General features: G+C 45.7%; 2 protein-coding genes and 1 pseudogene across 2 annotated transcripts; 2 read left to right on the plus strand and 1 right to left on the minus strand.

Moving 5' to 3' along the window:
* The first annotated feature begins 16,531 nt into the window (after positions 1-16,531).
* Positions 16,532-18,297, plus strand: LOC136517111 (1-aminocyclopropane-1-carboxylate oxidase-like). The gene is made up of 2 exons (XM_066510630.1): positions 16,532-18,120; positions 18,157-18,297. The coding sequence occupies exon 1, from the start codon at positions 16,983-16,985 to the stop codon at positions 17,922-17,924; it is 942 nt and encodes a 313-aa protein (XP_066366727.1). The 5' UTR covers positions 16,532-16,982; the 3' UTR covers positions 17,925-18,120; positions 18,157-18,297.
* A 591-nt stretch (positions 18,298-18,888) lies between these two features.
* LOC136517098 (uncharacterized) lies at positions 18,889-23,180 on the plus strand (annotated as a pseudogene).
* A 1,360-nt stretch (positions 23,181-24,540) lies between these two features.
* Positions 24,541-31,107, minus strand: LOC136516204 (cullin-1). The gene is made up of 18 exons (XM_066509564.1): positions 30,797-31,107; positions 30,560-30,659; positions 28,956-29,141; positions 28,820-28,867; positions 28,307-28,510; positions 28,144-28,221; positions 27,884-27,973; positions 27,715-27,795; positions 27,549-27,611; positions 27,225-27,260; positions 27,071-27,157; positions 26,837-26,986; positions 26,703-26,758; positions 26,285-26,567; positions 26,012-26,155; positions 25,709-25,927; positions 25,446-25,613; positions 24,541-25,019 (listed from the first exon to the last, which is right to left on the minus strand). Exons 1-18 carry the CDS (start codon positions 30,934-30,936, stop codon positions 24,918-24,920), a joined length of 2,235 nt encoding a protein of 744 aa, XP_066365661.1. The 5' UTR covers positions 30,937-31,107; the 3' UTR covers positions 24,541-24,917.
* Positions 31,108-72,089: the final 40,982 nt, after the last annotated feature.

Raw genomic sequence — 72,089 nt, forward strand, 5'->3', positions numbered from 1 at the left:
GGCCTCATTCGGTTATCGAGGAACGATGCTCTGAAACGATTCCTAGCCGAAATGGTTCACTAATTTGTATAACCTTCGTTAGCTGGAATGGTTCCTAGGCCATTTCACTCTGACCGAACTGAGGCCTTAGGATGGTTTGGAATGGAGTGGGGTGATTGAAATGCAGCCAAACAAGCTCTAAGACGTTGTTACATTTCCTGGCCGGGATCGGAAACAAATTAGACGCTTTGGTACCCTCCGGATCACATGGCCGACCAATAATTCTTATGGTCCCAATTAGCTGCAGCTAGCTGTAGATGGATTATTTGGCGCAGCTGCAGAAAAAACACAGGAGGAAAGACCGAAAGAAACACTTATAGTCCACAGTGAGGTCTATGACTCTGGATTGAGTGCCGGCCGGAGACAGGTCCAGATTCGCAGGGAGGGCATGTGATGCATGAGGAATCCAATTCTGGCCTTGCAACAACCTCTCTCTCGCGCTGCGGTTTTGCCCACATTTTTCTTGCAAGAAGAAAAGAAGCCAATGCAAAGAACACCAAGAAACCCACCAGGACTATTCCTATTCGTTTGGGGATATAACACGCAAAGAAGACCGTATTTGAATTAAGAGTCCATGGAATTTCTTTCTCGGTGACAGGTTTGCAAATTCATGGACTCTTATTGCATTGAGAACCAGCTAGAGAACCTTCTGAGAGGCTATGTTTATTGTTTATGGCCACGATTTAGTGATGGAAATTAGTCCATGTTTTTTCCAAGGAAGATGACCCAAGATATCGGGACTATGGTCCGAGAATTCAGTGTTGAGGTCTAGGTTAGGTTTAAGAATTAAGATATTCTGAATATTATATTATAACATGTTGATATGAAGAACGGAATATGGAAGATGCCAAGACAATTAGGCAATAAATAAGGCGACAGTGACACCACCGGCACTGAACAAGAAGAAACTAGGGTTGACAGCGTGGAAGATTTTGGAAATTAGATTGCACAGATGAATGGCCCAAAAAATTGATTTTTTTGAAGCATATGCTTATATAATGTATAAAAACACTCAAGCATGGGCTAGACAGACACTAACATAAAAATGATATCCAACAAGTTGCATTATTGTTGGTTTATAATGTGTCGATCGATTCTCATATAAAATATATGTTATTCTCTTCTTTCCAAATTATAAGTTGTTTTGCTATTTTTATATATATAGTTTTAACTTTTTATTATATCTAGACATAGCGTGTACGTATCTAGCTAGTATAACAAAAACTATGTACAAAAACTCAAAGGACTTATAATTTGAAACGGATGAAGTATAAAAGATGTTGTTTACTTGTTTTGCTACGTGGAGAATGTCCTGCTCCACAAAGAAGGGATTGAGACTCAAAGAAATCATTAGGTCTAAGTTTCAGCTAAATCATAAAGAGACCTTAATTATCCAAAGTTGCCAACATGCCTTTTGTTGTGAGATTATTTTTCAAAAAAAAAGTTGTGTTCATTTAATAATTAACAATGTTTCATCCAAATAGTAGTTAGCTCATTTAAATACCATATATATAAATGCTACACGATGATACATTGTTTCTGTTTAATTAGTGCTATATCCTGCATGATTAAACATTCTTTTTTTTAACTATTTCACCCCCAATAAATGGCTAAACAAGAGATGATCGAGAAAACAAGCCAATGCAATGAAAACACCAAGAAAAGAAACCCACCACCAGGACTATTTCCTATTCGTTCATTCAGATATAACACGCAAACAAAGTATTATCAGCAAAGGTTTGCAAATTCCATGCATGGACTCTTATTGAGAGGTAGCTAGCGAACCTTCTGAGAGGCCATGCATGTTTAATTACGGCCACATTTTGTGATGGAAATTAGGCACGAGATCGAATTGAAGGTTTTCCAAGGAAGATGACCCAAGGCATCAGGAATATGGTCCGAGAATTCACTTGCGGTCAATTAGGCAAGTATGAATAACAGAATATGGAAGATGCTGCACCAAGACGTCAGGAAGATGCCACACATTTAGGCAAATAAGGCGACAGTGACACACCACAGGACACCGAAGAAGAAACTAGCTAGGGTTGAAGGTGTGGATGATCTTGAACATTGGATTGCACGGATGAATAATGCAATGGCTGAAAATCCAATTTTTTTTGAATAAATAAAAGTGTAAGACATTCAAGCCTGGGCTAGACAGACCCTAACACAAGAGTGATATCCAACAAGTTGCATTATTGTTGGTTTCTAATAATGCACTGATCGATGCTCGTATTAAATACACCCCCCCCCCCCCCCCCTCTAAATTGTAAGTCATTTTGAGTTTTTTTAATACTATAATGCACTGTAGATATACACTAGGTCGAAATATATGGCAAAAACTATGTATCTAAAAAGGTCAAAATAACTTATTTAGAATGAGGGAGCATCTAATATAAAAGATGTTGTTTACTTGTTTTTGGTACATAGCATGTCCATAAAGAAAGGATTAAGATTCAAAGAAATCATTAGGTTCAAGTTTCAGCTAAACCATAAAGAGGCCTTAATTATCCTAAGTTGCCAACATGCACTTTTTTTTTGGCCTCTTATCTTAAGTACAGCTGTAGAATCTGTTCGGATACAGACACACACCACCACATACACGTACACCTCACATACACACGGTATACGAACAAACCTACAACTATACCTAGACAACGAACGCAGCTGAGAGGTACTCGAAGATCATCAGACTCCGAGTGTGGCGGGCACGTCACTTGACCATTGTGGCACATCTGCGCGAGAGGCAACTGAAATTAATTAGGGAACTACTGTTCCTGGGTGAGACACCGGCGTCGAAGCCAGGCTTCGAACGCGGGCGGGCAGCGTGCTCACCTGCACCGCTTGCCAACCGAGCTAGAGCTCGTTCTCGCCAACATGCACTTAGTTGTGAGATGAAGTGGGAGATTACTTTTTAAAAAAAATTGTTTCGTTCATTTAACAACAATGTTTGTCTAAATGTGCGTTTAGCCTATTTAAATGTTACGCGGTGCAGTGCTTTATTCTATACAAAGCAGCCCTTATTTGAAGGTTCCACCATACTAATGGCTAAACAGAGGATGGTAGACCGTTTAGCGTTTAAAAGCGCTTATACCGCTTAATAAAGAGATATTACTCCAACAGATAAGCTTGAAGATATATGTAGTAGCGCTTATTAGACCGCTTAATAAACACTAGTAGAGAACAGACCTTTGATCCAAGGGCCAAACCAAGCTCTAGTCCCGGGAAATATTGCGCCCGGGACTAGAGAGACCTTTAGTCCCGGTTGGTGGCTCCAACCGGGACTAAAGGTTCCTGCCCAACGGCTCCTGCGCTAGGCCGTTGTGGCAGGGGACCTTTAGTCCCGGTTGGAGCCACCAACCGGGACTAAAGGTCGACCTTTACTCCCGGTTGGTGGCTCCAACCGGGAGTAAATCTCTTGTCCTGGCTAGTGGCGTGGCCCGGGACTGAAAAGTGACCTTTAGTCCCAGTTGGATCCACCAACCGGGACTAAAGGTCCCCCTATAAATCCTACTGGCCGTCTTCTTCCTCTTCGAGCCCGCCCGAGAGCTTCAGTTCAAATTTAAGCAGTGTTCTTGCTCTTTCTCCATCCATTCTTCGATTCCTCCATCGATTCTTTGATTCTAAAGGTTACCAACTTCATACTCTCATGTTTCACCATTGTCTTATCTCATTTTGTTCACTATATATATATGGTTCTTTATTATAGTTTTTTTTATTTGTAAGCAATTTGAGCTCAAAATCACTTCAAGCTTGCATATTTACATGAAGGAAGGTTAAAGTAGCTATTAAAAACTAGTATTCACCGTTCATTTGTAGCATGCATAGCACACTTCATTGTTTAGAGATATATTGAATTTTAGAGTTTTTTTAATTTTATTTGTTTATAAAATGAGAAATTTATAGTGTATTAAAAAATGAGTATAGAGAGTAGATGGCAACTGCTTCCGGGTCCTCGGCCTCTCATGGGTTTCCAAAGTGACTTAGGCCGGGCCTCCCACTCATTGCATGCGGCAAGTGTTGTGATGAGACGAAGATTGTGATGGAGTACCGAGTGAAGAAGGAGGGTTCCAACAAGGGTCGCATTTTCTACAAGTGTCCGGATTGCAATGTGAGTTATTTTATCGTATTTAATGACTATGGTTAGTTTATACCTATTTTCATGATGGTTGTGATTAAAGTTCTAATTTTCTATTTTAATTTCAGTGGGATGGCACTGGATGTTCAGGCTTCTACTGGGAGGAAGAGTATGTTGAACTCGTGCAAAAATATCTTGCACAACAGGCAGATATGGCGGCTAATGAGGCAGTGATCCAGCCGAAGAAGCCCAAAGATGTTGAACAAACGGGGGATCTGTCTGTTTTAGTTGGGATTGGTCGCGAAATCCTTGTGCTGCTGAAGTGCATTTTAGCTTTAGTGTTTTTAGTGGTAGTTGGGATTGTCTACATTGTAGCGAGGCTTTATTAAATTTATAGCTTTTGTGGTGGTATGCATGTTGTATAATTAACTAATTATGTTCTAGGTTTTAATACGGTATTTATGTCATGTAATGCAGATGAGTTGGCATTGGATGTACAATGCTGATCGTCGCTCCCAAGAGTTCATGGACGGCGTGCATTCTTTGTTACGTGCGACCGAGGCAAACAAACACGATGGTTTCATGTGTTGCCCATGTGCCGTATGTAAGAATACGATGGAATATGCTAACTCAAAGACTCTTCATTCACACTTGTTCAAGTCGGGTTTCATGCCAAACTATATTTGTTGGACGAAGCATGGAGAAACCAGAGTTGTAATGGAAGAAGGTGAAGAAAAACAATGGGGCGATGATGACATTTTTGCTGAATATGGTGCCTTCAATGATACTGCAATGGGGGGAGTTGAAGAAGAGGTGGGGGCAAAGGAGAAGCCCGCTGAAGAAGAGGTGGGGGCAGAGGAGAAGCCCGCTAAAGAAGAGGTAGGGGCAGAGGAGGAGCCCGCTGACGATCTTGGTCAGGCCATTCATGACGCACAAAGAGAATGCGAAAGTGAAAAGGAGAAGATCAAGTTCGACCGCATGCTAGAGGATCACAAGAAATTGCTATACCCAACTTGTGATGCGGGGCAGAAAAAGTTAGGTACCATATTGGAATTGCTGCAATGGAAGACAAAGAATGGTGTATCTGACAAGGGATTCGCTGAGTTACTAAAAATCCAAAAGAAGATGCTTCCGAAGGATAACGAATTGCCCAGCACTATGTACGAACCAAAACAGGTAGTCTGCCCTTTAGGATTAGAAATCCAGAAGATACATGCATGTCCTAATGACTGCATCCTCTATCGTGGCACGGAGTACGAGAAGTTGGATGCATGCCCTGTATGTCACACGTCGCGGTATAAGATCAGGCGAGATGACCCTGGTGATGTTGAGGGCGAACATCCCAAAAAGAAAATCCCTACCAAGGTTATGTGGTATGCTCCTATAATACCACGCTTGAAACGTCTTTTTAGAAATAGAGACCATGCAAAGTTGTTGCGATGGCACAAAGAAGACCGTAAGGTAGACAATATGTTGAGACACCTTGCTGATGGGTCCCAGTGGAGAGCAATCGATAGAGAATACCCCGAGTTTACAAGTGACGCAAGAAACTTAAGGTTTGCTTTAAGTACGGATAGTATGAATCCTTTCGGGGAGTAGAGCACTAGTCATAGCACTTGGCCTGTTACTCTATGTATCTACAACCTTCCTCCCTGGTTATGCATGAAGTGTAAGTTTATTATGATGTCGGTGCTCATCCAAGGCCCAAAGCAACCTGGCAACGACATCGATGTGTACCTAAGGCCACTAGTTGAAGAACTTCTACTTTTGTGGAACAAGCCAGGTGTACGCGTGTGGGATGAGCACAAGCAAGAGCACTTTGACCTACGAGCATTGTTATTCGTAACAATCAATGATTAGCCAGCTCTAAGTAATCTTTCAGGACAATCAAACAAGGGATATAATGCATGCACGCACTGTTTCGATGACATTAAAGGTATATTCTTAAAAAATGTTGAAAGGTCATGTACCTTAGCCATCATCGATTTCTTCCTACGAATCACCCCCTAAGAAAGAAAGGCAAGCATTTTAAAGGTAAGGCAGACCACCAGACCAAGCCGGGCAACCGAACTGGTGAGGATGTACTCAATATGGTTAAGGATGTGAAAGTAGTATTTGGAAAGGCACATGGCAGCGAACCTATTTCGAAGGACGCCAATGGTCATGCACCCATGTGGAAGAAGAAGTCCATATTTTGGGAGCTACCCTATTGGCAAGTCCTAGAGGTCCGCAGCATGATCGACGTGATGCACCTGACGAAGAATCTTTGTGTGAACCTGCTAGGCTTCATGGGCGTGTATGGGAAGCCGAAGGACACAATTGAAGCACGACAGGACCTGCGGTGTTTGAAAGAATGAGACAACCTGCATCCAGAGAAGATAGATGATGGACGCCAGTACTTAAGTCCTGCCAGCTACACTCTTAGCAAAGAAGAGAAGGACAGCTTGTTTGAATGCCTAGATAGCATTAAGGTATCGTCTAGATTCTCTTTGAATATAAAGGGTATAATAAATGTGCTAGAGAAGAAATTTGGACACTTAAAGTCCCATGACTGCCACGTGCTCATGACTCAATTGCTTCCAGTTGCATTAAGAGGAATTCTACCGCCAAATGTACGTCTAGCCACCATGAAGCTATGTGCATTCCTCAATGCAATTTCTCAGAAGGCAATCGATCCAATGGATCTAGCGAAACTATAGAATGATGTGGTTTAATGTCTTGTTAGCTTTGAGTTGGTGTTCCCTCCTTCCTTCTTTGATATCATGACACAACTCCTAGTTTATCTAGTCAAGGAGATTACTATTCTTGGTCCTATGGTCCTACACAACATGTTCCCCTTTGAGAGGTTTATGGGAATCCTAAAGAAATATGTTCACAACCATGCTCGGCTAGAAGGAAGCATCGCTAAGGGCTACAGAACAGAGGAGGTCATTGAGTTATGTGTTGACTTCATTCCCGATATTAACCCGATTGGTGTTCTGGAATCGTGACATGAAGGGAGACTAAGTGGAAAGGGGACACTAGGAAAGAAAACATATATTGGTAAGGGTGATGATTATTTCAATAAAGCACACTACACAGTTCTATAGAACTCCTCCTTGGTAGATCCGTATATCGAGACACACAAGAACCTCCTCCGATCTGAGTTCTCAGGGAAGTCTGAAGCATAGATTACGCGTCAGCACATGGAAACTTTCAGCGACTGGTTGCGAAAAGAATGTCAGGGTGATGAGAGTATTGATGAGGAGCTGTATTTGTTGGCTAGGCAGCCACCGTGGCATATCCTCACATACAAAGGGTACGAGATAAATGGGAATACATTTTACACAGTAGCACAAGATAAAAGGGGCACCAACTAGAACAGTGGCGTCCACATAGATGCCACCGACCCTAGTGGGAACAAGCAAACATACTATGGCCGCATAGAGGAGATATGGGAACTAGACTATGCATCTCATTTTAAGGTACCTTTGTTCAAGTGCCAGTGGGTAAAGACGACTAGAGGTGGCATAGCAGTCAACAACCAGTATGGAATGACAACAGTGGACCTCAACAATATTAGGTACAAAGGCAAACCGTTTGTCCTTACGAAGGATGTGACTCAGGTGTTCTATGTCAAGGACATGTCTACAAAACCGAAGAGAGAGAAAAACGACAACCACCCAATCAATGATGAGCCAAAGCGCCATATAGTTCTTTTAGGAAAAAGAAACATCGTCAGAATCAAAGACAAGTCAGACATGTCAGAAGATTATGAAAAGGATGACCAAATTTCACCCTTCACAGTGAACAAAGACCCTAGCATCTAGCTAAACAATGAGGACACTCCATGGTTACGGCGCGATCATAACCAAGGGACATACGTCAAGAAGAAGTTCATTACTGTGCCCGCTTGATATATATATTGATGTTCAATAGTGTGTATTAGAGATATTATGTAATAATTATGAATTTATGTTTGATGTTGAATTATGTCACGTTGAAATGATGTGAAAACAAATTTATGTTTGATGTTGGGATTATGTCACGTTGAAATGATGTGAAAACAAATTTATGTTTGATGGTGGGATTATGTCACGTTCAAATGATGTGAAAACAAATTTCCAGTCGAAACACAAGAGTTTTTCTGAATTTAATTAAACACTATATTTTTGCATTATCAAAATAGTAATTTAAACACTATATTGTGTTTTAAAACTTGTTAAAAATTAAAACTTCAGGTCACATAATTTTCCTATGTGTAATAAAGCAAAATAGAATCTATATTTTTTTAAATATTTTTATGTCTTTTATTTAATTTTCTGTGCAATTAACTATCCTTTTATCATTTGTGTAAAAAGAAATATATTAAAATCCTAATGAATTGGCGGGTAGCGAAACTGCAGTTCGGCTGCACGCCAAAAACCTTTAGTCCCGGGCGCCACCACCAGCCGGGACTAAAGGTTACCTTTAGTCCCGGGAGCCACCACCAGCCGGGACTAAAGGTGTGACCTTTAGTCCCATGTGTTCACAGGGCCCGGGACTAAAGGGCCTTTAGTCTCGGCTGGTGGTGGCGCCCGGGACTAAAGGTCCTCTCCCTTATATAGCCTCTGCGCCCACCCCAGCTCGTCTTCTTCCTCCTCCCCACTGCCGAGCCAAGCCCTAATAGACCGCCACCGCTCGTCCGATCCGCCGCCGACGCCGCACCTCACGAGTGTCCGCACGTGCACCGGCGCCCCACCGCCCCGACGTCGTGCGCTCGCCGACGCGCCGCCCCCCGACCACCCCTAACACACATACACATGGTGGTGTACACTTGGTGGTGTTGGCACATCTACAAAGGAGGTGGTGTTTGTAGGGTTGAGATGGATAACATCTACACTTGGTGGTGTTGGCACATCTATAAAGGATTCGGTGCTTTCAGGAAAATGGAATGCCTATTTTCTATTGCGCCGGATGCAAGTTCTTGTGGTTGGCACATTGGATCAAGGGTGAAGAAGTTAGAAGTGAAAACGAGTTGATCGCGAAGACGCTGGCGTCGGTCAACTGACCGGATGCTGGGTCTGAAAGCACCGGACCCTGGCAGCGTGCGTCCGGTCAAACTAACGGGTCTACACAGTACCGAGGGTATTGCACCAGACGCTGGTCTGTGTCCGGTCAAGGTGGACCGGACGCGTCCGGTCGAAGAAATACGTCTCGGGGAGCTTACTGTAAACGACCGGACGCTGAGATCCAGCGTCCGGTCAGTTGAAGCTGCTGCGTCCGGTCAGGTCAAGTAACCGTTGGAATCAGGACACGTGGCCATCTACGGGCGACCGAACGCTGAGGTCCAGCATCCGGTCAATACGACCGGAGCGTCCGGTCGGCCCAATTTTTTGCCCAGTGAAGGGGTAACGGCTAGTTTAGCCCTTGGGGCTATAAATAGAAGTGGCCTTTGGCCATGGCTATGGCTGAGCACCTTGGGGGACTGTGTGTCCATGCTTGAGAGTGCTTAGGAGCCCTTTATCTCACACATACTTGATAGCGATCATCTGATTATGTGAGTGAGCGATTCTAGTGCGATTGCATCATGAGGTTGCATCGAGTGGCACTAGGTGATCGAGTTGTGAGCCAGTGGTGCTTGTTACTCTTGGAGGTTGCCACCTCCTAGATGGCTTGGTGGTGGTCTCCGTCGAAGCCCGCAAGAAGCTTGTGCGGCGCTTCGGAGAAGAGCTTGTGAGGGGCATTGTGCTCGCCCCATGGGAGTCGCGAAGAGCAACTTTAGTAAAGCATGTCATTGAGCTACCCTCACTCAAAGGGTAGGTTCTTGCGGTGCCCGACGTGCGGGCTTGGCGGGTGATGCCAATTAGCCGCCGAACCACCAAGTGAGCGGTCGACACAACGGGGACTAGCGTGTTGGCAAACACGTGAACCTCGGGAGAAAAATCATCGTGTCAACCTTGTTCTTCCCGTTGGTTTGCATCCCTGTTACACAAGCTTGCGTTTACTTTCATATACATTAAGCTTGTGTTGTTGCTTTTGTAATTAGTTAGCTTGTGTAGCTTGCTAGTTACCTTCATGCTTGTGTAGCATAGAAGTAGATCCCTTGCGTGGCTAATTTGGTTTGTGTAACCTTGTTAGTCACATTACTTAGTTTGTGTAGCTAAGTAATTGCGCTCTCTAATTTGGCATTGGTTGTCTTGTTATTGAGAATTGCTAGTGAGCTTAGTTGGCTTTGTGCTTTTGCTTACTAGCATGTATAGGAGCTCCCTTGTTGCTTAAAGTACTAGTGGCATATGTTTGTGTGACCTTGCTTCTAGAATTGGTTAGGAGAGCTCTAGCTAGCCCAGCACCTTTGTTGCATAATTGTTATCTTTGCAAGGTGCTAGTGAACATATATAGTGGGGTATAGTCTTGGCTAGACCGATAGTTTTAATTCCACATTTGTATCGGTTAGCCGACGCGATTAAGTTTGCCATCCCCGCTCCGCCGCAGGGCAGTAGAGGAGAGAAGGGAGGTGGAGGAGAGAAGGGAGAAGGAAGAAGGAGAAGGGAGGAGAAGGAGAAGGAAGAAGGAGAGGGGAGGAGGAAGGAGAAGGGAGGAGGATGAGCCTCGACCGCCGGCCACGCCCCTCGCCGCCTCGTCGTCACCGCCTCCGGACACCCATCACCGCCGACCCCTATGTACGTCGATCGTCACCGCCGACCCCTACGTACATCAATATGTGTTTGTATGTGATATATGCAGAGGAACGCCTCGTTGTGTTGTATGTGGAGCAACGCCGCCTCGTTGTGTTGTATGCGGAGCAACGCTGCCTCGTTGTGTTGTATGCGGAGCAACGCCGCCTCGTTGTGTTGTATGCGGAGCAACGTCGCCCCGTTGTTGTATATGCGGAGCAACGCCGTCCCGTTGTTGTATATGCGGAGCAACGCCGCCTCGTTGTGTTGTATGCGGAGCAATGCCGTCGTTGTGTTGTATGCGGAGCAACGCCGCTTCGTTGTGTTGTATGCGGAGCAATGCCGTCTCGTTGTGTTGTATGCGGAGCAACGCCGCCTCGTTGTGTTGTATGTGGAGCAACGTCGCCCCGTTGTTGTATATGCGGAGCAACGCCACCCCGTTGTTGTATATGCGAGCAACGCCGCCCCGTTGTTGTATACCCTAGCGAGAACGACGATTCGCCCTAGCGAGAACGACGATTCGCCCTAGCGAGAACAACAGTTCGCCCTAGTGAGAACGACGAATTCGCCCTAGAGAGAACGACGAATTCGCCCTAGCGAGAACGACGAATTCGCCATGTCGTTCTCGCTAGAGCGAATTGTCGTTCTCGCTAGGGCGAATTCGTCGTTTATATGACTTGTTTACATATATGACTTGTTTACATATATGACTTGTTGACATATATGATTGTTTACATATATGAATTGTTTATATATATGACTTGTTTATATGACTTGTTTATATATGTGACTTAGATTTATTTTGTTTATGACTTATTGTACATATATGACTTGTTTACATATATGACTTGTTTATATATATGTGACTTAGATAAATTTGTATATGACTTATTGTATATATATGACTTGTTTATATATGTGACATAAATTTTGTTAAATTTGTTAGATATGGCTGCCCCGGGAGACAACATGGAGGAAGAAATGATGAATATTATTGCTAATGCTGGTGAGCAGGATGTTGATGACGGAAGTCAATACCTAGCTCTTGAAAATGAGCAAGAAAATGTTTTGCAAGAAAATACAGGCGAGGTATATATACTAAATATATATTATATGTGAATATTGTATATATTTCTGTGTATAAAAGATATTTATTTATTATTTTTTTTATATGTAGCCCTCTGGATCGGCGACCACAACGACGAAGAGCAAAAATGTTCGAGGACCAAAGAAACCACTGGAGGGCTGGTACATAATATCAGAATTCAACATCGAGACAGGCGAACCACTTGGTCCACATAAAAGGAAATTCGTGGAACACTGTGGGTACCTTGTAAGGGATAGAATTCCGATCAGTATCCATGAATGGAAGAAAAAGATCAACGAGCCTGATGTTAGTTTTGTCTCTGATGTTGACAAGAATTTGCTCTGGAATGATATCCTTGCCCATTTTACGTTGCAAGCGGATGATTATGATGATATCAACGATGATGAATTGAAGGAGCCAGTTCGATCGTGGGCTATGAAGAAGATGGCCACACAATTCCAGACTTGGAAGAAACACTTATACAACACATACATCAAGAAGAACGAAACGTCGAATTTCAATACTGCTACGGGCCCGATCTCAAAATAGAGGCCCTATTGGAATGATTTCATAGAGTACAAGACATCAGCAGAGGTTGAGGCACGGGTGAGAAGGAACCAAGAGAATGCCCGAAAAAAAGGTATACCACCATGACATGGGATCAGGTGGCTACGATACTGCCATTCCGAAGTGGCAAAAAATGGAAGCAGACATTATTGCCAAGGGGATCGAACCAGAATTAGCCAAGTGGCCCCCACGCTCGAAGAATTGGTTTTTCGGTCATGGGGGAAGACTCGACCCACAGACCGGCCTGGCAGTGTATGGGCAAAAACTCGAAACAGCAGCACACCGATTGGCTTTTGCTATAGAAGCTAAAGAGATTGGTGTGTTCAAGCCCAATAGAGAGAAGGATGAGCTGACGTATGTCATCGAGACTGCTGAACACACTGGCCGAACCAGAGGCTTAGGACGCAACACTCCATGGGTTCATGGTTTCCCTAATGACAGAGAAACCTACCGAAGCCGCCAGAGAAGCAAGGAGGAGCAAGCAGCGCGGGTGACAATGTTGGAGGAAATGGTGCTTGAAGCAAAGGAGCGAGAAAAAGCAATGGAAGCAAGAATGCAGGAAGAAATCAGAAAGCAAGTGTAGATAGCAATGAGTGCCCAGAGGCAAGCATCAGAGCTAGGAATGAATGTTAATATTAGCCCCCCTGGTCAGTTGAAAAGCAGCTGCGCTTCCACTAAGCTGCCAAAGCAAGATGACGCAGCGCTGCGCTTCCCCGTGGATGATGTCACTACTCCAATGACATCAATTGAGCTACATGCTCCAAGGGGGAATGACACAATCAAGGTCGCTGTCGGTGTTTTTACTCCTCCAGACCCTACCAAGACACCAAGAATCCATGGGGCACCAATACAACCTGGATATGCTAGGGTCGCAGTGGATAAAGTGAGCAAAGGTTATGAGGATCTAGCTCTTGACATTCCTAGAGGTGATGGAGAGAAGACTCTAGGAGAAGCAGAGAAGGCATATATACTATGGCGCAAGCACTACATCATTATCCCTAGGGCGTCTGCTCCACCGCCAGCAGACATTAGGTGCGGACAAAAGTTAACAAAACAATTTTTTGATAATTTTCTATGGGCATGACTAATAATAAGCATTTACTTATATCTCATTATTTTTGTACTCACAAAGCAGGGCATCCGCCAACCAAAGTTCAGCTGTTGCTTCTCCCGACCATCATAGTGCTTAGGGCAATGATGATGCCTTTGAAGGCACTGCTGCATCCTCACCATCTCCAACTCCTCCACCGCCTCCAAGGAAGTCCACAACTCCTCCGTCGAGGTCTCCAACGCCTCTGCCGCCTCCAAAGTCCGCACTGCCTCCAAGACGGTCTCCAACGCCTCCCCTGCCTCCAAGGAAGCCAGCCCCTAAGAGGTCCACCCCACAAACGAAGCTATTGCCCTGCCCGCCGGCAAAGAAGCAAAAAGCAAATACTCATCCAGTTATTCCCCAAAAACTATCTTATGAGAAAAGTGAACAGGAATTAAAGGATGCAGTACAAAAAGAAGTGACATATTTCTTTGAAGGTGCAAAACAGGCACGACGAGCGAGGGAGAACCCGGAGCCATCATACTTCTTCCTACCTCCAGATCAGCTAAGAAAGAAGTTGGAACAAAAAAAACGGGATTCTCTTAAGAGCGCCGCGAAACAACCGATATCGGACTATGACCGCTCTCTCACCAAGTCATATGAGGCGGCGCAAAAAAAGAAGAGAGTAGGGAAAGGTGTTGCACAACTCGGACAACAAACGCAACAATCAATCCCCCCCCTTGTCGTTCCTAACGAATATAGTTCAAACTTAAACTTAGTGACGGAGGTAGGCGGCTATGAGTCGTTTCTTCGGTTTTATGAGGAAACTGGTTTGAACCTTGCCGAAGTGCTCGCTGAAGGACCATCTGCTCCGGAAGTGAATTCTTACAAGAAATTTGTACCAGGCCAGAGTCTATACAACCTAGAGAAATTAGGTGAACTGGGTACGCAAATGTACCTGCTAAACGGGTGGTACATGTCGGCGTCTGATGCGGGACAAATCTATCTTTCTGTCAGAATTAGAAACCGCCATTACTTCCGTGGCAATGACATTATCTATGTCGAGCTTTCAGAATTACACCAACTATGCCACCTGGACTCTCTCGACAAAAGTCTCATTAGCTGCTATTGTCTGTAAGTGTGATTATTTTCTACTATATTCACAATTTCTTTATTATATATTCATAATATATATATTCACAATTTTCATGTACGCAGATATGAGATGACAGAACTTAGAAAGAGAAAGGATAATGATGTTGGGTTCGTTGATCCGTATGTCGTATACAAACACCCTAACCTCCCGAAGGATTATAAGCCTCAATCTGAGAGAAATCTCATGAATTTCTTAGTGAACCAACGCGACAAGAAGGAGATACTCTTCCCCTACAACTTCAAGTGAGTGTTATTATAAGTAATTAATGTCGATCATATATATGGGACATCAATATTTCCTTACTACACACACACACACACACATATATATATATATATATATATATATATATATATATATATATATATATATATGCAGCCATCGCTGGATATTGATGGTCATCGATATGGCTAATAGTAGATTGAAAATCTTAGACTCGTTGAGAAAACCGCAAACGGAGTATCAAGACATGATAGATATTATACAAGGGTAATTAATTTAGTTTCTCTATAACAACATATATATATATATAATGGCGCCGATCTCTCAACAATTATTAAAGGTTAAATTATTTTTTTATTTTATTGGGAGCAGGGTTTGGAAAAGGTTCGTTGAGGAACAAAAAATGAAACATTGCAAAGCGCCACTGGGTGCAATCGCACACAGTAAGTACTATAACTACACATTTATATTCAATTAACACCATATGATGATTTCAATTCACCCTAATTGATTTTTTTGTCGTAAAAGTGGGTTCTAAGGCAGGAGCAGGGTAATAACTACTGCGGATACTATGTTTGCGAGTTCATCATGGCGTACTCAAAGAGAACTCCTGAAGAGCAACTCAAAGTACGTATATAAATACTTTTTCCTTTATATTATTTCGATCGTATATTTACAATTTCTTTATTGCTCTCATTTGTATAAGTAATTACATGAGCAATAATACACACACATATATATATATATATATATATACTTTTTTCTTTAACTTTTATTGAAGACCGAATGGTTGAGGAAAAGAATCATACGACTTGACCAACTTAAAGCAATTCGAGAGACTATAGCAGGATTTCTAAATGACTAGGTCATCAACCCCAACGGCGAGTTCTACAATGATCCGAACGAAACGTGGATGCCAAATCTGGAGGAGTGAATTGCTAAGGACATAAACAATTTATATATCAAACCTTTGTATAATATATATATATATATATATATATATATATATATATATATATATATATATATTATATGTACATAAAATAACGTGTGTGTATATATTATCATCATATATATTTGCATGTACACGTATATTCGCTTGTTATTTATGTACAAAGTTCGAACGAAAACTTACGCGTGCGAAGTACACATATATATTACTATTAGCAGCGTATTCGAAAATGTATTTTAATATCAAAACTAATCATTAAATGAAAAAAAACCAAAAATAGAAACCAGAAAAAGAAAAAAAAAAGGGACTTTTAGTCCCGGTTGGTGTTTCCAACCGGGACTAAAGGTCCTGCCCCGTGACGGTCTCTGGCCAGGCCTGGAGACCCCCTTTACTCCCGGTTGGTGTTTCCAACCAGGACTAAAGATCCCCTTTAGTCCCGGGCGTCAAGCCGGGACTAAAGGAGGGTACCTTTAGTCCCGGATTGGTGCTCCCGGTTGGGAAACCGGGACTAAAGGGGTTTCCCAACCGAGAGCAAAAAGCCTTGCTGCACAAGTGAAAGAGATATTACTCCAACAAATAAGCTTGAAGGTAGATGTAGTAGATTTTGCAACGTGATCTGCTTTTTGTTTGTCTGATTATCTTTTGTGTGTTGTCATCATCTTCCCTGCTGGCTAGTTAATTAGCTCTTTGCATTGCCAGCCCTCTCCCTCTATGAACGAACTCACGAAGCAGGACAGGAACCATCGTTCATGCCTCTCTTGACCGAGTCAAAGCTTTGCTGGCAATGACTGAATGCTTGATGTTACTGTAGCTCGTCGCCTTGACAGGGACATCCTCTGGCATATCCGGAATTTGGAATTAGGGTCGCAAAGAACAAGTTGCCACCACAAGCATCCAGCGGCTCTGCCGATGCCCAAGAAGCTTCATCACACCTTAGCTAGTGGTAGCCATGGCAGGACAGGTATTGCTTGTGTTGACCGAAGCTTCCTCCTCATCCATGGCAGTAGGTCGAGGCGTTGAGCTTGCTCACTATATATACGGCGCCATCCATGCCGAGCTCTCCATCTCAAGTCATCAGCTCCAAGCTAGCTAGCCTTCACTCAAGCATCACAAAACCCTACTAGCTAGTGCTCCCTACAGCACCTGCGTACATACAACACTTCACAGCAATCTATCTACTCGACCGTCGTCTTCAATTCCCAAGGCATAATTAACAATGGTGGTTCCCGTGATCGACTTCTCCAAGCTGGACGGCGCCGAGAGGGCGGAGACCCTGGCGCAGATCGCCAATGGCTGCGAGGAGTGGGGGTTCTTCCAGCTCGTGAACCACGGCATCCCGCTGGAGCTTCTGGAGCGCGTCAAGAAGGTGTGCTCCGACTGCTACCGCCTCCGGGAGGCAGGGTTCAGGGCGTCGGAGCCGGTGCGCACGCTGGAGGCGCTCGTCGACGCGGAGCGGCGCGGCGAGGATGTGGCTCCCGTGGACGACCTGGACTGGGAGGACATCTTCTACATCCACGACGGCTGCCAGTGGCCGTCCGACCCGCCGGCATTCAAGGAGACCATGCGCGAGTACCGCGCCGAGCTGCGGAAGCTCGCCGAGCGCGTCATGGAGGCCATGGACGAGAACCTCGGCCTCGGCAGGGGCAGCATCAAGGCTGCCTTCTCCGGCGACGGCCGGCACGAGCCCTTCTTCGGCACCAAGGTCAGCCACTACCCGCCGTGCCCGCGCCCGAACCTCATCACGGGCCTGCGCGCGCACACCGACGCCGGCGGCGTCATCCTGCTGTTCCAGGACGACAGGGTCGGCGGCCTGGAGGTGCTCAAGGACGGCCAATGGACCGACGTGCAGCCGCTCGCGGGCGCCATCGTCGTCAACACCGGCGACCAGATCGAGGTGCTCAGTAACGGCCGCTACCGCAGCGCGTGGCACCGCGTGCTGCCCATGCGCGACGGCAACCGCCGCTCCATCGCCTCCTTCTACAACCCGGCCAACGAGGCCACCATCTCGCCGGCGGCGGTGGCCAGCGGCGGGGAGGCGTACCCAAAGTACGTGTTCGGCGACTACATGGACGTGTATGCCAAGCAGAAGTTCCAGGCCAAGGAGCCCAGGTTTGAAGCCGTCAAGGCGGCGGCGCCAAAGTCATCTCCAGCGGCATAAATAAAAAAAGGACCAATTATTAAATATATTATAAATAATTATAATTTATTTGTTAAATATAATTCATTTGTTGGATATAACAGCCGGAGAATGAAATAATAATATATAAGTATACTAAGTACGGGTTAGCATTTCAGGTTTTTCACTGTGTTTAACTTTAGTGGCATGGTATGATGCTATATTGTTGTAGCAATAAGTTTGTCAAGCTTTAATCCAATAGAAAAGATATAAGGTTTGTTAAGTCTTTGGTGTAGAGTTTGCACATGCACACCCAAGTATTGGGTTTTTTCATGTACTTAATTAATGTGATAGTGATTATATGTAAAAGTTGTACCATCATTGTTCAAATGCAATAAAGAGTTGTTTGGTAAGACTCCATGTGCACTGTTCCTTCGTCGGATTATCCAAGAGGCCGTAGCACCAAAATGTGACTCATGTCCTTACGCGTAAAATAGATCCAGCTCCTCTATTCAGCACCCAGATAGAAGCGCTTCTCCTTGAATTCGCGTTTGGTGCTGACTCTTTTGACTCTGGTGTCGAAATTGCCGAGCAGAGACGGATGGAGTCGGAGCGGCACCAACAGCGCCAAATGTGACCCCCTCTATCCACGTCAATCTATATCTACTTATTTCATTGGTAGTTGTCATCTTACATCCGTGGAAAAATGTGTGGTGGAAGCGACTTTTTCCGTGCAAACATGAAAATCAACTCGGTATAATTTTAAGCTTAGCGTATCCATAATGCATCCACGATTCCACATATGTAGTCATATGTCAAAGTTGGGATGCACACTCAACGTAGAAAAGTTTATACTAAAATGACGAATCATCATGTGCACTAGAAGACAAAATTCTTGTGATTTAGTCTTTTAATTCACACGTACCTAAAATTCACCATTTTCCGTATGAATTTGTCAGAAGTGAGTTTGCATCCTAGCTTTCTTTACATTGAGTAGTGATGGAAATATATCTTTTTAAGTTGGTTTCGACATTTTCAGAGAAGATGTAGCTTCCAGCTCATATTTCTCCCGGATCTTCAGCCATCTATCAATCTTAGATATCTGCATATGGAGAAGGAAGAAGAAGCGTCATTCATTTTTCTAGTGCATTCATACTAAGAGAGGTATCTCTTTGCCGTTACATACGAGGATGACTGGATGAGCAGCGAGGTTACTTTTAGAGTGGAGTGGAGCAGCTTCTAAGCGATGATGATGGCATGGGCCACCATGTCAACTCTTCATGGACCACCATTTGTGCATGTCCAACTCATTCCGTGTGGCAACGGTGACACAGCCTTTTGCCACTTGCGGCGACAAGACGAGCACAAGCAGGCGCTGGGCAGCCACTCACATGCCCACACATCTCACTCTCCCTCTCGTGGATGCTGCTAGCGGAAAAAGGCCTGCATTTGGGTCCACAGGATGCTGCTAGCAAAGAGAGTTTTATCCATATTCACCTACTAACTTTGATGAGCACTTTGAGTATAAATGTTTCTAGTACAACTTAAACCATGAGAAAATTTGTTTACAAGACCAATAATGTGTCATAGGCGTGGGCATGGGTGTGTGAGTTGGAGTTTGTCTCGGGGGTGTTTCTAGGAGTGTGCCTCGTGCTTCTCCTTTGTTTTTTTTTTTCGTTTTGTTTTCTTTTATTTTAATAAATGACACGTAGCTCTCTTGGCGTCGTTTGAGAAAAAAAAAAGGACAAGCATGGATAGATAACAAAAGGTCACGATGTATGTAGATAGATAATCTTGTCAATAAATGAATAGTAAGTGAAAGGGACCATCTATATATCCACTCAAATATTATCATCCTCAAATATGTCCATGTCACTTTTATAGCCGTGCATTAATTACAATTTTAAACTCAAGAGTCCAGATCCATCTGTCTCTCATTATATTGTTTCCATACTGAAAAAGTAGAGCAAAAATGACAAGATTTTATTCGATTTTCTAGGACATTTATTTTATTTACCTGTAACATCTAATTTCTCTTCTGGGGTAACTTTTTGTTGGGCTAATTAAGATAAAACAAATTTGACATGTTTATGCTAATAAGGAAAGTATGGTGGACGAAATAAATACCATTGCTCAAAAAATAAATGTAGTTTGAGCATCTCTATTGTCCCCTCTTGGATAAAAAAAGATTGTTCCCTCCCAAATGGAATATATCAGCTATCGGAAGGACTAGTGTCCAATCAAAAGAATCAATACCTTCTCATTTCTTTATTTAAAAAAATCGACCTCATCTTCTTCCTATCACATCACAAAAGATAGAATCAGTGATAATTCCTGTCTACTGCTTATAAAACGAATCGAGTAATTCGGCATATTTCAGTATCAAACCTAGTCTCAAAAACCAAGTAATTTACCCTCTCAAACAATACAATTCTAGCATGCATAGTACCAAGTCAAACTGATTCCCGAAAAAAAAAGAACCAAGTCAAACCATTTTCAAATTGAGTAAATTTACGTAAACATGTAGCAATGTTTATGATGCCAAATAAATGTTATTAGATCCTTGAGGAAGTATATATGTATACATAATTTGTGTTGTAAATATTGATATTTTTTAATAATTATAGTAAGGCTTTTATATTAAAAATAAGAACAGAATAAAAGTATAGTACAGTTAATCTTTTTTCAGACGGAAGTAGAATCTAGCGGATCGGATAGGATCATAGGACCAGGTAAAACTAGCCTGTGTTGCCTGTAAATAAAAGCTAGCTAGAGCTCTGGGGACCATTAGTGCATGATGCATCGATTTGGCGGCTGGTGCCACTGGACACTGGTTCGTTGCACGAAAATTCAGGAAGCGTAAAATTAACAAACAAAAGCGTGTGAAATTGCACGGTAATTCGTCCTCGTCCTCCGCTATTCCGCTCCGGTGAGTGTTCGGCGGCCATGGCCGTGGCGCTGAGGAGCACACCAGGCAAATGGCCATGCCGGTCAGCATGCATGCAGACGGGTGCCGGCTTTCTCGCAATTTCGCCCAAAAAAAAAGATGGGTGGATCGATCGAATATATGTATGATTAAAATCCTCAGATCCGAATATTTAGGATGAGTACTTTTGAATGCAGGGATTGATTTGCACTCGAACTAATTTCACCGGCTTTTGGTTTTAGATTCACTAGAATCGTGCACGTGTTTTAGGGGAGGAGAGAATCAGTAGCGAGCACAGCACATACGTCTGTCACGCGAACCAAGGCAGGGCCGCCCCCTGTGCAGTGGTCCACTCTGGGCGGGGTTTTCTCCGGCGATCCTCGGCCGGGCGCAGGCTACGTACATGGCGGCGGAGGGCGCCGGCGGCCGGGGAGGACGAGCCGCGCGGTACCCGCCTCTGTCGGCGCTCGTCGTCTCCGCCATCGCCGCCTCCTCCGCCGTCATCGTCCTCGCCGTCGTCCACTCGGTACGGTGACTGACAAGATTATTACATTTCGACGTGACCGGTACCAATAAGTGTTTCTTGCGTTGCCGTGGTGGCTGACAGCGGTGGCCGGCGGGCGGTTTGTTTGTTTCATGGGCGCAGGCGTACGACGACGCGGTGTCGCGGACGCGGACGCTTGCTGGGCCACAACCTGGAGCCGACGCCGTGGCACCCGTTCCCGCACGCCAAGGGCCGCCCCCCGGCGCGCGCCGCGCTGCGGTGCGCGCCCTCCATCGCCTGTCTGCCACCTCTCTCGCGGCCTCGTCCGCCACCGGAGCCAGCGAACGCGTCGTCGTCGTCGTCGTCGCGCGGTAACAACAACAACAACAACAAACAGTGCCCGGCCTACTTCGCGGCGATCCACCGGGACCTGGCGCCGTGGCGCGGTGCGGGGCGGGGCGTGACGCGCGCGCTGCTGGACGCGGCGCGGCAGGCGCGCGTCCATGCGCGTCACCATCACCGGCGGAGGCCGCCGGCTGCACGTCGACCTCTACTACGCGTGCGTGCAGAGTCGCGCGCTCTTCACGGTGTGGAGCCTGCTGCAGCTGATGCGGCGGTACCCCGGGCGCGTCCCCGACGTCGACCTCATGTTCGACTGCATGGACCGCCCCGCCATCAACCGCACCGAGCACGGCGGCGACGCCGCGCCCCCACCGCCGCCGCTCTTCCGCTACTGCACCACCAGGGACCACTTCGACATCCCCTTCCCTGATTGGTCCTTCTGGGGCTGGTAAGGGATGCATCATTCGCATATATATGTTAAGATTTTTTTTATTTATATAATACTGTCAAGATTTTTTAATCAATGAATGAAGTGTCAAGAAGATTGATGGTGATGGTTGATGGACATATGTAACGCAGGCCGGAGACGAACATCGAGCCATGGAACAGGGAGTTCAAGAGCATCAAGTCCGGCGCTCGGGCGACGAGATGGGCGGACAGGGTGCCGACGGCGTACTGGAAGGGGAACCCGGACGTGGCGTCGCCGCTGCGGGTGGCGCTGCTGGGGTGCAACGACACGGCGCTCTGGCGCGCCGAGATCATGCGGCAGAACTGGGACGACGAGGCCAAGTCGGGGTACCAGCACTCGAGGCTCTCCTCGCAGTGCACGCACCGGTACAAGATCTACGCGGAGGGGTTCGCGTGGTCGGTCAGCCTCAAGTACATCCTGTCGTGCGGATCCATGGCGCTGCTGATCGAGCCGCGGTACCAGGACTTCTTCAGCCGGGGCCTGGAGCCCCGGGTGAACTACTGGCCGGTGACGGAGATGGGCATGTGCGAGTCCATCAGGGACGCCGTCGACTGGGGCAACGCCAACCCCGGCGAGGCCGAGCGCGTCGGCCGGCGCGGCCAGCGGCTCGTACAGGGCCTCCGCATGCACGCCGTCTACGACTACATGCTGCACCTGCTCACCGAGTACGCAAGCCTCATGAACTTCCGCCCCGTGGCGCCGCCGTCGCCTGACGCGCACGAGGCGTGCGAGGCGTCGCTGCTCTGCCTCGCCGACGACAAGCAGCGCAGGTTCCTCGAGGCGTCCAGGGCGGAGCCCGCGGCCGACGAACCCTGCGTGCTGCCGCCGCCGCCGGCGGCGGCTGTGATCGAGCGCTTGAGCTAGGTGGAATGCTGAAACAGCAGCTCGTGTAGGAGTTGCGTCTCTACCTCTCGGCTCTCTAGGATTTATTTATATAGAATAGAAGACTCAAAAAGAAGACAGAGCACAACGAACTTGTGGTCACGACAGTTGCAGGATTGAATGATGATTGTAGTTGTAGGGACACAAGTTCCGTGCGAAAGCATGTCCAGATTTGAGGCCAATTGCAATTGCATTGAATTTTTTGTTTCCAAGCCCTCTGAAGTTACTAGTTGTATTGTGTATCTTGCGTCTGGTTTCGCCACTACGTCACCTTATAGCAAAGGATTATGAATACAACTTAGAGCCTCATTCAAATAGGTGGGTTAATCTTCTATTGGTTTCAACCTAGAAAATAGATGGTTCCTATGTCCATTAATTAGTATGCCAACTAAACAAAATGCTAAGAGCAAGGTTAATAATACAGTCGACCGCTGGCTAAAAGGATCCTTGCATTCTACCTCTCAACCCACTCATATAGTAGCTAGCTCTTCAGCATTAATACATGGTCCACCTATCTCTTTCACATAGTTTCTCGATTCTTGTGTCTAAGCCAGTTGTAAGTTTACAACCCGCTTCTTCTCTCTATTCCACATTAGCATTTAGCTTGCTTACAGCCTGTTATTATACTTGCTCTAATGTGGCATTATAGATGGTTTCTACCAACTAAGCAAAATGCTAATGTGCATTGTAGTTAATAAAGATAGAGAAGGAAATCATTTCTTATATAGAAAAAACCATATATACACGAGAACCAAGATACGAATAGATTGATCGATTGGTCAATGCTTACATAAGAATTAAGGTACGAATAGAATCAAGAAACAAATAGATGTGATTGGTCAATGCATACATAAGAATCAAGCTACGATTGATAGATACTAAGAGAAAGAAAACATTTAATGGACAAAAATTAATTTCAATCAAACTAGGAAAAATAGTTTCTATATATAATGTCTATTTCACTCGGTAAATATGAAACGATCTCGTAGTTTCTAGAGCATCTTGGCCAAGAGAGGGGAGATTTTATTGGACAAAATTTAATTTTAAAGAAACTATTCATTATTAGGAAAATATGGTTTCTATGTATATGTCTATTTGACTCATTAAGTACATGTTAGTGTGACTAACTCGGCAAGTATAAAACCATCTCATAGTTTCTAATGTCAAATCATAGTTTCTAGTATAGTTTCTAATGTCAAATCATAGTTTCTAGTGTGAGGAAGTATAAAACCATCTCATAGTTTCTAATGTGACTGACTAAACCATCTCATACTGACTAAACCATCTCATAGTTTCTAATGTGACTGCCATTAAAGTAGCTGGTTAACTAGCTGACCTATCTATCTAATCCGATTTAATTTTTTGCCCCGGCTAATAACTAGCCCTATCTATCCAAACAGCGCTTTAATAATCCACAAAGGCCAGTGGCCAGCAAGGGCAGTTCCAGAAATCCTGGCGCCGCTCTGCCTTCCACATAAACCAACAGTTGACAACGAAGCCAGAATACGCGCATCTACCTAGAAAACAAAAGCAGGTGCATACAGACCCAAACCGATACTGCAAATTCCCATAGTATCCACCATTTCATATAGCAAAACAACTCCAAGCATCATCTCATCTCAGTTAACTGAAACAGTGATACAGATATATAGATAAAGCATTGGCATAGAAGGCACGGACAAGTACAAGTGCCTCTCATATTCCTCATATCATCATATCTAATGTAGGTCAACACGATTATCCTATTTAACGACCAATTTACAAAATGTGAGCAGCCCGTGCTGTGGCAGGACCCATACGCACGCAAATCACCAAAACGCGCTGCAAATCATGGTAAAGTTGTTGACGCACCACGACCTTGCAGGAGATTGCCACCCCCCGTGGTATCGCACTAGTCTGGGAGCTGTTTTGGACTTTGCCACTAACCACCAATCAGGCAAGGTATTTGTACATATTCGCATTGTCCTTGTCGCGCTCCAAGTAGTCCCTTGTGATGAGATCCTCAATCCTCTTCTTTATGGCTTTGAAGTCAGGCTGTAGTATCACACAGGCCCAAGTAAGAAAATGAACAGAATACAACACAAGTAGCAAAACCAATTTTCTTCGTATATGATTATCCTAGATTACGCAGCCACAGACGAGTTAACAGTTATCTTTGTAGATTGAACCTAACAACCTAGTCCTTGGTTTGGGACATGTGAATATTTGTCATTCATATGTAAGAGCTACCATAACATGATATCAAATTCAATCCAAAAGGGTACGTAATTACTTCTGATGCAACAACAGGATACCCAATGTACCACGGGCAGAAAATTGTAACTGAATTACTGATACACTTATTGCAAGAACTAAGATAAAAATTGTAACTGACAGCAGAAAATAAGTTCAGTCGTGCGGGTATTGTAACAGGGACTAAGCTACGAAGAACTTCTCAATTAGGAGATATACTGTCAGTACCTTAAACATGCGGCTCAGCTGCTCAACACATTCAGCAACCAGCTGTTGATGACCCATGACTTTGCGGCTCTTCATAATGCGCACAATTGATGCATCAATTGCATACCTCCTGTCTTTGTCAACATCTTCAACAACCTTTTTCTTCTCATCAACAGGAGGGAGTGGAATCTGGAAAGAGTGACAACGAAATGAAATATTAGCATAACAGCAACTAAACTCTAAGTCTTACCAAACAGCAAAAGAACAGTGAAAACGGGAAATACCTTAATTCTTCTCATTCTGTCAGTAAATTTTGAATTGAACTCAAAAACATCATTGGGCGAGATGGATTTATTTGCCGGTTCCTTGGTAAGGATCTTGTATTTCGCACAAGAAAGCGAATGGAGCAAGCGCACTACATCATCATCTGACAGGTTTAATTGTGTTACAATCTCAGAATAACTAAGCCTGTCAGATCCATTGAACAACAGTAGCAATGCAGCCTGTCAAAACAAGACACGTGTAAAAAACGTCAGACAGGTTAATATAGCACCATTTATTGTGATACAGAAATAATCCAAGATTACCTGATATGTCGTAACAATGAGCTCAATAGGTTTAGCATCAAACTTAGCATTGATGTTGCAGGTTCCCAAGGAATAAATCCATGTCAGCTTCCTGTGCTTTGTTCTTGTTTGATAGAACTCCTTGAAAACCTCTACACATTTCACCTAGAAGCAGACATATATAAAGTCACTTCAAAGAACATAAACATGTACCTAACATGCTTTTTTGAAATGAGCTAACATGCTCAAGTGCAGTGTTTGGTGCCCTTGAAGTGATCGAACAGTTTAACTTACCATCTCAGCAGGAAGGTTTATGTCAAAAGTTTTGTAGCTTGGCCAGAATCCCGTTGTCAAAACAGTAACAGCCAAGTCTATCCCAGGATTCAACTCTGGATGTCCAGCTACAAACTCTTCAAACTTAGTCTGGTGATCTCTAGCGACAGTAAGGTCCGTAACCATGCCCTCCATTTTTGAAGTAAACTGCCCCCCGCACTGTTGCTTGAGCTTTGTCAGAATACTTCTCTCATGCTCGTCATTAGCACTTTTGTCAAAAAGTAATCTTCTTGCAAGTTTCTTCCTGTAAGCCAGTTCACATATTAAAAAACTTAACCAAGTTCCAAAGGGCACTATTTCCTTACACACTTTGACAAAAAAGCATTTTCTTTAAATTACACAAGCATTAATAATACCATGTAGGATAACAAGCACTCACCTATAGAACTCAGCAAATAGGTCTTTATCACTGATGTATGCCAGCAATCTCACCACCTGGAAACCAGTCACAATCATTAAAGCTCTGGCACATAATTTATCAATAACAGCAAAAGAAAAGAAAGAAAGATGTACCTTTTCAAGAGCATCTTCAATGGCTTCATCACTGAGCTTCTCACTGCAACCTTTCTTCAGAATATTGTCGCAGAAGGTAGCCAACAACTCAGCACTCGAACTGCCAGAGACACCTTTGTTACAGAAGACCTCAAAGGCTTCTTTAAGTGCCTGTGGTAAGAATTATGAGAATGAGACACCATTTGCAATATTATGGCAACAGCAGAATGAAAATGAGATATTTCAGCTGAAGACCTTATGGAAGAGTGTATGTCCCTGGAAACATTCTGTCACATAAGCTACATATTTGTCATGCAGCTCGATGATTTTCCACACGAAGACCTAAAAAACAAGAATAAATAAGCTAACATAACACACAACAAAAGCAGAGTGCGATCAAGATACACACCTGTTCCTGCATGCCAACCATATCCTTCTTCTCTGGCTGTAAAAGCAATGAATTGTAAAAATAATAATTTAGGGAAGATAAATCAGAAAATTAATCAAATATAGCAAGAAAAATCAAACAGCCAGGTGGCAGAATATCAAGCATACAAAGTGGTAATGTAAAGAAAAGGACTGGGAAATGGGAACTACTTAGCAACCTGACAATAGAGGTTAGATGAAGGCTGTTACAAACTATTAATGTGGAGTTTTTGCTGTTTCTATATATATGAATCAAAAAGTGCATAAAGGTAACATAAATAATTTAACAGCTAAAGAAACACTGCACCTTCTTATTACTAGCAGAATCTTCTGCTTGCTTTACCAAGGCTGTGCCTTCATTTGTAACATGCTGCGGACAAATATAACTCAATCAGAACTGAATATCATGGTTCAAAGGAATAAAATGAGTGAGCTAAAAGAGAACAGAGGCACCCTGCAAGGGAAATTAATACCGTTTTGAACATGTTAGATATAGGCTCCAGACCGCGGGTGATTTTGGAGAAGAGCCTGTACATCCTAGAAAGATCCTCAACCTGCAGTAATAGAGGGATGCAGTGAATATTCAATACTGTTAGGAAGTCATTCATTAGATAATAATAATAATAAGGTTTTCAATCCAACTTTATCATCACGAAGCAAAGCAGAACATCCAGAATGCTCCTTCTCCAACAGCGGGGTTGCATACTGAGCAAGCAATTCATTTTGCACTTTCTGTCGAAATTCAAGATTATAACAATGTAAGGGTCATACGGGAAAATATGTCGAGCACTATTCAAGAAAGACATAGCAACATTCTGAATTCAAAACTGAAATATTTGCTGCAAATAAAATATTAATTAAATAAATACTACAAAACTGGAAAGGAAAGATTTTGCACATACCTCCAACAACTTTTGTTCGCTGCTAATATGCAAATAGTGACCTACTCGCTCCTTCTCCCGCTTCAAACACTCCTCAGCCTTTTGAAAGAAGCATCAGCCATTAAGAAATAGCCACACGTAAATACAGATAGAAAGAGACAGAAACCTTCTCAACTCTAGGTACCTTAATCATGTAATCTGGGCATGAGTCCTCAAGAATCCAGCTTTGAGCCTTGACAGAGTAGTACTCTGTAGTATCCTTGAGCAAGAAATCTTCAAAGTCATTCTCATAACACTCCATTTGACCCAACCCGATTTCAACAAAAATATCCAAGACATTCTTCAACAGAGCCCGGTCAATTTGTTCACCCTCACGTTCTTTGTCTATCTGTTAAAAGAAAAAATATCAGTTCTCAAATAGATGAAGCTTAGGGATGTATGCAATCAGACAATTGGCCATAATGCGCACAAAAGTTTTAAGATTTCCCACATGGAAGAGAGAATAGCAGTTTATTTGGTCCTTACTATATTTCAATATATTCCAACATGTATAACTTAGAAGAAAAAAAATATGGTCAAAAACATATGTTGGAGATCATATTAATGTCCAAACATCAAGCAAATAAAGAATGGAGCTAGTATATGTTAACCAACCATTTTATACTACCATTAATCACAAAGAGATGCAAGGTCTCACCAGAGCAATCACTGCGTCTTTAACTTGTCCTTTAATCTCTTGATAGATCTGTTACCACAGTTTAATTGATTAGGGCATAAGCATTGAAAAAGCATGAGTGAAAAAGAAGCTGGAAATTAAGTAACTGTTGTTTTACCAACTCTCGGAAGCAAGTAAGGCCAACTTCTTTAAGTGGGGTAAGTGACCTCCTTGATATGAAGTACCGGTCAAGGTAATGAAAGAAACGTGAGAGCCAGCGAACCATGACTTTATGGTTTGACCACCTTTGCACTAGCTCCCTCAGCATAAACTCATCATGTTTCTCCCTTAACGAAGGTAGTACCTGCATGAAATTATAATTTAGTGAGAAAGCTCTCAGAAGTGAATGTACAAATACAGTGAAGAGGATAATATTATAGTTAGATTAAAGCGTCATACAAAATCAGGGCATGACTCATGGGTTCAACCTCTAGTCATAAAAACACCTACAGCTAAAGGGAGATATACAAGTTTCTTTTACAAATCAAATATGCTCGTCAAACAATAAATTAGCAAGCTACAGAAAAGCTCCTGCAAATTGAAACTAGCATCCATGGGTCCTCAGTTATGCAAACCATTATTTATCTTCCTGCCATAGATAGCATCGGTTAGTGTCTAATTACTGTCCATTAAAAGGTGCTGCAAGAATACAAAAAGGTACTCTCTACATGATCTATAAGAAATGAGCTGCAGTGTACAAAGAATGGGCACAGAATTGTTTGTCAAGTAGCTGGGCCAATTGTTCCACCAAATCAAGATGCTTATTACAATTAAACTAAAGAGATTTAACTTATCCTGTAGAAAAAAGAGATGGACAAAAGGGGAAAAGAAAGCTACCACTGCAATATTTGCAGCGTAAAAAAAGTTTTGATTACTCCATTTACAAATTACAATCAAACAGATCAGCACAATTCTATATATTATTATAAGGGTTGACCATCTATGACAAACAACTCTCATTTTCCCCCCAAAAAAAGTCTATCTACAGAACGAATGAAACAATTCTGGTCTGCTGTCTACCCTTGATAAGCCCATAACAGAAACTACAAGTTCCAAGAAAAAGCAAATGGAAACAGCCACAGTGATATCACAAGACATCTAATGAATCTACTGGAGCCAACAGAACACCAGGCCCAAGTGTACAAATAAATGGGCACAGAATTGTTACAAAGGCACGTAAAGTAGCTGAACCAATTCTTTCACCAAATCAAGATGCTTACAATCATTTTAAAGAGATTGAATTATCCTGTACCAATCAAGAGATGGACAAAAGAAGGGGAAGAGAGCGCTACCAGTGCAATATTTGCGGCATAAAAAAGTTTTCATTAGTTCAGTTACAAAGTACAATCAAACAGGTCAGGACAATTCTATATATATTATAAGGGTTCGACCCATCTATGACAAACAACTCTCATTCCTTTTCCCAGAAAGAATGTGTATCTACAGAGTTAATGAACCTGACTAGTCATCGGCAAGCAATGTATTATTTAGCAGAAAACCAAAAGAAAATGAGAACATCGGCATATAGGCCGTTCTCGTCCCAACCTATCAACCAACCAAGCGGCAAGAGCTAATCCACCAAAGTTATAAAAAAAACATCAAACTGCCTTATTCCCCTCAGAGTAGAAAATCTAACACTAATACCACGCCGCAGAATACAAGACAATCTAGGTCGCATACAGACATTCACATGAGCAAGAGGGATATGAACAAGCGGCTCACCATGGAGGTGATGTACTCCTCGAACGACTCCCGATACTTGTCGTAGAGCTGCTGCGAGTAGTCGTGTGGCGGCTTCTGCGTGCACATGTTGTATATCGTCCTGCGACAAGGAGACCAAAACCCTAGATCATAACCGGATCGAAGTGGATCGAGGTGGGAAACCCTAGCGGCCGCCGCCGCGAAGGAGACGGCGGCGGCGGCGAGGAGGAGGAGGAGGGAGGGGAGAGGGAGGCGTACGTGTAGAGCATCATGTAGTCCTCGGAGCTGAACTGCGGCTCGGGCTTGCCCTCGAGGATGTTCTTCAGCTTGGTGATGCCCTTCTGCATGAAGGCCCATCCCTCCTCCAGATCGATTGTCCTACGCTCCTGCCCCGCCATCACCGCGGGCGGAGGTGGCGGTGCCGACGCGCGGAGGAGCAAACCCTAGCGCCGCCGCTGGGGGTTTGGTGTCGCGGCTGGGGAGGATGGCGAGGGTCCTCGAGAGGCGAGCGCGAGAGGCGGAAGGGTGGGGAAGGAGAGAGGCGAACGCGTGGGCGTAAGGAGAGGAGGGGTGGGCTGGGGGTTCTGTTGTATATCGCCGCGGCGCCGCGGCTGAAGGCGGCCCCCTCCTCGTTGGGGAGATCCCGCGTGATTCAGACTCCGTCCCCGTCGTCCGATAGCGAGGTGGACGGCCCAGATGACGAGCCTTGCGCTAAGATGTGGATCATTGTACCAATACCAATCAAATAAACTACTACTACTAGTTTCAATTTCAATCAATCCCGGGCTCCTAATAAATAGGGTTAGCTGTTTAGTAATTTATTTACTTTAGCTAGTTCTGGATTTATTTACATTAGGCCATGGCACCAAATAAGTTCGTTGGTAAAATTTATTTGAATAATAATTGATCTAATAATATTAATAATACAATTTAGTGTTCTAGGTACTGAAATTTTATCTTAAAAATTTAGTCAGACTTAGCATGATCTTATTCAGGACCAACCTAAAACTAGCTATGTTTTGGAAAGATGAAGTACATTATATTGTGTTTAAAGTTCCTCTAATATGTTATCTTATATTGTCATATGTACGAGGGTTTAGTTATACACAGGTATGGCAAAGGCACCGGTAGAACATGTAAATATGCGTGCAATAATAGTAATATAATAGTTGATCCTTCAACGCATAAGAAAACCCTTTACGGGGAGCCTTGCCCTGTGTCTCTGGCCAATTCCCACGTTGCACGTGCCCTCGTGCCGTAACTCCCAATCCCCAAACCACGCGTGTGCTGGTCTACTTGTAGTATTAATGTGCACATGTCTATAGTGATGTCGGTATTTCGTAAATCGGACTAGTAAGTTTATAAGATTGTCGCGTTACTCTAGGAAGACGATGGTAGCATCCAATAGAGAAGACGATGGTAGCATCCAATAGACACAAGGATTTATACTATTTTAGACCAGAGCCCTACGTCCAGTCTCAGAGAAGATCGAGTGAGTATTCCTCGTTTGAATGCTCTGAAGTTCTTACAACGGGGGTGCAAGAATGGTAAAAGAGGTGGTAGAACCTATGCTTGACGAGGGGTAGCCCGAAGAGAAGCTCCAGGAGCCCTTCTGCTATGGATGGAGTGGTAGAGGATGAAGAATGTGTTCCCCATATGAGAGTCCCTGGTTGCCCTTATATAGAGTTTAGGCCAGGGCTGGTTACAAAGAGGAGGTTCTGATGAGGACATGACACCCATGCATATGACCATGTTTGGCGCATGGTATGGAGGGGTAGGAGGCCAGCAAGGGTGTCCAAGTCAAGAAGGAGGTCCGAGGCTAATTCGGTTCGAATCCCCGAGGTGCAGGCCTAAAGCAACTCAAGTTCGAGCCTGCCTCGGCCTCCTAGAACCTAGTCTGCATTAAACTGGTCACTCAAGGACACTATCCGGACTCTGTTTTCGACGATCCACATATGGTTGGAAAGCTAATTTGATAAGGAAGCCAATCTAAGTGGTCTCACATCAAAAGACCTTCGGAATCAACAGGAAATCATCGAAACAAGTCAGCAGTCCATAATCTGTCAGGGTGTTATGACACCGTCTTTTGGTCTGTTGGACCGTGTATCGTGTTTGTACCCATTAGAGGGCTGCGTCCAGGGGGATGACGCCCAAGACTCTATAAATAGCAGACGTCGCTCTCCTTAGGGTTTATGATTTTGTTTAGTTCTTGATTTTATCATGAAAACATAGCATCGTTTTGCTGCAACTGTGCCGCCAAGGCTGCTTGCTGTGAACCTAGGGCCCAGTTCTTGATCTTGTTCGCCTGTAGCGATTAGTCCTTTCGAATAAAGACTTGAACTCCTTCTCATTATCATAAGCCTCATATTTATTTGCAATTTCAGATTGCGTTCATCTCGTTCTTACTTGTGTTCTCGATTTATTTGCAGGAAAGCCTTCTTGGCGAGGTCAATCGCGTTCGTGTGGTTGATAACCAACGGAGCAGTGGTGTTATGGTTGCGGGGGTCCGAATCAATCTTGGTTTGAAGCCTAGATCATGAACGTCGAGTCTCCACCAATCGACGCTATCATACCTTTTGGAAAATCAGGCCTAGTCTACATCAAGTGATATCAGAGACTTTGTTGTCCGTTAGGTATAACTTTATTTTCCCATTTAGATTGTTACTATTTTTGCATTACCTATAGCCCACAAAAAAGACAAAAAAAATACACCGCCACATATTCCCAGTTCTATAGCCTCGTTGTGCCGTACAATTTCGCCTCTGTTTCGTGTTATTGAGTTTGTGTCCTAGGGCAAGTTCTGATTGCTAGTTTTATATCGTTTTTTAGTCTAGTTTGTGTTTTTCCCTTTCTTTTTCATCATAATCCATGAACACCTTCAAGTCTTGATGTGTTTCCTTTATATCCATCAAACCCTAGTCTACGCCATCTAATTTGTTACACTTGTCTTTACTGTTTCCATCAAATTCTTGCTGCCATGACCAATTTTGCGCGCATTGTTCCCGTTTTGTCCTCTAATTCAGAGTCAGTTTATAAAATTGATCTACTTTTCGCATACGAACTCAGATTTCGACGTTCCATATATCAAAATCGATTAGAAAAAAAATTTGGATCCGTCCATCCCCCACTTTATCGGGGTCGGAAAATTTTAATTTGGTCAAAAATGGGTCACAAGATCCTCTTTTCGTGGTCACAAGCTTTTTGTCAATTTTGAGCACGTCTTCTGAAATTTTCACATGCCACGTCTTTTACTTGTTTAAGCTCATATTTTCTGCGGTTACTTCTTTTGTGCTCCTAAGTGAAGAAAAAATATCAAAAAAATAAAAAGAAAAGACAAAGAATCCCAAAAAACAACGACAGCCCAAAGATAGAGAAAAAAGAGGGGCAAAAGTGGAACAATATATAGAATAGCACATAGAGAGCGCTATTTGAGCTGTGTTTGCGTATGCTAATTTCTGCCTTATTCCTAATCATATTCCTGCTGTTCACATCACTTGATACATTTGGTACTTGGAACGTGAGTAGGCCAGCAACTAAGACAAGTACTTAGGATACTTATTCAGCTTTGCTATTAAGTTACAAATTTTGCTATTCCTTGCTGCTATATTGTGCATGTCCAAGCTCCACTTTCTTCTAACCAAGTACAGGTTTGTCTTACAACTGTTACACTCAAGCTACAACGGTATCATAGTCATCGATCAATTGCACCGCCTGTTGCTTTGGTAACATTTGTAAGACCGTGGTAAGATGTTTGAGAGTGTGTGACTTTACTCCTTGACCATATCCTATAGTAGCTGATAGGGATAATACTTTTGTGTTGTCTTTTGCTGTCTTCTAACAATGACATGTTGTTCGTTTCCACCGACTTATGATGGTATAGGTACTGATGAGTACATGGAGTGGGAAATTACCATAAATAACATATTTGCTACTCGCTTTATGTGTCTAAGAAGGAAGGTAAACAATGCAGCTAGTGTTTTGCGATATTCTACTTTATCTTGGTGGGAGTCTTTAGATCATTCTGATAAACCTCAAACTTGGAATGGTATGAAACTCCTTATGTGAGAAACCTTTGTTAATCCACCTTCTATTTTGATTTCATATGATGAGGTGCACCATTTAGAGGAAGAGTCTGTTGTTATTCCTCTTGCTATGACTAACCTTCTATAGGATATTGTACATAAGCGAGAGGATGATATGGAAGCAAATGAGGAGCTCACAACCTCATATGCAAATACAGAACCATCACTTCATAATGCACCTATTATTCCTACTGAGAACATAGGTAATGTCCATGGTGCTACACTCACGGAAGGAGAGTTGTTTTAATATACTAAATTTTTCCACAAACCATGCTATCATAGAGCAATTGTTAGTGGAACCCTCTCTTGATTTATCTTTGTCCCATAATAATTTGCTTGATGTTCCTTGTGATAAAGATGAATTGGTTGATGATGCTTCAGTTTTACATGTTTTGGAACCAATCACTAATGCTAAAAATAAACATGTTATTCATATCGCTACTAAAACCGATGAGCTCAAACTGTTGTCTTCTTTACATACTTTGGGTTATATTGAATTTGATGTTTTGTGTAACCTAGATTGTTTAGAGGAGAGCCTTTTTAAATATGTTGATTTACCTTGGTTTTCTAAACACATATCTCATGTTATTGGCAAATATAACAACAAAGGATAATATATGATACATCGAGTATACGTTCGTAGTAATATGAATTCTCCTTTTGTTGTACAAGATTATGATCGTTTAGAGGGTAGCCATAATAATAAAAAGATTTTCTCATGTTCCTCAAAAAAACAAGTTCACTTCCAAGAAGGGGAGCATTGTTGGTTGCTACCTATGTCTGCTAGATCATCTATTCCTGCATTGTCTTTGGTTAGTTCTAATCTTTTGCAGGATAGTGTTGACATACATCGTGTGCATTCGGATCATGGAGTCTACATGCTTGCTGAAATTTTTATGCAAGATGACATGCTAGAAACTTGGAAACATGGTCATGTTCCTTCTCACAATTATTTTAGTTCCCTTTGTCTTCGCAACCTCGTTCTCCTTTATGTTGTGCAGGATCAGTTTTAAGCACAATCAACGCCGAGGACGGCTTTTCATCAAGAAGGGGAGGATGATGAGGACATGACACTCATGCATATGACCATATTTGGCGCATGGTATGGAGGGGTAGGAGGCCAATAAGGGTGTCCAAGTCAAAAAGGAGGTTCGAGGCTAATTCGGTTCGAATCCCCGAGGTGGAGGCCCAAAGCAACTCAAGTTTGAGTCTGCCTTGGCCTCCAGGACCAGTCTGCCTTAAACTGATCACCTAGGACACATCCAGACTCTGTTTTCGACGATCCACATATGGTTGGAAAGCTAATTTGATAAGGAAGCCAATCCAAGTGGTCTCACGTCAAAAGACCTTCGGAATCAACAGTAATCGTCAAAACAAGTCAGCGTTCAGAATCTGCCAGGGTGCTATGACACCGTCTTTTGGTCTATTGGACCGTGTATCATGTTTGGGCCCATTAGGGGGCTCGTCCAGGGGGGTGGCGTCCAGGGTGAGCGTCCTACAAGCTCCCATCTAGCATCTTACCTTCTGGGGCTTGGGCTATTTTTCCGTTGCGGCGCAATTGAGAATCGCGTCACTTGACCGTTGTTACTTAGCTTCGACCTCGCTTGCTAGGTCTGATGCTTTCTCGTGTGGTTTATTCAGCCATATGCTATGCATCAGGGCTAGATGTGATGTCTAAACTACGAGGCGGAGGGTTCTTGAACCTAGCCTCGGCCTTTAGTAGGGTCGCCGTGAATCTATGGCACAGAGAGGAGCCTAGTCGTGGTTTGGATCTTGACTTTAGGCGTGATTTTAGGGTCCCTACTCCTTGTTCCCCAGTGTCTCTTCTGATCCGAAGGGGTCATGATGCCTTATTGTAGGCAAGTTGAGTTTTCGCCCCACACGGGGAAAGGCTCGTCCACCGTAACCACATGGTCGGAGCGGCGCGCCTCGACGAGGTTGATGGGTAATTTAAGTAGGACCCGATATCATCCCCAATCGATGTGGAGTTCAGCTGTGCCTCATGCGAGACATCCCATAAATCATCATCCGTCAATCCCGTTGGTCCCCAACCACCTCTGTAGCGGCTAGAGGGCAAGATGCCTCCCCGAGAGGGGGTCAACCCGAGAGGCTTCGAAGCAAACGACTCAAACACAGTGAGAGATGGCCGTGTGGCTCTGCACCACCGATTAGAGCCATGGGGGCCATCTCCTCCTAGCCCTATCTCTAGTTGGCCTCGAGCCCTCCTAAGGGTCGGCTAGAGGGATCTTTCTAAGTACGATGCAGGGTCATGAGCGAGATGGTTGTTTTGTGCATGGACTCGTGGGATCGTTGCCTCCCTGGTTGCTACGCAACTAGAATGGCGCCCGTTTTTGTGTGAACGGGTGCATTATCACTTAACCATGATGGCAGAGAACCGCTCAACGTGAATCCTAGGGGTGATTGACCTCCCCAAATATTTGTGACTTCATGGTACCCTTCGTGTGGTCATGGCTTGCTGCATGCTGCCTTGCTTCTAGAGGGCTCGCGGGACTTGCTCTAGGATAGACTCCATGCGGGCGCGGTTCGTGTCTTGGAGGGCCACCGCTTAAGTGACCTCCTTTGTCTGGGCCTATTCCTTACCTTCATTTTCACTTTCTTCTGCCACTTGCTGTAAACAAGAGAGCAAAAAGGAACTAGGAGGTCGGGCCTGAGAGTTTTGCCTGGGTCGCGTGTCGTCGCCCGCCATGGTGCTGTGTGCTTACCGCAGCTTGCTATTTCTGCCGCCGCTCCACTTTCCTTTTGTGTGTTGAGATGGGTGAGTGGGTACCTTTGGAGGTGACGGAGGCGAGGCTGCTATGGTTGGTGGAGAGAGGTCTCCTTCCTCTGAAGGAAGTTGCCGGGTGGAGGGCTGCCATCGGGGAGGCCTTCCTGTTCCTGTAGCCCGGTGAGACGGTGTCGTTCACCGACTTCCATGAGCATGGGTTTGCGATCCTGATGTTGAACTTATTCCGTGGATTCCTCCATGAGTACAGCGTCCAATTGCAGCACCTTCCTCCTAACGTGGTGCTATAGCTATCAGGCTTCGTTGTTGTCTGTGAGGCCTTCCTGGGGATCGAGACTAACAAGGACCTATTCCGACGAGTGTTCGAGGTCAAGACCCATAAGGCGCATGGCTTTGATGGTGACGTACTCACCCTGGTGGGTGGGATGAACATTCAAATGCGCTATGGTGTGTCCTAAGCTATCCGTGTCTGTCGTCCTAGATCTTGAACTCTGACTAGCACAGGAATTGGTTTTATATTCGTGACGACGCCACTGCCCCTCTTCCTCGGTTCTCTGTCACCGCGCCAGTGAGGCTGGAATCATGGAGTCGAGGATGCGAGCGGAGTCGATAGAAGAAGGTGTTGGAGATCCTTAGGATCCTTGAAGGCCAAGTGTCGGTTGGCCTGAATGGCATCGCGGTGCTGTGAACCATGATTGAACGGCGTGTTCAGCCACTGAAGCTTTGGGCACGCATGTTGTGTGATTTCACTAGAGTCGGGGACCCAAGCCAAGAGTCTATGGAGACGCTTAAGGCAAACGAGGTTATGAAACGGGTGGCTAAGCTGGTCACTGCGCCACCGTCGTCGTGGTCAAGAACGCCGTAGAGGTGTTTTTGGCCACTTATCAGCCCGATCTGGTGAGTCCTCTTCTTCTTTCGTGTTTTATTCTTGTTTGGGCTCCCTAACCATGCTGGTCTTATTTTTGTAGCCATTTCCTTTGTTCGCCTCTTGATTCCACCTCCCTCGCCGCGGGGGCGTCGAGCATGCTGCACGGTAGAGGGCAGCCACTAAGGAGAAGGAGCGACTTCACCGCGAGAAAGCAAAGAGGCTTGAGGCGTGCCGAGAGCAGGGGGTTTTGCCGTCGGATGGTGACGCTGATGATGTTGGGGATGCTGAGGATAAGGGCAAGGATTGGGCGGTTCTTGGAGCTCCATAAGGATCCAGCGCCACCGCCGGACCGAGCGGTGCTGGCTGTTCGACGGGCGCTTCAGGTAGGAGCACCGCCCAAAAGTGTTTGCTCCCATCTCTACTGTGGGAGTCAAGTCCGAAGCATCCCTGGGCCACTACGGGCGATGGTTGGGCTCCCTGTCCACTGCACCTGGTGATCCTTAGTTTGGGAGGAGCGAGGTCCCTGTTCGACGGGAGGATGTTGAGGATACTACGACGATGAGGGCCATGCTAGAGATGGATGGTGTGAGCCACCATTCCATGGAGGGGTCCAGAGGAGGGCTAATGACCTCCCCCGGCTCTCTTTCATGCATGTGGAGGCTAAGCGCCCTGCTTCCTCGGTGCTCTGATTGGAGGCATTCGAATCGATGGTGGCTGATGTCACCTGGGAACATGATGTTTGGGATGTCAGCGATGCTGCTGCGACCAAAGAAGCCTCGCTGGCTTCTAGATTCATGGTATCATTAGCGGAGCCTCCTTTCTCGGCCCCTGTGTGGCATCGCACATGGGAGGGCGCCTTGCTCTACCAGTCGTGGAGTGCTCTGCTAGGTGTGCCTTGCTCTCGCTGTCCTCCTTCTGATCGGGGTTAATGACATGTTCTCTTTGGCTGATCTTTGGCGATTTCTCGATGTAGCGAGTCTTCCATGGGGCTTGCCATCCTAAAGTGAAAGCTCTAGTTTAGTTTTAGTAAATTGATGAAACCCTAAGTGCTAACCTACTTTATCAAAGTGATTATGAGATAGGTAGCACTACTCCAAGTAATGAAGCAATAGTGAAAATCATGATGATGGTGATGGCATGGTGATGATCGAATGCTTGGAGTTAGAAAAGAAGAAAGAGAAAAATAAAAAACTCAAGACAAAGGTGAAACTTGATAGGAGCTTTTTTTTGTGGACAAGACACTTAGTGAGTGTGATCATATTTAGGATCAATAGCCATACTATTAAGAGGGGTGAAACTCGTATCGAAATGTGGTTATCAAAGTGCCACTAGATGCTCTAACTCATTACATATGCATTTAGGATCTAGTGGAGTGCTAACACCCTTGAAAACATTTGTGAAAATATGCTAACACATGTGCACAAGGTGATACACTTGGTGGTTGGCACATTTGAGCAAGGGTAAAGAAGATAGAGTTGAAAAGAAGTTGATTGCGCTGGTCACGGGGTGACCGAACACGTCCGATATCGATATCGGACGCGTCCGGTATTTTGGCCAGGTGCGGGCAGAGTTGCCGAGGTGATCGGACCCTGCCTTGTAGCAGTGACTGGACGCTGAGCAATCACTGTTTAGCGTCAGGTCATGGTGACATGGGGCGCGGGTGTTGGTCTAGAGAGGACCGGATGCAGGGGTGCATCCGGTCGGCCACACCGGATGCGTCCGGTCGCAGTTGAGCGGCTCTTAGGAGCTCTCTGGACTCGACCGGATGCTACCCCTCCTACATCGGTCGGTCACACCGGACGCATCCAGTTGCAGTGGAGCGGCTCTAGGAGCTCTTTGGACTCGACCGGACGCTGCCCCTTCTGCGTCTGATCGGTCACTGTAGTGTGTCCAATGCGTCACGTCAGAGCGTGCCAGAGAGGGCCGTTGGGGGCAATGGTTACTTCATTGAATGGGACACGTGGTGGTCAAGCAGTGACCAAATGCGTCCGGTGCACACGACCTACGCGTCCGGCCGTCCCACAGTCAGCCCAATAATTGAGCCAACGGCTCTATTGTTTGGGGGTGTCTATAAATATCATTTGGCCGGCTCTAGGTCACTCACTTGGCCATCTACATTGATATAGCAACCTTGTGAGCTTAGTTAAAGCCCTCCCACTCATCTCCATCATTGATTCATCATCTTTGTGAGATTGGGAGAGAATCCAAGTGCATTGCTTGAGTGATTGCATCTAGAGGTACTTGGTGTTCGTGTTTCGCTATGGGATTCACTTGTTACTCTTGGTGGTTGCCGCCACCTAGATAGCTTGGAGCAGCGAGGATCGTCGAGTAGAGGTTGGTGATTATCTCTAGCTCAGATCGTGGTGATTGTGAGCGGTTCTTGACATTTCCCCGGTGGAGAGCCAAAAGGTACTCTAGTAAATTGCTCGTGGCTTGCGTGATCCTCATCTTATATTGGTTGTGCGGCACCCTATTGAGGGTTTTGCGTATGATGCCAATTAGCACGTGAACCTCCAAGTGAGTGTATCACCACAACGAGGATTAGCTTGTCGGCAAGCAAGTGAACCTCGGTAAAAAATCATTGTGTCATCATTTGATTCTGAGGTGATTGGTATTCATTGATATTCATTCTTGTGATTGATTGGTTTGTTCCTCAACTTGACAGTATAACCATCTTGCTCTCTCTCTCTACATTACCACAAACTAGTTGTCAAGCTCTTTAGGGTAGCTTGCCATGAGAGCTTGTTAGTTTGGTTAGTATGGCTCTCTAGTTAGCCTTTGAGAGCACACTAACTTAGTGTAGTAACATAGCCATTATGTGGATAGAGACTATAGAAACTAGAATTGTAGTAGGTGGCTTGGTTTTTAGTAGGCTAGCACAACACTCGCTTCGCCTCATATTTGTCTAACCAGTTTGTTAAGTGTTGTTGTAGAAATTTTTAATAGGCTATTCACCCCCTCTAGCCATTAGGACCTTTCACAAAGCCGCCTCCAGGTATAGTGAGCTCTCCTACACGGTCGGGGCCATCCCTGAGTGATGATGTAGTTCCTGGGCCATTAGCCCAACCCCCCTCAATTGTAGCCCTACGCTCACCCCTTAGAGAAGGCTTTGCTTCAATGGGGGATCGTGCTGGTGTTGGTATGAAGGTGAGTAAGGCTGAGGGACAAAGGTCGACTATTAGAAGGTCTGAGGCGGCCATCAACCCAAGGGATGCAGGTTCACCACCCATGGGCAGCCCCCCCCCCCTCGTGGAGGTGATTTCCGATGGGCCAAGCATGTCAGCCCTTCCTCTCGGCGAGGAAGGTTTGGAGCTAGACTAGGGCTTCTTCGTTTGGCCGCACCCCACGGAACTCGACTGGGCTCTGTTTGTGGTGGACGATGTGGCCGAGCAGGCCAGAGGGGAGGCTACCTCCTAGAGCCATGAGGGTGTCCGAGCGACCTTATCTAAGCTGGGCAAAGCAGTCACCGCGGTTGCACGGCTGGGCGCGGAGGCCCAATGCCGGATGATCGATGAGGTGGTTGTGGGGGGCATGACCTCGGATACCCATGGCAGACCACATGGGCTGCGCCCCTAGGGGTGGCTCAGCCCACAAGACAAAGCCTTGTGGGGTACGACATTGCTCGGTGCCTCCCGCAAGACACCGGGAAGATATCCTAATAATACTACGAGATATGTTAGGATACGTATGATCCCATGATTCCTGTAATCTGTTATTACTTTCTAGTTATTTTCTAAATCTAACCGACTTGTAACCCTGCCCTCGGACTATATAAGGCGGGTAGGGATGTGGCACAACCGCCGAAATAACACGCTTACGAAGGCGCTTGTCTTCCACCAGACACTAAAGCCCCTAAAGCAAACTATAGCGGACGGTATCCGTCGGGCACACCCAAAGGAAGAACCCGAAAGATCCACATTTTTTCTAAGGATCTAATAATGAGAATGAGTTACAATACTTGTCCATTTCATACATCAGAAGTTCTTAAAAATTACATTATTACATTACCAAATGTCAGAGTGCGGAATAATAAACAGCGGAATTTAAAAATTAACATCTAGCGATAAGGAACGAGGATCCATCTGTGCCCACCAGAAGAATCCTCCACACAAAAGGTACTTCTCATGCATTACCTACAACAAGGGTAAATAAACCCTGAGTGCACAATGTACTCGCAAGACTTATCTGACTTGTGGGAAAATTTCCTGACTCTAAGGAATATGATAAGCTTTATGGTTTGCTGGTTTCCTTTTGGGCAGAAAGCAAGACTATTAGTGAGTCCTTACTCATGATATTATTAACAGTCGTATTAATTTAGTATCTATCCATTCTATGTAAGCACATGTTCTACTTTCAAGCAATGGTTGAGCAATCAGTTCCATTTCATCACCTTCCATCTTTCAATTCTTACTACGGTGCTAGCCCCAGAAACAAGCCGTACTGGATTGCCCGGCGATTCGTGAATCAATGCCCCTAGCTGGGTACCCCAAAAACACACGCCCCGCTTATACCCCAGGCACAAGCAGGACTAACCCATCACCCTCCTATCCTAGGTGTCTAGGTCCCCATCCAAACTTGGACTCATGCCCCCACTCCTGAGTCCCGGACTCAGTGTGGTGCAAGGACCTCCACCATCCTCGCCTCCAATCAGTTGGTCCGAAAAGAGCCAGCTCCATGACAAGAGAGCAACGAGTCTTCTCTACGCCCATACCCAAGTATGTGCTCGGGATAATATATCTGTGACTTGCCTTGAGACTTATGCAACGGCCGGTCCTTAATCGACATAGACAGGAAAAAAGTATAACCGAGCTATGCCCTGTTGGCAGCAGGACACAACCCCTTACACCCACCAATAACCAAACCATATCCCTGTCTGATCACCATTTATCTTTCCATCATTTTACCATGAGTGATCATAATTATCACCTATTTGTGAGTAACGACAGGTTACTCACGCTACCGATATCCTGAGCATAGCAGCTACTCGACCTATACTAGTAGGACTCATAGGTAATTATATTTATACATGTAGTTTTCATAAAATACATGTACGTAAATGCACATCATATATATATATATATTTAGTGATTAGAAAAAATATGGGTTATGCACCGGGGCTTGCCTTGGGCAGGCGACGGGTCAGCAAAGTCAGCACCAAAAGGCTCTAGGGCTCCCTCCTACACAAGGATCTCCTCCTCGTACTCCTCAATGACTTCCTCATACTCCTATTCATCCACAGACACGAACTCTACCAACTCATGATCTACATGCATGAAATGATGATGCAATACTTAGTAATACGGCAACAACAACTCTTAAAATAAAAATACATCTGTCTAACTACTAAGCTAGTGCTACCGGCTAAGGTACTAAGTTATCTACCATTACCACTAACAAGTATGAACCATGACATACATTATCACAGCAACTAAAGGTATTCTTACTCCTAATATCGATTTAATCTATATATATGATAAAACAAGGATAATAGCTACTCTATTTATCAACCTACTCTATGGCTACAAAATTTGTAGCAAGTACAGAATAATCTAGTGAGCCTACTATAAAATTTTCATAGCTATGGCTATCACCAATTTACCACAAAAATTCCTACAAATATTAATCTACATAATACTAAACTCTCTAGTTTGGATTTATGAACCTATCACAATCACAACTATCTATAAACTAACTACACTAACAAATAGATGGCATTTTTGTGAACCTAACAAACTTAGTTTCACTATTTTTGGACATCTACAAGATTTACTACAATTTATCAAAGTGCAGCTAAAAACTATATTGAATAAACATTTGTAATTCACTGGAAAATGGAAAACTGATTTCACAACGTGGCCTGTGAACGACAGTTTGGCCCACCTCGGCGTCCCACCCACGCGAATGAGCAGCACCTAGTGCGGCCCACGCAGCGGCGCGCGAACGTGACCCACGCAGCGGAGCCTATGCGTGTCTGGCTCTTTTGCGAAAGAGCCCCCATTCTCTACCCTATTCACAAAACTCACATGAGCACTATTTCATCGAGTCACAGAGTTTGCATCTACCACCCTTCCCTTTTTCCTTCTTTACCGTGGCCAAGTCCCTCGGCACCCGCGCGCGCACCGGCGCGGTGGCGCTGGCACCGGACGGCTACGTCGACCACACCAGACTCTCACAGCCCTATTTAAGGAGCCGATGCTCACCTCGACGTCAACGTGAAGCGATGGGAGGCGATACGGCGAACCAAGATGCTGTCCTGAGCTCCCTCCACGGCGGTGGTCTCCTCCTTGGGACGATAGGCGCGTTCCCATGAGCCAAGGCACAGACAATGTGAAAAAGCTCATGGATGGGCAGCAACGACTCACCCCGAACCTACCAGTAGTGGTGGCTGGACCAAAGACTGACCGAGCGAGCCTGGTCACGTGTGCACGACAAGCCTTGCGACGGCGGCGACGGCGCGACTACGGCGGCAGTGCTGAGCAGGCAGAAGCAGCGTGAAATAGGGTACGCATGGGATAGAGTGGAGCAGGGGCGAAGGTACCGTGCTAGCGAATTAGAAGGAGATGGAATGGGCTAGGGGAATTGGACGGGCGCTACCGCGGGGTCTTAAAATGACCGACGGCGATGGAACCGTCAAATTGAGGGTTGGCAACGGCCTGTAGCAGCAGTGGAAGGGTTCGACACGTAGCTAGGTCTCTACTCCAACCACGGGCGCACGCAATTTCATGGATTCGGTCGACGCTGCGAGCTTGCCTCGGCATGGCCCGTCGCAGCGACAGAGGAACAGGGAAGGTAGGCAAGTTAGGCACGGCACTATCGCGTCGGACGTGGCCGTCATCTCAAAGCACAAGCGCGCATGGGCGATGGGGAACAACAAGACGTGCACAACATGTTTGGCCGGACTATCACGACCCGCAAGCTAACGGCGGCACAGCACTGTGTCGCAGTGGATGGCGCTGACCAGGGGAGGCAACAGCGCATCATTGATGAGCCGAATTGATGGCAAGAGCAGGCAACACTCTCACGCGTGGCAAGGCGACGTGCGGGCAGAGCCAAGCGTGGCCACACGACAGCGACATGGCACCGTCGAGCATGCACGGCACGGCAGAGCGGCCAGTGCACAGCACGACGGTGTGGGCCCGCGCGGCTGTGCATGAGTGGGTGCGTGGGTGGCATGCCAGGGCAGCAACGATGGCATGGCCTGCAGCGCGGGACCAGCGGCAGGGCCGGCCACAGCGGTGTGGGCGACGGTGGCCAGAGGCATGCCTGGCAGCGGTACATGCGGTGTGTGCGTGGTGTCCCAGACGCAGCAATGGGGTGTGGCCATAGTGGTGTGGGACCAGTGGCAGGGCCTACCAGCGCGGCGGCCCATGCGTGGCGCGCGCGCTGGGAAGCAGACGCGGCGACGATGGGTGCTGGCGCGATGATCGCGCCCAAACACTACAATCAGCCGTGACAGTGACTTGCATGCTTTTTAAAGCTACCCAAAAACCCAACTCGATGATCCAGTAGCTACACCACCTATTTTACGCTATAGCTGGTATATCAGGTTACTAAAAGAAACCCCAAAACCATGCCACTCCCTAACCCGATCATTCTACAAAAATTGCTGAACATAGCTTCGTCAAAGCGTTGTCCGACTTAGGAAATTTCAGCTAAGTCCTAAACGATTTCGCGTCGAATGCGATTTCCAAGCTACTCGATACACTAGCTAGCGAATCCCGTTCTCGAATGCACATATTTCATCATCGCATATGCGTTACAAACTTTACCAAAGCTTTGCATATGCGTTCTATAGCAATTTTGTTCCATAAAAATTCATTTAGAACCCTAAGTAATACCACGCGACATGAAATGTAACATGTGTTTCGTGTTTCAAATGAACGTTTCAAGTTCCGTATATTGCTTTATACTCTATAACTCATACATTTACACATAAGTATGATGCTAATGCAGTGCTTTAGCAAAAAGGTGTACAGGGTAACACCAAGGGTGTTACAAGGGACCCTCTCCAAACTCACGTAATATCATATGATAGCCAATATAATCCAACAGTCACAGGAGTAGGGTATTACGTCATACTAATGGCCTGAACCTATCTAACTCGTGTGTCTCTGTTGCCTTCTTATTCTCGATTACACGCATCTCTGTCGATCAATCTACCTTCGTGGGATACCCCTCGGAGGACTACCAATGATATTCTATCGACAGTGGTGGTCTGGGCATAGGTGGGTCCTCTTATCTTCTACTCTCACCGCATTTGCTCCACTTTCACCGTGGTTGCCTGATCATCCCTCCCATTTTTTGCAAGGGTTGATGAAAACTTCAATGGCAAAGTCTTGGTTTCTACGTCTGGCTTACCAAACGCAGGTGGGAGGCAGCACCGACCATGACCGCTTGGAAACGGTGGAGACCAAGGCATGTCGCCTACAGGAGGAATTGGAGGCTTCTCAGAGGTTGGAGAACGAGTCGCTTCATCGTGAAGCGTAAGCTAGATCCTAGGTTGAGGCCCTGACATCCTAGGTGGCCCGACTTCAGGACATGGTGGCTGCCCAAGAGTAGGACATCGCAAAATTACCATCTGCTTGTTAGTACAGTTAGATTACAATTAGCTATGACGATGGTAGGTTCATAAATTCAAACTAAAGAGCTTAGTATTATGTAGGTTAATAATTGTAGGATTTTTTGTGGTAAATCATGGCACAAGCTATCACAGGCTTCGCCCGCGGAGGCCACAGGGGCAATGGTGGGAACGAGGGTGGTGCCCGTTGTCCTGAGGGACCCTCCTCTTACTAGGATTTCCTCAAGACCCACCTGCCCACTTTCACACCGACAGATGAGCCCCTAGATGCGGAGCACTGGCTTCGCATTCTGGAGCAGAAGTTTCTGCTGCTCAACGTGGTCGACGAGTAGAAAGTGCGCTTTGTAGTGCAGCAACTATTAGGGTCCACAAGTGCATGGTGGGATACTTTCCATGCCATGCAGTAGCCAGATCATCCGACAACCTGGCAGGAGTTCACCACAGCATTCAGAGAGTTCTATATTCCTGCCAGTGTCATCAACCGGAAGCTGACTGAGTTCCTAGAGCTATGCCAAGGGAGTATGATAGTGATGGATTATGTTAATAAGTTCAATCACTTGTCCCAGTATGCTGGCATTCATGTGGACACTGATGAGAAGAAGAAGGGCCGCTTCTTTCACGGCCTCTCTTATATCCTTTAGGAGAAGTTGTACATGGCGAACTATCAGACCTTCGGGGCACTGATGAACGCTACCATCGCCATAGAGGGCTTGCAGCGGGATTCCCAGGCAGAGTGGAAGAGGAAGTGAGTGGCTGCCGGGTCTTCTAGCCACCCTCATACTCAGAAGGTATAGGTTGTCCAATGGGGGTGAAAGGATCAAGATGCCCAAGAGGGGGGGGGTGAATTGGGCTAATTCTAAATTTTCTTGCAATAATTAAATCCTACGGTTAGCCTAATTAACCCCTTGTGCCTAGAAACGTGTTTCTATTAATCTAACAAACAATGGACTTGCAACCTATGTTCTAAACTTACTCTAGCATGGCAATTCTATGAATGTAAAGACAAGTATTGAATTGCTCAAAGTAAATGCTCAAAGTAAATAGAGAGAGAGAGAAACGCGGCGATGTTTTGCTGAGGTATCGGAGAGTCGCCACTCCCCACTAGTCCTTGTTGGAGCACCCATACAAGGGTGTAGCTCCCCCTTGATCCGCGCAAGGATCAAGTGCTCTCTACGGGTTGATTCTTCGATACTCCGTCGCGGCGAATCACCCAAAACCGCTCACAACTTGAGTTGGGTCACCCACAAGCTCCGCCGGGTGATCACCAAGCTCCCAATCACCACCAAGCCATCTAGGTGATGGCGATCACCAAGAGTAACAAGCACGAACTCTCACTTGACCACGCGAAGCCTAATGAGAAGATGGATGCACACTTTGCTACTCTTGATTCACTAATGAGGCTACTCTCTTGGATTCTCAAATCTCAATCACCTCACTAGGACCTTGCTCTTCTTGGCACTCACAAACGTGTTTCTCAGCTGTTGGAATGAGCAAAAGTGACTCCACACACGAGTGGAGCTTCTATTTATAAGGCAGCCTGAAAAACGAATCGTTATGAGCCTCTGTGGGGTGACCAGACGCTCCGGTCATATTGATCGGACGCGCCGGTCAGTTCAACCCGCACACCAGTGGTTAAGTGTTGACCGGACGCTAGCAGGGTCCGATCACCACTGACCGGACATGTCCGATCGCATTAAACCCTCACTAGAACCTTACTATACTCGACTAGACGCTGAACCCTCAGGGTCCGGTCAGTACTGACCGAACGCGTCCGGTCGTAGATATTCCTTTCTAGAACCTTACTGGAGTCGACCGGACGCTGCCTCTCAGCGTTCGGTCACTTGACCACTCCAACGTCCGGTCGCACCGAACACAATTACCTTGGTCAAATGAACTGATTGGACCCTGCGGCCAGCGTCCGGTCGCACCGGAGCCAGCATTCGGTCAGCATTTGACCCTCCATTCACTTCCAACTTTCGAACATATGTGAATGAAGTTTGCTCCAAAGGATCTTAGGCATATTGAGGAACTACCTAGTGCTAGTTTTAACAAGTGTGCACCACACCTAACTCACTAGACTCATTTAGGTCAAGCTACTCATCCATACCCCCCTTAATAGTATGGCCAAAGGAAAAACAAAGTCCTAAACTACTCTAAGTGTCTCTCCAACTCCAATCGACACTTAGAACTAGTCATCCTTAACCTTGTCGTCCATCCTTTGAAAACCGAAACGATTTCCATCGTAGGGGCATGACCATCTTGATTACCCAATTGATCTCCATTACCATGACCTAACTTAATTGCTCTACAAAACACACGTTAGTCATAGTAATCTTGTATTGTCATTAATCACCAAAACCTAACAAGGGGCCTAGATGCTTTCAATCTCCCCCTTTTTGATGATTGATGACAATACCACCTTGAGTATGTGAAAGAGTGAGGTTTTTGTTATGCTTGGTTCATATAAGCTTTTGTCGATAAGAACAAAAGAGTTAGTCAAGCTTATATGACCCAAGCCAACACAATGTACTCAAAGGATATGAATTAAGCATGAGTACAAGTAATAAAGCTCATTTGCATCGGAGTATAAATGCGGAAGCAAAAGCAAATGAGCATAACACAAGTGATATGACATATCAATGAATTCAAAGTAGAGAGCACACATGTCATATATCACAATCATGTAGATATCACTATCACATAGATATAATAGTATGCATGAAAGTAAACACACGAATGCATAATAGTAATAGTGTATCACACAAATAAAACTCCAAATGTATATAATAGACTAACTAGACTCCCCCTAAAACTCACTCCCCCTGAGTCTACATACTCGAACCCTCTCCCCCTTTGGCGTTAAACACCAAAACCTAAGGGTCGGTCGGTGGGGCTACAGCGGACGAGTCGGGCGCTGAGGTACGAGGGGCAAGCTAGAACTAGGCGCCATCATCATCTGACCCTGAGCTCTGTACTGACTGACCCTCTGTGGCTGGAAGTGTCTCTGAAGTGGTCTAGGTCTGAGCTGGAGCAGGTGCTACCTGTGATGCTGCAATTACATCTGTCGTAGGATCTGAAGATGCGACAGAAGACGGGAGCCTCTGAGTAGTCATGATGACTAGAGCTGCTGTAGAAGGACCGGCGGCATGCATATGTGGTGGTGTAGGCATGCCTGTCAACTCGCTGAAAGATGCTCCAAGACTCCTAGAGACTGACGTGTTAGGTACAAATAGCGAGGGTGACTCATCAGGTGTGAAGCCCATCTGAAGTGGTGTGAAACGCGGGGCTAACACAAGCGAAGATAACCACTAGGACACCTATACTGTGGGAGAAGCAAATGGAGCTGGAGGCTGTCCCTGACTCTGAAGCCCACTGGGCTGTACAGCTAGAGTCATCGAAGTGGTGGCAGGCTAAGCAAGCTAGGGCGAAAGCTATGGCTGTGGGGCCCCAAGTGCTATTACTACATGCTGCATAAATCCCATAAACTGCTACTGCTGCTGCTGGAGAATCTATCGCTACCGCTGGAACTCGTCCTGACGAGCCTGAAACTGTGCAAAGTTGGCAGCGGTCTCCTGAGCCTGTCATGCCTGATCCTACTGCATCCACTCAAGAATAGCAATCAAAGTGGGATCCATCTGCGGTGTAGGTGGAGCTAAGCTGGAACTGCCGGCCTCTACATCGTGTCTGCATGGAGGCATCTGAGGAATAGGCAGGTAGTCATCATCCGAATTGTCATTGGACTCGCTCCTCTCCTCCTGAGCCTCAAGCTACTCCTCCTTAGTAGCGGATATGCCTCTAATAATCTCGTCCTGCTGAGCTACTGACTCTAGAACATCTAGACGACGGCGAGGCTGAGCGGGTGCCTATGGTGTGCTATGCCTGATCCTCTATGCCATGTTATAAGCTAGAAACTCTGTGGTGGCACCTTTGTACTCTGCAACCATCTCAGGAGTCCTAACATGCACAGCCTTGAGCATAAGAAATGTGATCCAGTGTGCATATGGAAGCTGCCTACGGCCCTTGAAGCCCTCAGCTATACTATCCTCCATCTCTGATAGAAGGAGTTCCCAAATATCAAACATGGTCTGCTGCATCAGGGCATTGAGGAGCCAGAGCTATAGGCGAGTCAGACCCTCTCTATATCACAACCTGGGAAGTAGTGTCCTTCTGATGATAGTCTCTAGCACTCAAGCTGTAGGAGTAAGGTCACTAGGGTTCCTCCTTGACCCCTCACCAAAGGGCTCCTTGAAGTAATGGCACACAAGATCTGTAGGGGGCACCAAACCACCATGAGGACGCCTGGGAGGCTCCTGCTGTCCATAACATACCTCATGTAACCTGATAGGCTGCTCCTGTAACCTCAGTATCTCCCTAGCCCTCTAACTCATCATCCTATAGTCTCTGCCTCTGAATGAAAAGTGAATAAATCTATGCTGTGGATCAATGTAGAGCGAAGCATAAAACTGACGAACCCAAGATGGTACATATACTTCAGTCCGTCCAATCAGATTTGTTAGCCCCGGTAGATATGATAAGTAGGGGCGGATATGCTCTCCGGCTGCTGCCACAATAGCCTTAATACTGTAGACTCTCTGAGATCTGAAAATTGCCCCACTGTTTAGATATGCATTGTAGAAGTTTTCCTAGAGCGGTGTGTAGAAACCCTCTGCAGCTCTCTCATCCCTCCTAGGTGGAAACCACACATCAAACTCCACAAAGCGAAGCTGCTGAACCTGCTTGGCCGTGGCGGCCCTCAAGTCAAGGTGGATCACTGGAGGCGGACCCTATGGTCTGAGCGGTGGGCGTGATTCCCTACGCTGTGTAGCTGGCCTAGGTGGGACTGGAACACTGGTACGACTAGAGTGGCATAGCTACGGCTGGGGTGCCTCCTCGGTCTCCTCGGCCTACTGGCCCTCCTCACCCTCCTGAGGCTGCTGTGACTGCTGTCCCTCCTATGTCTCCTAAGCTGGCTGAGGCTCTACTGGTGGGGGCTGCTGCTGTGACTCCCCCTGAGGCTAAGGATCCATAACAGGAAGACATCGTCCTACCATCATGATAGTCCCAGCTAGACTACCATGAAGACGCTCAATGCGCTCAAGTCTGCCCTACGCGTCTGGTGCTAGATGATCTGCTATGACAACTCCACTACGGGCACCTCCTCTCTCGGCACGCTCTGCGGCCTCAGCGACTGTTGCTGCTCTCGCTGTCTCTGCATCAGGATACTTGCGCTTCTTTGATGTAACCTGCTTCATCGCCTTGCCTTTGGTTCCTGCGAGCAAGCGAGGCGGGGGCCTCCGATCGTCATCTCCGGGACCACCACCAACGTTCTTGGTGCGAGCCATCTGATCTGACAAGAGAAAAACTACCGCTAACAAGATCAACTGTCCACTGACACTTTCGAGGCTTGGCCTCGATCCGTACTCGTGAGCTTGGCTCCGAGTTGACTATCAACTGCACCTGTCACCTCAATGACACCAACTCGCTGCACGATGGAATAGATGGATATACAAGTAAATACGATATATCTAATAGATGTGAAACCCTATGAGAGCAAGCAATTTAGATGCGAAATAGAAACGACTAGCTTGCTACCTAACAAACCAACGATCTAATAAAAAGAGAAGTGACATGCGGGGGGAACACTGGGACCGCTAGGGTTAGGGTTCGCGATGAATTGATTGCCCTAGTTGCAGTTTGAAGTTAAAGCATGTAATAGCAATGCAGATTAGGGCACGACGGCGTTGGAGAAGGCCTTACCAACACTGTGAGAGCTTTGCAGTGACTCGGCGACAATGGAGCATGGCAGGTACCTGAGCAGTGGACAGCGGTGGAGCTCTGCGCGGTGGCACGGTGGCTACGAAGGCTCGCAAGCTGATGGTGGCGTGCGGACACGGGCTGGCAGCGGCGGGCGCGTGGGCTAGCGCTGGCGTGGCGAGCTGGCTCGGGGAAGAGCTGTGCGGGCACGGCGGCGGTGGAGCTAGCGTGACGGTGGTGGCGTGGATGAGCTATGGCGGTGTCAGCGCAGGGAAGCTGGCTAGGGCATAGGCGGATCAATGCTAGGTACGGCCGATTTGGTTAAATAGGGTCCCTGACAAGAAAGGAAACAAATAAAGAGTCCTAAAGCCGCATGAGATCTACTGACCGGATGCTCTGGTGGTAGCGACCGGACGCTGGGTCCAATACCTCTAGAATCACAACTGGACGCGTCCGATGGTCCATGACCGGATGCAGCCAAAGTCCGATTAGTTGCCCTTAACGCCATGTAGATCGACCGGACGCTAGAACCCTTCCTGACTGAACGCTCAAACGCAGAGTTCGGTCACTCCTTCAGCTTCTGTTCACCTCCTGTGAACTGACCGGATGTTGGACTGCAGAGTCCGGTGCAGCGTCCGGTCACTCTTTTCTAGCAAATCTTCAATGTTCCTTCGCGCTGCCTATTCCCAATCAAGTCCCAACTTGAATAAGATCCAAATAAACACCAATTGGGACTGATGTGAGTGACCTCTCTCAAACCCTCATAATTTTCAAAATATTTTGATTTAGGCTATAATTCTTTTTAAGAAAATAGGCAATAAGAGGGCAAATGGAACAAAAACGACAAAACAACATTCATGCATATGCAATACTTGTAAGTAAATCTAGTTGCTTGTCAAGTTTGATCCAAGGTTAAGCTTCTTCACACGCTTTTCGGTGGTTATCTTAACCATGTTAGACAAGCCCTATATGCATTACCAAGAATTAAACATGTTGTATATTACAATGAATGCAAGGGACAACACAAGCTCAATTTTTAGTGAAGTTACTAAAATCAAGTACATTGAGCTCATTCCGCAATCTACAAAATGTAGCCTCATCTAGCGGTTTAGTGAAGATATCCGCTAATTGATCTTCGGTTCTTACACCTTCTAGTGATATATCATTTTTAGCAACATGATCTCTTAGAAAGTGATGGTGGATATCTATGTGCTTGGTGCGAGAGTGTTGAACTAGATTATTTACAAGTTTTACCGCACTTTCATTATCGCACAAAAGATGTACCTTTTCTAGAACTACACCATAGTCTAGCAAAGTTTGTTTCATGTATAATATTTGTGCACAACAAGCACCCACGGCAATGTATTCGCTTCGGCGGTGGACAAAGCCACACTATTTTGTTTCTTGGAGGACCAAGACACAAGTGATCTACCAAGCAAATGGCACCCTCCGGATGTGCTTTTTCTATCAACTTTGCAACCGGCATAATCCAAATCCGAATAGCCAACTAATTCAAATATAGCTCCTTTGGGATACCAAAGGCCAATGCTTGGTGTGTGCTTAAGATACCTAAGGATTCTTTTTACGGCAATTAAATGTGTTTCCTTAGGATTAGCTTGAAATCTAGCACACATACACACACTAAACATGATGTTGGGCCTAGATGCGGTTAAATATAACAAGCTACCAATCATGGAACGATAGAGAGTTTGATCAACTAGGTTACCTCCCTCATCTAGGTCGAGATGTCCATTTGTAGGCATTGGTGTCTTGATTGGCTTACATTCATCCATCTTGAATCTCTTGAGAAGATCTTTTGTGTATTTCTCTTGAGAGATGAAGATGCCTTCTTTCATTTGCTTGACTTGAAAACTAAGAAAGAATGTAAGCTCACCAATCATTGACATCTCAAACTACTTTGACATCAATTCACTAAATTCTTTTCATGAGTCTTCATTTGATGATCCAAAGATGATATCATCAACATATACTTGACAAATGAAGATATGCCCATCAAGCTTCTTGGTAAATAGTGTGGTGTCAACCTTCCCAATGGTGAAGCCCTTCTCAATGAGGAAGTCCCGAAGGCGCTCATACCAAGTTCTTGGGGCTTGCTTAAGCCCATATAACACCTTGGACAACCTATAAACATGATTAGGATATCTAGGGTCTTCAAACCCGGGAGGTTGATCAACATAGACTAGTTCATTAATAAAGCCATTTAAAAATGCACTTTTCACATCCATTTGATATAGTTTCATTTCATGATGTGATGCATATGCAAGTAGGATACAGATGGCTTCTAATCTTGCAACCGGTGCAAAGGCCTCTCCAAAATCCAAACCTTCAACTTGGGAGAACCCCTTTGCAACTAGTCTTGCCTTGTTCCTCACAACAACTCCTTGATCATCTTGCTTGTTGCGGAACACCCACTTTGTTCCAATGACTCTTGCACCTTTTGGTCACTCTTCAAGAGTCCAAACTTCATTGCGAGTGAAGTTGTTCAACTCTTCATGCATGGCATTGATCTAATCTGGATCTTTAAGAGCTTCTTCTACCTTGGTAGGCTCATAGCAGGAGACAAAAGAGTGATGAGCAATAAATGAAGCAAGTTTTTGAGATCAAGTCATTACACCCTTTGATGGACTCCCTATGATGAGATCTTGTAGATGATCTTGTAGGAGAGGTGTATTTCTTCTATTGACCACTTGAGGAGGTGGTTGTAGAGCATCAACATCTTGTGCTTGTACCACCATTTGCTCATGGGAGATATGAGTATCTTCATTTTCTACTCTCCCATCTTTTTCACCATCTTGTGGCACACTTGATGAAGAAGGTTGATCAATGACTTGTACATCATCTTCATCATCTTTTGGCTTGATGTCTCCCACTAGAATATTCTTCATAGCCTCCCTCAATGGTTCATCACCTACATCATCAAGATTCTCATGTGCTCCTTGGGAGCCGTTAGATTCATCAAATTCCACATCATATGTTCTTCAACCAAGCCGGTGGCATGATTAAATACTCTATATGCTTTGGACTTTGATGAGTAACCAACAAGAAAACCAATATCACAATGTCTTTGGAACTTCCCTAGGTGTTGCCGCTTCTTGTAGATGTAGCATTTGCAACCAAACACCCTAAAGAAGGAGACGTCCGGCTTCTTCCCATTGAGCAACTCATAAGGTGTCTTGCCAAGGAGTATAGGTTGATTGCTTCCGCTCATAGAGCTTCGGGGGTGTTGTACTCATCTAGCATTGTCCTTGCAAGAGTGATCAAAGTCCGGTTCTTTCTCTCAACTACACTATTTTGTTGAGGAGTATAGGTTGCGGAGACTTCATGCTTGATCCCAACTTCATCACAATAAGCTTCAATATTTGTGTTGTCAAATTCTTTTCCATTGTCACTTCTTATCTTCTTGAGCTTCACTTCAAATTCATTTTGAGCTCTCTTGGCAAACTTCTTGAAGCAAGATGCAACTTCAGATTTGTCATGAAGGAAGAATACCCATGTATACCTTGAATAGTCATCAACAATCATAAGACAATAGAGATTCTCTCCCAAACTCTTGTATGTTGTTGGTCCAAATAAATCCATATGTAGGAGTTCTAGCACTCTTGTGGTTGACATGAAAGCTTTTGTTGGATGGGTATTTGCAACTTGCTTGCCGGCTTGACATGCACTACAAAGTTTGTCCTTCTCAAACTTCACATCCTTAACCCTCTCACCAAATCATTCTTCATTAGCTTCTTGAGTGAACTCATACCAACATGAGCAAGTCTTCTATGCCATAGCCACCCAAGTGTTGTTTTGGTGAATAGGCAAGTCTTCAAATTTGCATCTTCGGAGGTGAAATCCACTAGATATAAGTTGTTGTATCTAAATCCATTGAATATCACTTGATTATCATCTACCTTGGATACAACAACCTCCTCGGTGAACAAGCATTGGAAGCCAAGATCACACAATTGTCCAATGGATAGCAAGTTGAAACTCAATGAAGCGACATATAGCACATTGGAGATGGAATGATCATTTGATATTGCCACTTTGCCCAATCCTTTAACCTTGCCCTTTGAGTTATCTCCAAATGTTATTTTCTCTTGTCCATCTACCTCTTCATCTAGTGAGGTGAACATATGAGGATCACCGGTCATATATTGAGTGCAACCACTATCAATAACCCAATGACTTCCACCGGTCTTATAGTTCACCTACACACAAGAGATTCAAGCTTTAGGAACCCAAACTTGTTGAGGGCCCTTCACCTTCTCAACAAGTGACTTAGCCACCCAAATCTTCTTAGGCCTATTCTTGTTAGGGGGTCCTAAGAACATGACTTTCATCTTTCCACTAGAATCCTTTCTAAGCATGTAGTGAGCATTGAAAGGTAAAGGGTCTAGCATGCTTGGGCAAGGGTTGTGGCGGTGGAGTTTGGCACTCATGAGCAAAGTGGCCTTCTTGTCCACACTCAAAACATCTCTTTGGCTTTGGCTTTGGCATTGATTGTTGTTGTTGAGCTTGAGCCTTCTTCTTCTCTACACTTGCCACATATCCAATGCCACTTCTATCCATCTTCATGATGGTGTTCATAAGTAGCTCACTTGGAGATGCTTGCCTCTTGCAAACTTGCTCAATCCCATCTTAAGATGCTCTTTCTCCATCTTGAGCTTCTTGTTCTCTTCCTTGAGAATGTCATTGTTCTTTCTTCCTTGAGCTTCTTATTCTCTTCTTTGAGCTTCTCATTCTCAAGGATCAAACCTTCATCATGATCAAGAGTTTCTAGCACAATGGTGTTGTGGCTTTTCATCTCTTCAAGATCTTTCTTGAGTTTCTCATTATCACTCTTGAGCTTGATATACTCATCATAGTCATTACACTCAACCACTTGCTTGCCTTTGCCACTAGATCCTTGCTCAATGCTCTCATCAATCAAATCATCACATGATATAGCTATATCAATCTTAACAACATGGTTAGTAGCATTATGTGGCTCATTTGGTAAAAATTCTTGAGCAATAACAAGAGTATCATGATTGATCTTAAGAGTTGTATAATCATCTTTTAGCTTGTTTGTGGCTAGTGATGAGCTCATTGTGCACCCACTCAAGTTTATCATGTTTATCTTTAAGCTCTTTCTTAGAAGATTTGAGCTCCTTGAGTTTGGATAATATAGCATCATTTGTTTCTCTAAGCTCAACATTAGCCTTTTCCAATGTATCGCATTTGCTAAGAGTGAGTCATTTTTAACATCAAGCTTTTCATTTTAGCTCTACTCTTTCTAATGATCTTAGTGTATTGTCTTAGTATTTTGACAAGATCATCATACGAAGGTGAATCATCATCATCGCTATCGCTATCATCATCACTAGCTTGCTCATCATCACTACTATCATCATTATTAGTTACCTTGCGTTCACCCTTGGCCATAAGGCATAGGTGTGTAGAGGACGATGGTGATGGTGGCGGTGAAGATGGAAGATCAATAGCAATGGCGGCCACCTTCTCATTGTCACTATCATCATCGGATGATCCACTAGATGAATCAATGTCCATGAGCCAATCACCGACGATGTAGGCCTTTCCACTATTCTTCTTCTTGTGGAAGTCCCTCTTTTTGCCATCTCTCTTCTTGTATGGCTTGTTCTCCTTCTTCTCATCTTCATCTTCATTACTTGAGTCATCTTTCTTGCCCTTGTTCTTGTTCTTGAACTTGTCTTTCTTGGGCTTGGGGCATTGATGTGCTAGATGACCAAGTTCACCACAATTAAAGCAATCCATTTCAGAGATTGGCTTCCTTCTAGAGCTTGTGAAGAACTTCTTCTTCTTGCCGTCAAACTTGATGCCACTCTTGTTTAGCTTCTTTAGCATCTTGGTGGCTTTCTTCACCATGAGGGCAAGGTTTTCATCTTCATCTTCTTCATCACTTGAGCTCTCATACTCAAGTCTTGCTTTGCCCTTATCTTGGCTAGCTTTGAATGCTATGTCCTTCTCTTTCTTCTTGGTAGAGGATGAGCCATCTTGTGGCATGATGTGCATGTACATCTCATGAGCATTGATCTTTCCCAAGATTTGTGTTGGTGTAGCGGCGGAAAGATCACCTTGATGTAGCACGGTCATAATATGCCCATATTTGTCAATGGGGAGGACACTCAAGATCTTTCTCACAACGTCGGATGGTGACATTTGAGTAAGTCCAAGTCCATTGACTTCCTCTACAAGAACATTTAAATGTGAATACATCTCATTAGCACATTCTTTGGGAAGCATCTCAAATGAATTTAGCTTTTTGATTACAAGATGATAGCGTTCCTCACAATCACTCTTGGTTCCCTCATGGAGTGCACAAACGTCCGACCATAGTGCATGGGTGTCTTTGTGGTTCCTTACGCGGTTGAACACATCTTTGCAAAGGCCTCTAAAGATGGTGTTTCGAGCCTTTGCATTCCATTTTTCATAATTAACCTCATCACCTTGTAAGTTAGTAGCATCCTGAGGTTTTGGGAAGCCTTGTGAGGCGGCTCTAAGAATACCAACGTCTAGAGCTTCCAAGTACGCCTCCATGCGGATTTTCCAATATGGAAAGTCATCTCCTTCAAAGATAGGAGGAGGTCCATCCCCGTGAGACATCTTGCTCTAAGCGATTAAGTTTAAAAACGTGAGCACGAGGCTCTGATACCAATTGAAAGGATCAAGATGCCTAAGAGGGGCGTGAATTTGGTTAATTCTAAATTTTCTTGCAATAATTAAATCCTATGGTTAGCCCAATTAACCCCATGTGCCTAGAAATGTGTTTCTATTAATCTAACGCACAACGGACTTGCAACCTATGTTCCAAACTTACTCTAGCATGGCAATTCTATGAATGTAAAGACAAGTATTGAATTGCTCAAAGTAAATGCTCAAAGTAAATAGAGAGAGAGAAACACGACGATGTTTTACCGAGGTATCGGAGAGTTGCCATTTCCCACTAGTCCTCGTTGGAGCACCCGCACAAGGGTGTAGCTCCCCCTTGATCCGTGCAAGGATCAAGTGCTCTCTATGGGTTGATTCTTCGACACTCCATCACGGCGAATCACCCAAAACTGCTCACAACTTGAGTTGGGTCACCCACAAGCTCCGTCGGGTGATCACCAAGCTCCCAATCACCACTAAGCCATCTAGGTGATGGCGATCACCAAGAGTAACAAGCACGAACTCTCACTTGACCACGCGAAGCCTAATGAGAAGACGGATGCACACTTTGCTACTCTTGATTCACTAATAAGGCTACTCTCTTGGATTCTCAAATCTCAATCACCTCACTAGGACCTTGCTCTTCTTGGCACTCACAAACGTGTTTCTCAGCTGTTGGAATGAGCAAAAGTGACTCCACACATGAGTGGAGCTTCTATTTATAAGGCAGCCTAAAAAACGAACCGTTATGAGCCTCTACGGGGTGACCGGACGCTTCGGTCATGTTGACCGGACGCTCCGGTCAGTTCAACCCACACACCAGTGGTTAAGTATTGACCAGACGCTGGCAGGGTCCGATCACCACTGACCGGACGTGTCCGGTCTTAGCGTTCAGTCACTTGACCACTCCAGCGTCTAGTCACACCGAACACAATTACCTTGGTCAAATGAACTGACCGGACCCTGCGGCTAGCGTTCGGTCACACCAGAGCCAGCGTCCGGTCAGCATTTGACCCTCCATTCACTTCCAACTTTTGAACATATGTGAATGAAGTTTGCTCTAAAGGATCTTAGGCATATTGAGGAGCTGCCTAGTGCTAGTTTTAACAAGTGTGCACCACACCTAACTCACTAGACTCATCTAGGTCAAGCTATCCGTCCATACCCCCCTTAATAGTATGGCCAAAGGAAAAACAAAGTCCTAACTACTCTAAGTGTCTCTCCAACTCCAATCAACACTTAGAACTAGTCATCCTTAACCTTGTCGTCCATCCTTTGAAAACCGAAATGATTTCCATCGTAGGGGCATGACCACCTTGATTGCCTAATTGATCTCCATTACCATGACCTAACTTAATTGCCTCTGCAAAACACACATTAGTCATAGTAATCTTGTATTATCATTAATCACCGAAACCCAACAAGGGGCCTAGATGCTTTCAGGGGGCCCTATCAATCATCAGGCGGGCCTTCGTTTTGGTAGCCCCAGCAGACTTCTTAGACTTCTTCCACATAGTACCATGCGTCCACTCAGCAGGTGCAGCCCCAGCAGCCTTAGGGACAGCAGGTCCCACCTCGCTAGGGATTTGGAAACAAGCCTGGTGCTTGCTTCAAGTGTGGCAAAGATGGCCACTATGCCTAGGAGTGTCCCCAGAACCAGTTAGTTCAGTCTGCTCAATCATCGGCGAACTCCAGGCTGGTCAAACGGACCGTGATCAAGAGGAAGGTGCCCAGCCAATCCGAACAGGTGAATTTCACAAATGCTGAGCAGATATTGCAGTAGGAACCAGTGATGGCTGGTATGTTTACCATCGATTCCCATCTAGCCTATGTGTTGTTCGATTCTGGTGCATCATATTCCTTTATGAGCATTGGATTTGTAGATCAGCACAACTTACCACCTATGGTTATACCGTATGCCTATAGAATCCATACTGTGGGTTCGCAAATGTTCATCAATACCCGAACATACATAGTAAGTTTGGTATTAGCCACCCACACTTACCGCCTATAGTTCATGGTAATGCCTGGGCAAGGCATTGATGCTATTCCTAGAATGAACTAGTTGCGGGTGTATGTGGTAGTCTTGGATTTGAAATGGAGAAGTGTCGAGTTATGACTTCCTTCTTCTGAGGATAGGATGTCTCTGCTTGTACCCTCAGATCCAGTCTTACCTATCACTGCCCATGTTGAAGCCTCTCCTGATCTTACCCCCATCCCTGTGGTATGTGAGTTCCCAGATGTTTTTCCTAAAGATCTTCCTGGGTTGCCACCGGACAGAGAGGTGGGATTCTCCATTGAGCTAGAGCCTAGTACTGCTCCTATCTCCTGACGCCCATACTGCATGGCTCTAAGGGAATTGGCTGAGATGAAGAAGCAGCTGGAAGAGTTGATGGAAAAAGGTTTCATCCGTCCTAGTTCTTCACCATGGGGTTGTCCAGCATTTTTGTGAAGAAGAAGGATGGTACTCTATGGATGTGTGTGGATTACCGCCCTCTTAATGTAGTAACGGTTAAGAACAAGTATATGTTGCCCCACATAGATACTTTTTTCGATCAACTAGCTAGTGCCAAGGTGTTCTCGAAGATTGACCTCCGATCAGGCTATCATCAGATCAAGATCAGACCACATGATATACCGAAGATAGCTTTTTCTACTATGTATGGGTTGTATGAGTACCTAGTGATGTCTTTTGGTCTCACCAATGCTCCTGCCTTCTTCTTGTACCTGATGAATTCAGTCTTTATGCCGGAGCTAGACAAGTTTGTGGTAGTATTCATTGATGATATGCTGATTTATTCCAAGAATGATGAAGAGCATACCCAACACCTTTGGACAGTGTTGTCTCGACTAAGGGAACACAAGCTTTATGCTAAATTCAGCAAGGGTGAATTTTGGTTAGATCGAGTGCAGCTTTTGGGGCATGTGTTGACACCTAACGGCATTTCGGTAGATCCCAGCAAGGTGCAAGATGTGTTGGATTAGAAGTCTCCCAGATCTGTGCAATAGATTTGTCAGTTCCTTGGTCTTGCGGGGTACTATCGGCGTTTCATTCTAGATTTCTCCAAGATAGCCCAGTGAATGACCAAGCTTCTCCAAAAAGAAGCTAACTTTGATTGGAGCCTAGCCTACGAAGAAGCCTTCCAAGCTCTGAAAACATTTCTGACCACTGCTCCTGTGTTGGCCCAATCGGACATTGATAGACCCTTTGATGTATATTGTGATGCCTCGAAGACAGGTTTGGGGTGTGTTCTTATGCAAGATGGGCGTGTGATAGCTTATGCTTCGCGCCAACTGAAAAAGCACGAGGTGAATTACCCCACACATGACTTAGAGCTAGCTGCTGTGGTCCACGCTCTGAAGATTTGGAGGCACTATCTGTTGGGCAACAAAGTGCATATCTTTATAGATCACAAGAGCCTCAAGTATATTTTCACTCGGTCTGAGCTGAATATGAGGCAAAGGAGATGGTTAGAATTGATAAAGGATTATAACTTAGAAGTCCATTATCACCCAGGAAAGGCCAATGTCGTGGCTAATGCTTTGAGTCGAAAGTCACATCAGAGTGAAGAAACACCTTTGTCTCTCAACCATGCAGAGGTGTTGGCTCACATTGCCTTGACCTCAGAGTTGCTTGAGCAGATTATTCTAGAGCAAAAGCAAGACCCCGAAGAAATTCCCCACATTAGAAAATTGATGGCCGAGGGGTGTGGCCCTCACTTTAGTGTTGATAAGTAGGGAGTAGTAAGATACAAGGATAGACTGGTAGTTCCATTTAGTAAGGAGCTAAGAAGGAAGATTTTGAGTGAATCCCATAATTCAAAGTTGTCGATTCATCCTGGCAGCAATAAGATGTACCATGATCTACGCCAATTGTACTGGTGGTACAACATGAAGCAGGACATCACCCAGCATGTCACGGAGTGCGACACTTGGGATAGAGTTAAGGCAGATCATATGCGTACTCCAAGATATTTGTAGCCCTTGCCCATTCCTATTTGGAAATGAGAAGATATTTCCATGGACATTGTGGTGGGTTTGCCCCGCACATCCAAGGGCTATGATTCTATTTGGGTCATTGTGGATTGCCTCACCAAGTCAACTCATTTCCTCCCAGTGAATTCTAAATATTCCGCCAGACAGTATGTCGAGTTGTACTTGGACCGGATTGTGACTTTACACGGAGTTCCCCTCACTATCATCTCTGATAGGGGATCAATTTTTGTCTCTCGCTTCTGGGAGCAACTCCAGGAGTGTCTTGGAACTAGTCTCCTTCACAGTTCAGCCTATCACCCCTAGACTGATGGCCAAACCAAAAGGGTGAACCAAGTTGAAGGGTCGAGATGGCAGACTAGAGGGGGGTGAATAGTCTTTTCTAAAATTAATCGCGTCGGCTAACCGAAACAAGTGCGGAATTAAGACGATCGGTCTAGCCAAGACTAAACCCCTCTATCTATGTTCTCTAGCACCTTCCAAAGATACTAATCAAGCAACAAAGGTGCCGGGCTAGCTAAAGCTCACCTAACCAATTCTAGGAGCAAGGTCACATAAACCTATGCCGCTAGTACTTTAAGCAACAAGGGAGATCCTACACATGCTAGTAAGCAAAAGCACAAAGCCAACTAAGCTCACTAGCCATGCTCAATAACAAGGCAACCAATGCCAAATTAGAGAGCGCAATTACTTAGCTACACAAACTAAGCAATGTGACTAACAAGGTTACACAAACCAAATTAGCCACGCAAGGGAGCTACTTCTATGCTACACAAGCAAGAAGGTAACTAGTGAGCTACACAAGCTAACTAATTACAAGAGCAACTACACAAGCACAATGTATATAAAAGTAATCACAAGCTTGTGTAAGGGGATTGCAAACCAATGGGAAGAACAAGGTTGACACGGTGATTTTCTCCCGAGGTTCACGTGCTTGCCAACACGCTACGTCCCTGTTGTGTCGACCGCTCACTTGGTGGTTCGGCGGCTAATTGGCATCACCCGCCAAACCCACACGTCGGGCACCGCAAGAACCTACCCTGAAAGTGAGGGTAGCTCAATGACACGCTCAACTAGAGTTGCTCTTCGTGGCTCCCGCGGGGCGAGCACAATGCCCCTCACAAAGCTCTTCTCTGGAGCACCGCACAAGCTTCTTGCGGGCTTCGACGGAGACCACCACCAAGCCATCTAGGAGGTGGCAACCTCCAAGAGTAACAAGCACCACCGGCTTGCAACTCGATCACCTAGTGCCACTCGATGCAATCTCACAATGCAACGCACTAGAATCACACTCACTCACAATCGATTCGCACTCTTGCAAGCACAAGTGAGTTAGAGGGCATCCAAGCACTCCTACATAAGCCACATAGGCGTGAGGGTGCTCAGCAAGCAGCCCAAGGCCGGCCACCACTTCTATTTATAGCCCCATGGGCTAAACTAGTCATTACCCCTTCACTGGGCAATATTCGGGATGACCAGACACGCAGGTCATAATGACCGGACGCTGAAACCCGACGTCCGGTCACTAACAGAGAGGTTCCAGCGACGTTTTTCAGCGATCGGATGCGTCCGGTCATCACTGACCGGATGTAGCATCGGACGCTCCGGTCGTGAATACCGGACGCGTCCGGTCAGCATACCGGACGTGTCCGGTAGCCCCCAGACTGCCACGTGTCCTGTTCAAATAAACTTAGCCGTTGCTGCCCCTTCTGCTGATGACTGGATGCTCACACCGGACGCAGAGACACAAATGACCGGACGCTGAGCCGCAGCGTCCGGTGGAGTATAGTAAGCACCCTAGCTCGACCGGACGCGTCCGGTGGTACCGGACCGGACGCTGTCAGCGTCCGATCGGCTGCTTTGCCGTATGCTGACTTTTCTGATTCACACCGGACGCGTCCAGTGTGGCGACCAGATGTGTCCGGTCGCTGAGTCTATCGCCAAGATACCGGACGTGTCCAGTCACATACCGGACATGTCCGGTCACTCTGTCACCAGCGCGACTTTATCTTCTTCACCCTTGCTCAAATGTGTCAACCACCAAGTGTATCACCTTGTGCACATGTGTTAGCATATTTTCACAAACATTTTCAAGGGTGTTAGCACTCCACTAGATCCTAAATGCATATGCAATGAGTTAGAGCATCTAGTTTCACTTTGATAACCGTATTACGATATGAGTTTTAGTCCTCTTAATAGTACGGCTATCAAACCTAAATGTGATCACACTCTCTAAGTGTCTTGATCACCAAAACAAAATAGCTCCTATGGTTTATACCTTTGCCTTAAGCTTTTTGTTTTTCTCTTTCTTCTTTCCAAGTCCAAGCACTTGATCATCATCATGGTGTCATCATCATCATGCTATGATCTTTGTTTGCTTCGCAACTTGGAGTGTGCTACCTATCTCATGATCACTTGATAAACTAGGTTAGCACTTAGGGCTTCATCAATTCACCAAAACCAAACGAGAGCTTTCACAAGTGCTCGAAGACATGTTGAGAGCTTGTGCCATTTCTTTTCCTAAGAAGTGGGATGGATGCCTGAAGTTAGCCGAATTTTCTTACAATAATAGCTACCAAGAGAGCATTCGCATGGCACCATTTGAAGCTCTATATGGGAAGAAATGTCAGACGCCACTTAATTGGGTTGAAGTGGGAGACCATGGATACTTTGGGCCAGAATTCATCAAGGAGGCTCAAGAGCAAGTTGTCCTTATCCAGAGTCATTTGAAGGACGCTTAGAGCCCATAGAAAGCGTATGCAGACAAGCGAAGAAGGCCTTTGGAGTTTGAAGTAGGGAATTATGTGTACCTCAAGGTATCTCCTATGAGAGGAGTACATTAGTTTGGTATCCATGGCAAGCTAGCTCCCCAATACATGGGTCCTTACAAAATTTTGAGGCAATGGTTTCCCCGTTGCTTATCGTCTCTAGCTTCCTGAGATTTTATCTGTGGTACACTAGGTGTTTCATGTATCACAATTGAAGAGATGTTTATGGGTACCGGGTGAAGCTGTAGAAGTTGAAGGACTTCCCCTCCAACCAGATTTGACTTACATTGAGCACCCCATCAAAATCCTGGACGAGAAAGAAAGAGTAACCAGGAACAGTGTGGTTAAGTTCTACAAAGTGCAATGGCAAAAACTATTCAGAGAACGAGGCCACATGGGATCAAGAGAGTTACCTATTGAAGCATTACCCCCACCTCCTCTGCAGTTCTGATAGTTAGTTGCTGCGCCAAAATGTATTTTCTATCTCCTTCTCACACTAGGCACATGAATCTCGGGTCGAGATTTTGTTTTAGGGGGGTAGATTTGTAACACCCTCGGTGTTACACTGTATGTTTTTTGCTAAAACACTGCATGAGCATCAAACTTGTGTGTAAATGTGTGTAATACAGGGTATACATCGATATTCGGAACTTGAAACGTTCATTTGAAACAAGAAAACAAATGTTACATTTCATGTCTATTTTTATCATTTAGGGTTCTAAGTGAATTTTTATCGAACAAAAATGCTATAGAACGTTTTTGTGAACTTTGATAAAGTTTGTAGTACGAACTTTGTAGGCACCGATGAAATAGTGCAGTCGAGGACGAGGTTCGCTAGCTAGTATATCAAGTAGCTCGGAAATGGAATTCGCCGCAAAACCGTTCAAAGTTTAGTCATTTCGCGTAGGTCTGTAAATGGGTCGACGAAGCCATGTTCGACAATTTTTGTAGAGCGATCGGGTGAAGAGGTGGCATGATGCTTTAGTTTAGTTCGACAGCCCTAGGTACCCTCTTGAGTGTTGAATAGCTGGTTTGACTCTTGAATCATTGGGTTTGAGTTTTTGAACGGCTTTAAAAAGTGTGCAAGCCACGGGTCGAGCCATGCCAGCGCCTGGGGCACGATCACCGCAAGGCTCTCGGCACTATCGCATTGGTCGCCGTCATGCCTGTGTGAGCACACCCACATGTGGCTCTACGCTGCCAGTCAAGGTCTCCTACTGCCGTGCTCTGGCACACGGCACGCACGCGTGCTGGGCCTGACCATGCCTGGCTGCTCTATCCCTCCTCCAGCATGTCTGCCTAAAGCTGTTGCTCGCCATCGCGTCCTGTCGCTCGCACTACGCACTGTCCGGCGCTGCCGTCCTGCTACTACTCCTGTTGACGTTGGTTGTGCACGCACGTGGGCTTGCCCTGCTTTGCCTCGTTCTCATGCTTGCGCGCAAGGCCACACCAAAGGTGCTAGTCACGTTGCCTGGAAGGTCACCGGCCGGCCGAGACCATGCCAAAGCCAAATCGATGCGCTGGCCCCTTTCTTTGTACCAAGCACGTTTGGTGGTTGAGTGGAAGGACAGCGTCGTGCCTAACTGGCCCCTGTTACGGTGGTGCAAGGGAGGGGCGCCAATTTGATTTTTTGTCATCGCCGGCTGCCATAAGTTCGTAGGCGTCGCCCCTGCAATTTGGCCTCGCAACACTCCACCGTTTTCCAATTAATTGTGCACACTACGAGCTTGGATAGTTAGCTTTTGAGTGAAGTCGTCCCGACATTCGTTCGGCCTATAGTGAGGTGAGGTAGGGCATTTCATCGGTCCGCCATGGCCACCGGAGCGGGTGCACGGCTAGGGGTGTCGTGTGATGCTTCACTGTTTCAATTAGGCTTGCATTGCGTAGTCATTGACTTGGTGATCGCGCTTGTGTAGTGGTTTCGCCGATGGAGCCGCGGGTCACTGGGAACATCATCGCCGCTCTCGTCAGAAACTAGAGCGACCCCACGTATGTGGCCAGTTGCCTTGTCATGCCCCACGACCTCGTCCAAGTCGTCCTACGCGTCGCTTGTAAGGCCGTCCTACTCCTAGGATAGCTGGGTGAGTCAATTGGGGCCGAGGCTCGCCGGAGTGCGTGGCCACCGCCGATGGACGCCGTGTCATCACTGTGTCCGTGGCCAGTTGAATTGGGAGAAGGATGGCCGTATCTTGAACCTCTAGGGGGTTATGGGTACCCTAGGGATGGAAGCTAGGAGTAGTGGTAGAGCTAGGCGGGACATTTAGCCGGTGTTGGCGTCACCGTGGCCAAACCCCGCCGTGGTGCATGGTCGTGCCTCTGTACGCCACCAATCACGGTGCTAGATACCTCATTCAACTACGGTTGTGTCGAGGAGTGTCTCGGTGGCAAGTATTGCGGCCAAGAGGGTCGGTGCTCACCGACGTTGGCCGGAAGCGCTGCGGCCTCTGTTAAATCCAGCCAGGGGTGTCAGAATGTAAATTCGAGATGAGGCAGGGGAATAAATGCGAGCATTGGTCAGAGAGTAGAATAGTAGGAGGGACGGCGGAGTCATTTAGCGGAAACCTAGGGTTTCTTTTGCATAGTCGTCGGCGCGCACGGGTCCTCCCCACCACAGGCCGTCCACGCTCTGGGCTAGGCCGCGCCATGTGGGCCACACCATGCGTTGCCCATACGCACGCGTGTCGCGCTAGTTTGGGACGAGCCGGAGAGTTGGGCCACATGGTAGATTTCTTTTTTCAATTCTCTAGTGAATTACCAATGTTTATTCAATATAATTTATAGCTGAACTTTGATAAATTATAGTAAATTGTGTAGTTATCTAAAAATAGTGAAACCAATTTTGTTAGGTTCACAAAATTACCATCTACTTGTTAGTACAGTTAGATTACAGTTAGCTATGACGATGGTAGGTTCATAAATTCAAACTAAAGAGCTTAGTATTATGGAGGTTAATAATTGTAGGAATTTTTGTGGTAAATCATGGCACAAGCTGTCGCAGGCTTGAGGCTCTTGAATCATGGCAATAGCTGGTTTGACTCTTGAATCATTGGATTTGAGTTTTTGAATGGCTTTAAAAAGCGTGCAAGCCACGGGTCGAGCCATGCCAGCGCCTGAGGTGCAGTCACCGCATGGCTCTTGGCACTGCCACACCGCCCACCGTCCTGCCTATGCGTGCACACCCATGTGTGGCTCTACACTACCGGTCAAGGTCTCCTGCTGCCGTGCTCTAGCCCATGGCACGTGCGTGCGCTGGGCTCGGCCATGCCTGGCTGCTCTGCCCCTCCTCCAGCACGTTCGCCCGAAGCTACTGCTCACCGCCGTGTCGCGTCACTCGCACTACGCACCGTCCAACGCTGTCGTCTTGCTACTGCTCCTGTTGACATCGATTGTGCACGCACATGGGCTTGCCCTGCTTGCCTCATTCTCACGCTTGCGCGCGAGGCCACACTAAAGGTGCTAGTCACGTCACCTGGAAGGTCGCCGGACGACCGAGCCACGTCAAAGCCAAATTGATGCACTGGCCCCTTTCTTTGTATCGAGTACGTTTGGTGGTCTAGTGGAAGGACAGTGTTGTGCCTAACTGGCCCCTGTTGTGGTGGTGCAAGGGAGGGGCGCCAATTTGAATTTTTGCCATCGCCGGCCGCCATAAGTCCGTAGGTGTGGCCCCTGCAATTTGGCCTCGCAACACTCCACCATTTTCCAATTAACTATGGACACTATGAGCTTGGATAGTTAGCTTTTGAGTGAAGTCGCCCCGGCGTTCGTTCGGCCTACTATGAGGTGAGGTGGTGTGTTCCCCTCGTGGCGGTCCGCCATGGCCGCCGAAGCGGGCGCATGGCCAGGGCGTCATATGGTGCTTCGTTGTTTCAATTAGGTGTGCATTGCATAGTGATTGACTTGGTGATCACGCTCGTGCAGTGGTTTCATCAGTGGAGCCGTGGGTCGCCGAGAACGTCATCGCCGCTCTCGCCGGAAACTAGAGCGACCCAGCATACGTGGCTAGTTGCCATGCTGTGCCCCGCGACCTCGTCCAAGCCGTCCTACGCATCGCTGGTAAGGCGCTCCTACTCCTAGGATAGCTGGGTGAGTCAATTGGGGCCGAGGCTCACCGGAGTGCGTGACCACCACCGGCGAACGCTGTGTCATCACTATGTCCGTGGCCGGTTGAAGTTGGAGAAGGATGGCCATATCTAGAACCTCTAGGGGGTTATGGGTACCCTAGGGATGGAAGCTAGGAGTAGTGGTAGAGCTAGGTAGGACGTTTAGCCAGCGTCGGTGTCACCGTGGCCAAACCCCACCGTGGTGCACGGTCGTGCCTCTATATGCCACCAATCATGGTGCTAGATACCTCATTCAACTACGGTTGCATCGAGGAGTGTCTCGGTGGCAAGTATTACGCCTGAGAGGGTCAGTGCTCGCCGGCGTTGGCCAGAAGCGTCGTGGCCTCTATTAAATCTGGCCAGGGGTGTCAGAATGTAAATTCAAGATGAGGCAGGTGGATAAATGCGAGCGTCAGTGAGAGAGTAGAATAGTAGGAGGGATGATGGAGTTATTTAGTGGAAACCCAGGGTTTCTTTTGCATATACGCCGACGTGCGCGGGTCCTCCCCACCGCAGGTCGTCCACGCTCTGGGCTAGGCCATGCCGTGCGCTGCGCGTACACGTGCGTGTCGCGCCGGTATGGGCCGAGCCAGAGAGTTGGGCCGCGTGGTAGATTTCCTTTTTCAATTCTCCAGCAAATTACCAACGTTTATTCAGTATAATTTCTAGCTGAACTTTGATAAATTATAGTAAATTGTGTAGTTGTCCAAAAATAGTGAAACCAATCTTGTTAGGTTCGCAAAATTACCATCTACTTGTTAGTATGGTTAGATTACAGTTAGTTGTGACGATGGTAGGTTCATAAATTCAAACTAAAGAGCTTAGTATTATGTATGTTAATAATTGTAGGAATTTTTGTGGTAAATTGGTGATAGATATAGCTATGAAAATTTACAGTAGGCTCATTAGATTATTATGTACTTGCTGTAAATTTTGTAGCCCTAGAGTAGGATGGTAAATAGAGTAGATATTATTCTTGCTTTATTATATATAGCGTAAATCAGCTTTAGGAGTAAGAATACCGGTAGTTGCTCTAGTAATGTATGCCATACTTCATACTTGTTATTGGTAACAATAGATAATTTAGTACCGTAGTTGGTAGCACTAGCTTAGTAGTTAAACAGATATACTTTTATTTTAAGAGTTGTTGTTGCTATATTACTAAGCATTGCATCATCATTTCATGCATGTAGATCACGAGCTGGTAGAATTTGTGCCCATCGACGAATAGGAGTACGACGAAGTCACTGAGGAGTACGAGGAGGAGATCCTCGTGTAGGAGGGAGCTCTAGAGTCTTTTGGTGCTGACCTTACTGACCTATCACCTGCCTAAAGCAAGCCTGGGTGCATAACCCCTATTTTTTATCACTGAATATATATATATATATATGATGCGCATTTAAGTTACAGGTATTTTATAAAAACTACGTGCATAAATATATCCACCCATGAGTCCTACTAGTATAGGTCGAGTAGCTGCTATGCTCAGGATGTCGGTAGCGTGGGTAACCTGTCGTTACTCACAAATAGGTGATAAATATGATCACTCCTGATAAAATGGTGGAAAGGAAAATGATGACCGGACAGGGACATGGTTGGGTTCTGGTGGGTGTAAAGGGTTGTATCCTGCGACCAATAGGGCATAGCTCGGTTACACTTTTTCCCTGTCTATGTCAATTAAGGACCGGTCGTTGCAATGGACGCGAGGCAAGTCACAGATCTATTGTCCCGAGCGCATACTTGGATATGGGCATAGGTAAGACTTGTTGTTCTCTTGTCGTGGATCCGGCTCTTTCTGAACCGACTAATTGGAGGCGGAGATGGTGGAGGTCCTTGCACCGCACTCAGTCCGGGACTCAGGAGTGGGGGCTTGGAGTCCAAGTTTGGACGGGGACCTAGACACCCAGGACGGGAGGGTGATGGGTTAGTCCTACTTGTGCCTAGGGTACAAGTGGGGCGTGTGTTTTCGGGACACTCAGTTGGGCAC

This window comes from Miscanthus floridulus, chromosome 17 (assembly GCF_019320115.1).
Source record: "Miscanthus floridulus cultivar M001 chromosome 17, ASM1932011v1, whole genome shotgun sequence".
Taxonomy (NCBI): Eukaryota; Viridiplantae; Streptophyta; class Magnoliopsida; order Poales; family Poaceae; genus Miscanthus; species Miscanthus floridulus.

Coding starts and splice junctions, on each gene's coding strand:
- LOC136517111 (XM_066510630.1), top strand. CDS start 16,983: ATGGTGGTTCCCGTGATCGACTTCTCCAAGCTGGACGGCGCCGAGAGG.
- LOC136516204 (XM_066509564.1), bottom strand. CDS start 30,936: ATGGCGGGGCAGGAGCGTAGGACAATCGATCTGGAGGAGGGATGGGCC. Junction 27,974..28,143: donor GCGAACAAAAGTTGTTGGAG/GTATGTGCAAAA, acceptor GAATTTCGACAG/AAAGTGCAAAATGAATTGCT. Junction 27,612..27,714: donor TATCTAACATGTTCAAAACG/GTATTAATTTCC, acceptor ATTTGTCCGCAG/CATGTTACAAATGAAGGCAC.